At 48.2% G+C, this 72,089-nt stretch overlaps 2 pseudogenes; both read right to left on the minus strand.

Annotated features, from left to right (window-relative positions):
* Positions 1-9,052: 9,052 nt before the first annotated feature.
* On the minus strand, positions 9,053-31,501 carry LOC109759021 (UDP-glycosyltransferase 73C4-like; annotated as a pseudogene).
* Positions 31,502-59,897: 28,396 nt separating this feature from the next.
* Positions 59,898-72,089, minus strand: part of LOC109759022 (scopoletin glucosyltransferase-like) — a 25,430-nt pseudogene continuing 13,238 nt past the window's right edge.

Genomic DNA, 72,089 nt, shown 5'->3' on the forward strand with positions numbered 1-72,089 from the left:
TATGCATAATGCGGCACCGCATTGAATCTGGCAAATGCGGTTCGTCCGAGCAGTGCGTGATAGCCACTGCGGTACGGGACGATATCGAAGATTAGCTCCTCGCTTCGGAAGTTATCTGGAGATCCGAAGACCACTTCCAGTGTGATTGAGCCCGTGCAATGGGCCTCTACACCTGGGATGACACCTTTAAAGGTGGTTTTAGTGGGTTTGATCCTTGAGGGGTCTATACCCATTTTGCGCACTGTATCCTGATAAAGCAGGTTCAGGCAGCTGCTGCCGTCCATAAGGACTCGGGTGAGCTGAAATCCGTCAATGATGGGATCAAGGACCAATGCGGCAGAACTGCCATGACGGATACTAGTGGGGTGGTCCCTACGATCGAAAGTGATCAGACAAGAAGACCATGGGTTGAACTTTGGGGTGACTGGCTCCATCGCATAGACGTCCCTTAGTGCATGCTTCCGTTCCTTCTTGGGAATATGGGTTGCGTATATCATGTTCACCGTTTTCACTTGGGGAGGAAATTTCTTCTGCCCTCCTGTGTTCGGCGGCCGAGGCTCTTCCTCGTCGTCGCTATGCAGCCCCTTGTCCTTGTTCTCGACATTTAACTTGCCGGCCTGCTTGAACACCCAGCATTCTCTGTTGGTGTGATTGGCTGGCTTATCGGGGGTGCCGTGAATTTGACACGAGCGATCGAGTATGCGGTCCAAACTGGACGGGCCCGGAGTACTTCTTTTGAACGACTTTTTCCGCTGACCGGATTAGAGCCACTGAATCCGGCATTGACTGCCGTGTCTTCGGCGTTATCGCCGTTGTTGCGGCGCTTGTGTCTGTTACGACGTGGTCTGCCGTTAGTATCTTTGGCATCTGAAGTGCCAGGATTCCTTGATGTGTTGTTGCTGCAAGCCAGCCAGCTATCCTCGCCCACGCAAAAGCGGGTCATGAGTGTCGTGAGGGCTGCCATGGACTTCGGCTTATCTTGGCCGAGGTGTCGGGCGAGCCACTCGTCCCGGATGTTATGTTTAAATGCCGCTAAGGCCTCGGCATCTGGACAGTCGACAATTTGGTTTTTCTTAGTTAGGAACCTGGTCCAGAATTTCCTGGCCGATTCCCCTGGCTGCTGAGTTATATGGCTGAAGTCATTAGCATCCGGTGGTCGCACATAAGTGCCCTGGAAGTTGTCAAGGAATGCATCTTCCAAATCCTCCCAACTGCCAATGGAGTCTGCTGGCAAGCTATTTAGCCAATGCCGAGCTGGTCCTTTGAGTTTTAGTGGGAGGTGCTTGATGGCATGTAGATCATCGCCCCGAGCCATGTGGATGTGTAGGAGGAAATCCTCGATCCATACCGCGGGATCTGTTGTACCATCATATGATTCAATGTTTACGGGTTTAAAGCCCTCTAGGAATTCGTGATCCATTACTTCATCAGTGAAGCATAGGGGGTGTGCGGCGCCCCTGTGCGGGCTATATCACGACGCAGTTCATATGAGTCTTGTTTGCTGTATTCGGCCTGGCCGGATTTGCTTTTAGTATATCCGGCGTGACGGTCATCGTCCCACGTTGGGGCGCGCCCCCGTGATCCGTAGATCGATCTTGCATGTTTTGGTTTGCTTTCCAATACGTCTTGCAGGTCCCGCGTGTTGCCCCGGGCCTTGGTATTTTTGTTTGAATGGCGGCGGGGTGCGGGCTGGACTTCGGGCTGATATGCCTCTCTGTCTCGGCCACGAGGTGGCCGATCCGCCGCATCATACGCTGGTGATGTAGGTTTCAATGCTTCCTCCTCAAGTTGGGGTAGCAACCTGCGCTTTGGGTAACTCTTTGTTGGGCGCTCGAGTTCGTATTCCTCGGCCGCCAGGACTTCAGTCCATCTATCCGCTAGCAGATCTTGATCAGCTCGAAGTTGTTGTTGCTTTTTCTTCAGCTTGTTTGCTGTGGCTATAAGCCGGCGCTTGAAGCGCTCCTGCTCGATGGGATCCTCAGGCACGATAAATTCTTCGTCGCCGAGGCTCACCTCGTCTTCGGAGAGAGGCATGTAATTGTCATCCTCTGATTCTCCGTCTGCTGCCTGTTCCGGAGGGCTAGCTTCTTCATCCTCCCGCTCGAGGTCTGGCTGGAGGGGATTATCGTTGTCTTCGGCACTATCCGGAGCGTTATTGTCTCTTGTGCCGGTATCGCTGCTTTTGCTATGGCGAGACTTAGCGCGGCGCCGCTGACGTCGGTGCTTGGATTGCTTCTTGGAGGGATTATCCTCCGTTGTCTTATCGCCTTCCCCTTCTTTGGGGGTGTCCACCATGTATATGTCATACGATGAGGTGGCAGTCCAGCGCCCTGTGGGCGGTGGTTCTTGTTCGTCTCCTGCATCGTCGTCCATACCGTCGATGTCTTCGGAGCCGAAGTCGAGCATGTCGGTTAAATCGTCGACAGTGGCTACTAAGTGGGTGTTGGGTTGGGAGCGAATTTCTTCGTCCTCCGCATCCCATTCTAGCCGGACATAGTTCGGCCGAGGGTCTCCTGACAGGGAGAATGACCTTAACGAGTTTAGCACGTCGCTGAAGGGCGAGTGCTGAAAGATATCCGCGGAGGTAAACTCCATGATCGGTGCCCAATCGGATTCGATAGGCACGGGCGCAGGCGGCTCGGATCCTATGGCCGGGGACGAATCCAACGGTTCGGCAACACGGGTCTCGTGGGAGGTGAAGTCAGTATTCGGCTCTATCGCCGCTGAGTGTGCGGCCTCCGTGGCGGGGTCTATCCAACCGTCCTCAGATGGCGCAATTTGTTCCGGATTGAGGGCCGGAGTAGTCGCAGGTGTGATCTCCCGAACACTGTCCGACGACAGAGTTAAGTCATGCTCGTCGTGATTGTGCGGCGCACCTGACATGGGCTCAAATCCGTCGAAGATCAAGTCTCCGCGGATGTCGGCAGTATAGTTCAAGTTTTCAAACCTGACCTGATGGCCAGGGGCGTAGCTCTCGATCTGCTCCAGATGGCCAAGCGAGTTGGCCCGCAATACGAAGCCGCCGAATACGCAGATCTGTCCGGGGAGGAAAACCTCACCCTGGATCACAACGTTGTCGATGATCGACGGAGCCATCAAGCCCTACGGTGACGGCACAGTGAAACTCTCAATGAAAGCACCAATGTCGGTGTCAAAACCGGCGGATCTCGGGTAGGGGGTCCCGAACTGTGCGTCTAAGGCGGATGGTAACAGGAGGCGGGGGACACGATGTTTACCCAGGTTCGGGCCCTCTCGATGGAGGCAATACCCTACTTCCTGCTTGATTGATCTTGATGATATGAGTATTACAAGAGTTGATCTACCACGAGATCGTAGAGGCTAAACCCTAGAAGCTAGCCTATGGTATGATTGTTGTTGTCCTACGGACTAAGCCCTCCGATTTATATAGACACCAGAGGGGGCTAGGGTTACACAGAGTCGGTTACAAGGGATGAGATCTACATATCCGTATTGCCAAGCTTGCCTTCCACGCCAAGGAGAGTCCCATCCGAACACGGGGCGAAGTCTTCAATCTTGTATCTTCATAGTCCAACAGTCCAGCCAAAGTATATAGTCCGGCTGTCCGAGGACCCCCTAATCCAGGACTCCCTCAGTCACATTGAGGGCGTGTAGTTGCGGATGAATGCAACATTTGCAGTTGGATGTCTAGTGGTGCACATGCAACTGCTCACGCCCCGACAAAATGATACTTCTGCATCCCCCGCACACAAACAAACCCAGTGGCAGTCGCGTTGAATGTGTGTTGTTGCAGTCGAGGCCAACACTTGTTGTTGTGTGTCTACTGACAAAACAAGCAACGCCCCCTCACCCCCTCTCGTTCTCGGCATCGTTGCTTCCGCATCACCCACCCTCCACCACCTGCAACTTGTAGTCGACGGGCAACACTTGCAGTTGCATGTCGAAAGGGTCCAATTAGTTTTGTTGCTAAGATTTTAAACAACAGACTTCAAAATTATATGAAAAAATTGAAACATTTCTTCAATTTCTCAAAAAATCCAGTGATATTTGCAAACCTAGGACATCAACAAAAAAAATCCAGAAATAGAATGTTAAACATTGCCTCCAAGTACCATTTCCAAGTTGTTTATGTTGCCCTTCTGATCTATCGACCAACTGCGTCAGCCCTCCCCTGTAGAAACTGGTGATGCTGAGGTAAACCAACCTCCTGTGGCCCCCATTCCATCCCAAACAAGCATCATACGATTCTATTACCCACTCAATGAAACAATATGAGAGCTTGGTGTACAGGACGTCCAAGGTAAGAGGGCATATCTCGATGTGTGCATTGGATTATCCATCAGTCATCCTTAGTTCCTACTGCCTCCTATGCCCACACCTTAATGTTCAAACCCCTATTGTGCGGAAACCACTCAATAATAAACAACTACGAACACATGATTTCATTGCAGAGAAGCTATTCATCTTCGGCTCAGTGAATGCTTGCCCCTTACAAAAGACTTAGCCAAGTGGTAGATGTAGTGACATGAGGTCATTGCTTCTTTGCTAGGTCAATAGCTAAGAATTCCTTAGTTATGAGCTTGGTTCTCAAGTAGGTAAGACCTTTTAAGCAAACGATGAATGTGGTCCGCTTGTTTCCTCTCGGTAGGTCAGAGACAATGACATAACTTTTAAAAAGGATGATTTTATGACCTTGTTTGTCCTCGGCTAGGTGAGCCTATTAGGAGAAATAGCAATTAAAATGTGTGCATTCTCCTTTCCGATGCAATTTCTTCACCAAGTCATTGTTCAACTTGTTATTTCTCAGTTCAATGAGTTATAATCTGTGCTAGAGATCAAGCCTATATACATTTGTGCTAAATATCATGTTTGACAATAACTATCGAGAAATAGATCATCCCAACAACTATATCACATTTTGAAAGAAAAATCAGAAAACAACTCAGTTCAGATGGCTATGTAGAAGGTGCTCCTATTAGCAACTTTTTCTTTAACTCAGTTGTGAACACTTAAGAAATGGCGGCCACCATGAGCCAATGGTGAAGAGGTATACTTTTGAGTGTTATAATCTCAAACTTTATAACAACTGATTTTTGTCATTTGCCGGCACACGGAACTTTCATTACCCATTGATTAACATTGCCTATCCTGTTCTGAAGATGTTATGCAAACGCGGCGTGAATTACAAAATCACATGTTGCGGCAGCACCGCGACCATTCAGAGTTTCACGTGATTGGCACGATGGAAGAAATGCGGCGTGCAAATACTACATGTAGATCACACATGTTGTGCAGTTTGCTCGCGAGCGTCAGCGCATCCCTCGTGTGATTTTCATAGTTTGTGGCGTGGCGCCATTAGCAACAGCTCGAATTTTACACACAACGCATTTAAATGTGGGATGCTGGGATCTCCCAAACGACCGCGGACACCTCAACTTGATCAGTCAAGCTAGATCTCCCGTATATCCACCAGATCGTTGGTAAGCATGTTCATATCATTGTACGATGACCTTCTGCCACGGCGTGTGAGCCTTCACGGTGAGCTCCTGTGCTCAGCCTCTCGCTGCCTCCCTTACCCCATGGGGCTCTAGAAACCGTAATGGACTTGGCCATAGGAGGAAGTGGAGTATTTACAAAAAACTACCAACCCTCACGAAAAACTACCACTTTAGGAAACCTAGAAAAATACTACCACTTTACGACTAATTTTTGACAAAAAAATTAACAATTAGCTAATTCGGCTAGTTTAGTCCCGTTTATGACAAGGTTGGCCCACACGTCAGGTTAACCGTTAACTTTGATCATTATTATAAATGGGGCCCACACGTCAACCCTATTCTTCCTCCTCTCTCTCTTTTACATTTCAACAAGGACATTGTGTGCATCTAGGAATGGATACCTCGTGATGTTCTTGTCGGGTGCTGGGGCCTGTTGCCTGCTCGTGCAGGAGGCGCTGCTCATTGGCAGACGACACCAGGAAGCGGCAGCAGGGTACTCGGCTGACGCGGAGAGCCACCGGAAGATGCAACGCTAGTGGAAGCAGTGAGAGCAGGGCATGGCCCTGAGCTTCTCGTTGTCGCCACGCCCGAAGTCCTTGAGGCACATCGTGCATCCGTCCTCCCTAATATGGCCCACCGCCAGCACAGGCAGGGCAGCTATGGCCTCACTAGACGCTAGGTCGAAGTTGGAGAAGCGGCCGGTAGCCCTGATGGCATCTTCAGCATCGGCATTTCTGTTCCGGCCATGACTTGGAGAAGAGCTCGTCGGCGGGCGGCTGGAGAGGGCGCCAGGTGGCGGCTACCCCCCCCCCCCCCCCCCACGGCGGAGGATTCCTGTGTGCGTGCGTGCATTGATGATTAAGGGTGTGTCCTTTTTACTGCGAATGACATGTGGGTCCCACATGTCATAACGGTGCAGGTTGACTTTGTGCCACGTTGGCCCCGACGGGTGGGCCATATTGTCATAATCATCCTTAATTTGAGCTCATTCAGTTACTAAACAGACTTGGTAGTTTTTTGACAAAAAATTAGTACGTAAAGTGATATTTTTTTGCTAGGGTTCCTAAAGTGGTAATTTTTTGTCAGGGCAGGTTCAATTCTGGTAGGCTTTTGTTAAATACTTCAGGATGTGAGAAGTACGTACAGCCAGACCAGGCTAGAGCACGATGTCAGGCGTTGAAGGCTGATGTCTAAAAGTTCAATTTTGATGTTCGCTATGTGGAGGACATAGGCTAAGGAAGCACATGAGTATTTGGTGCCAGTTCTTTGGTGAAGCAATGGTTGTCTGTGATGATGTTTGGCTGGTTTATGAGATGGGCTTGAGCCATATTATTGTAGAGTGGTCCAACTGTAAAACCTGGCAAAGCATGAGGGTTCGAAAAAATCGCATATCCTTTATGAGATCAAGGAGCTAAGCGGGAATTTTGCCGACTTTTTCTATCGGTCATGTTGGGTGGGAAACTAATGAGGCGACACATCTATGTGTGAAGCAAGCTTGCAAGAGTAGGAGAAGATGTCTCTGACGTAGTTTCATTCATTGTTCCCGGCAGTGGCGAATCAATGGATTAAATGGAGGGTAGGCTCAACTCTAATTGTGCCATTGAGATGGGCTGGGAAGCAGCCGATTTGCTGCGTTAGGTCAGATCGTTAGTAGTAAAAGAGAAATTACCCCTGTTGGAGGGCAGGCTCAAGCCAGTTAAAGCATGTCTAGTAGGAATAGATTCATCCCTGGTTCTTGGTATACCGTGTACAAAAACGATTGCATTCCCGTTGTTTAAATCAATAAAGTTTGTGATTAAAAAATTAGTTATTTAAACAAAGCGAGAGGAATGCATAGTGGGAAGCTAATGGAGCAAGCATCAGTAGTTTCCAAAACAATGGTCCAGACGCCCAACGGCTTCTCATCAGTCGACGTATGTGTCACTTTTCTGCGGTTATGTGACACGGGCCTAGTTTCTTGCATAAACTCAAGCATGTGAAGCAGTAAAGGCGACATGCCGTGTACTCCTACTCCGTGTTCAGAAAAACCAAGTGCAATATTTTCATAGCAGGTTAATTGATGAAACTTTAAAACTTATAATAACTCTCGAGTGGTTGCACATGTATCAATGGCTCTGTTGATCCTTTATAAATACTTACCCTGGCCTTCTCCGTGTATACCAACATCCAGAAGTAAAACCAAAGCAAGCCGGTTGATAATGCCAAGAAGGGTAACAGTGACGAATAAAATGTGGCGCTGGAACGCCTAAGCGTGATCTCTTAGGAATAAGACACATCATGAATCAGAGTTCGAGTAGCAGGGATAACTGAGGTGCGGAATGAGCGTGGGTAATGTTTTGGTGTGCTGATAGTTGTCAGAATTCAAGGTGCCATCGAACAACTGTGCTTCCTTAGACAGAGCTATGGTCCAAATAGAAAATTTCCTTTCAAAATTGAGGACAAAACCTTGGATGCACCGGCAGAGCTTCAAAGAGCTTTACCAAGACCTCTTCAAGCCGTGCACTCTTCGGACTATGACCATAAAAACCACCGTGGAGAATGACAAATGGACGCGGAAATGCTTCAGGGCTTACTTGTCGAATCTATCGGCCAATTCATAGGTATGTCCAATCGGTGGAATTGTGACCCCAAGAGAAAAATGGCGCTAGACTGCCAATGGGAAGTTCACTGAGAGCATCTCCAACGGCCGCACAAAAAATTCGCGCCCAATAAAAGTTATAGCGCGTCACTTTAGCACTTTTAATGCGTCGGGAGCAACATCGCTATAGCAGACGCCCAAAAACACACGCCTGAAAAGCACACAGTGCAAACTGTGAAGCGCGCGCAATCTGGAGCCCAAAATATGTTGCACGCGATAGCGTTTTTCAGCGCGCGCCCAAAACTTTTTAGCGCTACAGCATCTGCTGGAGCTGTTCGGCGTCCAAAAAAATAAAATTTTAGTGCGCGGAGCTCTTTTTGGGCGCCTGTTGGAGATGCTCTGACAGCTCCACGCATTCGGTGCAATTCTTAGGTTGCATCACGCCTCCCCTCGTCAAAAAAGAAAAGAAAAACGTTCAGCTTGGTTGGTGATGCAAGGTTGTTGCCTCCCTTTCGTCCAAAAAGAAAAAAATCCGTTCCATTTTGTTCTGAATGCTGAAGGGGTCCATGATGAGCAAAGAGCACATTTCTGTCATTTGTTGGGTGTTAATCTCAAGCTTTTGAATACCTAATTTCTGTCATTTGCTACCACACAAAATGTTAGAGTTGTGTCGAATATAGTGTACAAGGTAGGTTACAGTTGGACTTGTAGTTGTATTGTGTTTAGATAGGATATGAAGTTGTGTCATAGTAGGACACTTGTATCCTAGGCCTTTCATATATAGCGGGGGTAGACACACGATGTAACCTATGCCAACATAATAGCACCGGAACGCAGGGGAGGCCGGCGGCATGTGCCGGTGTCCAGGGCGACCGGGTGCGGTATTGTAGCGGTGTCATGGGGAGGAGCGCCCATAGTCAGGCCCCGGGGATGTAGCCATATCGGTGAACCTCGTTAACAAATCTCGGTGTCGTGCCTCGTGTGATTGCTTGGTCCTTGCATGATCGACAGTATGCCTCGACTTATTCTAACACAAAAGTCCCTTTATCCATTGGTTAACATCTCTTGTCATAATCTGCAGATGTTGTGCAAATGTCGCCTAAATTACAAAACCAAACACCTTGTTGCACCACTGCAACACTTTCAGAGCTTTCAGGCAATCGGGATGACAGAATGAAACAAATTCAGGAGACGCCATGAACACACACCTCTCACGTTGGACACGAGCTCCCTGAGGAACCTGGCCGACTTGGTCACCTGCTTGATGGGTTCAGCTAGATCTTCCGTGTTTTCATCAGATCGCTGATAAGCCTGTGCAGATCATTATACGACGACCCGCCTTCCGCCACAGCGGCGTGAGCCTTCAGGGCGAGCTCCTGCGCCCGGCCCCTCGCCGCCTCCCCTGTTCCCCCGGGTTCCAAGAACCTCGCCACGGCCCGCGCCACTGCCGCGGCCGGCACCGTCTGCTGCTCCTCGTACCTTGTGCTCCGTGGCCCGTCCCACACCCTCTCGCCAATCTTGAGAACGTCCGTGACCAGCCTCTCCTCGATGAACTGGACGAACACCAGCGGCCACGTCAGCATCGGCCGGCCGCCGCCGCCTCCAGCAGCGAGCTCGACCCGCAGTGCGTCAGGAACTCCCCAACGGCTGGATGGGCCAGGATCGTGGTCTGTGGGGCCCACCCTCTGACGAGCATCCCCTCTTTCCGACACTCCTCCCACCCCGCCGGTGGCGCCCAGTCGTCGGCTCTCAAGCGAGCGGTTTGCCGGAGGCTTCTAATCTGAGACTTGAGAGCCAGCTCCTCGAGCTGATCATTCGAGATCGAAGTGTAGGTGCAGAAGTATACCTACCCCACCGGGCATCTCGGCATCGAGCCCAGCCAGATGCTCTACGCCTAAAAAAACTGATGCTCTACGCCTCGCCGCGGCCGCTTGCTCTGGCCGGTGGTAACGGCAGCGGCACTAGCCCGACGAAGTAGGCGCGCTTCACGAGGCCTTGCGGGTAAGACTCGCACTACCGGCGCTCGTGGCCACGTGGTCCAAGAACGCGTTGACGATGAGGCCGGTGTGGCCGTGTGGGGGCGATGTGGCTGCAGGTGGCGAAGAATGGGACGATCGGGATCCGCAACTTCTTGCCGTGCTCCGCCGAGGCCATTCCTTGCAATATTCAGTTGGTTGTTAGCCTTCTCTGGCTGTGGAGTGGGAGTGAAATAATGGAGTCAGCTCGGCAGCAGTGAACTGAAGCTCCTGGTGGTTGTCAAGTCGACGCCGGACAAGACACACACGCCCCCACTCCCAGCTAGAACACTGCTACTTGAACAAATAAAAGGAAGGCGACTTGTTTCTGTAGAGGAAATAGTCCACAGTCTCAGAAATCAAATGTACTGTATTGCAGTACATTCCTGAATAGTGAGAATCAACTGTCGGAAATACCACCGTAAAAAAAATGTCGGAAATACCTACTCTTCGCTCTTGCGCGTTAATTTGAAATTTGCTACGCCTGGTTTGAGCCAATTGCCGACAGATGCAATCTTTGATTAGCAATTTAGCATGCGTGACAAGAAGAAGTTCAGAACTGAACGAGGCTACGGTTTCCCCTTCCTTCCTGTCACATTGGACACGAGCTCACTGAGGAACCTGACGACTTGATCACCGGGGAGTTGGTAGCCATGAAGCTGTACACCATGTTCTCCACCTCGCGCATCGTCGGCCGTTGCTTTATCCAGGACACCGCTTCCAACTCCCGCGACAGAGCCTCCTCCTCCACCGTGAGCACCTAGCTCTCCCCGCTGATCCTCGCGGCCTCTACCATGAACAAGATTTTGTTACTCATTTCACAGAGGGTGGTGTACATGACGACTGAGGTTGGAGGGTACATATTGATGTGTGAACTGGATAGTGCATGTTACAGTTCTGGTTATCCATCAGTGATCCCTGGTTCCTAGTGCCTCCTATGCCTACACCTTCAATTCCAAATCCCTAGTGTGCAGATACCATAAAAATAATCGACAAACTAGGGGGCAAATAGCTCCCATGCGACATCTTTGAGTTGAATTGTCTCTCATGCGACGTCGTTGGTTGTAATGGCTCTCATGCGACGTCTCCCAGCGCAGAAATAGCTCAAGCAAGACAACCCGTTTACGCGGCTAGTTGGCTGTTAGTTAGGCTGAGGTTTGGTTAGGACACCGGGGGTTATGTGCTCTGACTGGTGGGGTCCACCTAGGGCCACGTAGTCAAGAGTCAACCGTCCACGACTCGACCGGTGACTGTGTGACCGTGCTCGACTCGCCCGTGCTGGACTGGGCGAGCGGCGCCGCCGTAAGCATCTTCTCCGGCAGTGGTTTCTTCTCCGCGGTGGTGGAGCGCATTTCTCGGTAGCGGCAGAGCTATTGCGAGTGAGCCCGAAACCCTAGTCCCACTTCCCAGAATTTTGGGGGATCTGTGGCCTCATGCCGCCCCTCTGTTTCTTGGCGATTTAGAATCTCGATTGGATCCGGGGGATGTTTCTTCTCCGCGGCCCGCCCGGTGGTGGAGCGCCTTTCTCGGCAGCGGCTATTGCGAGTGAGTATTTTCCAAACTCTAGTCCCATTCCCCAGAATTTTGGATAAATATGTGGCCTCATGCTGCCCCTATTTCTTGGCGTTTTAGTATCTCGATTGGATAGGAGCGCGGGGGCTGAATGAGATGGAGCGAGGAGACAGTGCTTCAAATCGGTAATGCCGCCCTCTTTTCTATTTTAGCTGTTATCGAACTCGATTTGGTAGTGACTGTCGCTTACACTGCTGTCGCTGCCTGCCATTGACAAAACAGGGGAGGTTCAGGTTCTGCCACCGCATTCGCAATTATAGTGGAATTTTTTCCCTGTAAAGCCAAGCTCAGTGATGGCAGTGTCCAAGACATTGATAGAGATACCACCGTGAGGTTGGATGTCGAATTTGCAAATGTTGATCCCCAGGAATTGGAGAGCATGAAGGAGAAGGCCGTGGGCAATTTGGTGGAGACAATTGGGGAGAGTATTGTTTGGGGTCCAGAACAAGAGGTATCTCTGCAACGTTTCGATAACTATAATGGTGAATATGTGAGAATTGAAGATGGAGAATCCATGGTTGCTGAAATTGATCAGCAAGAAGGGTGGGCAAGCAAACAAGTAACATTTTATGCTGAGCTAATTGATCTCATTCCAGAGTTGGTTATGTGCCATCAAAGATGGCTGCACAGGTGAAAGATAATGAGTGGGTTTCACAAAAGAAGATGTTGGCATTGTTGACTGAACCGACTGTAGTAGCTGAAGATACAGGGATTGATGCAGATGGAGAGGAGGGAACCCATGGTGCTAGGAAGATTGTTGTTGACTGGAATGTGGTAGAGTTGAATGAAAAAACAGATTTGGTCATTACACCAATATCTGACATTGATATGGCCGAAATGTTTGGCATTCAAGTTGATGACAAAGATAAGGAGAAGGATGACAGTTATTTGCCTGCTGATGGTAACACATGCCCTAGAAATGCAAATGAGGATGAAGAAGAGCTGATGAGAGAGGCTGCAGATGATGTGGATGATGCAGATGATAATGAGCTGGTTTGTTTGTATGCCAAAGAGAACCCAGTTATTGAGGTGGGAAAGTTGTGGCCAAGCATGAAGGAGTTTAGGATGTCTTTCAGGACCTATGCACTGAAAAAAGAATTTGATGCCAAGACTATGTGGACTGATCGAAAGAAATTTTATGCTCGGTGCAAAGGTTATGATGGTGTGGCAATCCTTGCAAATGGTACTTGTCTGCCAGACTACAACCTGATGGAAGTACAGTAAGGGTAAATCAAATACCACACCAGCATACATGTATGACCACTTCACAGAGAGTTTCAAAGATGACATCACAGCTTTGGGTTACAGAGAAGATTACTCCTATTTTAGCCAAGACTCCAAACACTACTGCAAAGAGGCTTAAAGTTGACTTGGAGAAGCTGTACCCCATCCAGCTGCAATATACCACAGTGTGGAAAGCAAAACAAAGGGCCATAAAATCATTGTATGGTGACTGGGCAAATACATTTAGGATGTTGTATAGTTTTAAAGAAGAGGTGGAGAAGAGGTCACCTGGAAGTGTGGTGGAGATAGATACAGAGGTAACAGAGGATGGCAAGGTTTTTTCAACAAGTTTTTTATGTGTTTGAAGCCTTGCATAGATGGATTCAAAGCAGGTTGTCGTCCATATTTGAGCATAGACTCATCTTTTTTGACTGGAAAGTGGAATGGTCAGTTGGCTACATGCAATGCTCTAGATGGACACAACTGGATGTTCCCAATTGCAATAGGAATGTTTCAATCAGAGACAGAGGCATCATGGATATGGTTCATGATGCAACTGAAAAGATGCATAGGGCCAGTTTCTCCTTTGGCCATCCACACAGATGCATGTAAAGGGTTGGAAAATGCAGTAAAAAATGTTTTCCCCCATGCTGAGCAGAGGGAGTGCTTTGGACATATGTGGATGAATCTGATAAAAAAATTCAGAGGAGATGGATTTGGGCGCATGTGGCCAGCAGCAAGATCCTACACCAGACAGACACATTTCTATCACCTTGGTAAGATATTGGCATCATGTAGTGATAATGAATTTGCTTCATGGTTGAACACACACCATTCTCTGTTGTGGTATAGATCAGGTTTTAATACTGCCATAAAATGTGATCATATCAATAACAACTTGGCAGAAAGTTTTAACAACAAAGTGAAGGATTTGAAAGACTTGCCTGTGCATGACATGGTGGACCAAATAAGGATCATGATCATGCGTTTGTGGGAGTTGAGAGGAAAAATTACTAATATTTTGGAAGGGGACAAGCTTCCAGCAGTGGTACAACAGGTGGTCAACAGGAGTAGAAATCTTTCACATCTATCTGTTGAGAAATCTTCCTTGTGGGGTGCTGAAGTTAGAGATACAAAGAGTGGCAAGAGGCATGTGGTAAATATTGAGTTGCATGAGTGCACTTGCCAAGAGTGGCAACACACTGGAAAACCATGTGAGCATTCCATACTTTTTTTGGCATCTAAACCCAGGTTAAATATGCACCCATATTTGCATGAGTATTATTCAGTACAAAAATTCAAAGCTGCATATGCAAGTCCAATTCCTGCACTGACTGACCAATCTCAGTGGCCTGAGGTGGAAATAGAATTTACCTTGTGTCCCCCTGTCACTAGAAGAAAGGCTGGGAGGCCAAAACAGAGCAGATTCAAAGCTTGGTTTGAGAAAGGTGGTTGTAGTAAGAAGGGGAAAAAGGAAAAGGAAAAGAATGATAAACCCAAAAGGGCTAAAAAAGGTAACAAAAATAGGTGCAAGTTGTGTGAGGTACTTGGGCACAGAGTTGGTTCATCCAAATGCATCTACACTCCTCAGAGGCCAAAGTATGTTTATGTTACTGTTTTTGCAAGTTTTTGATTTTGCTACTTGTTCTAGTATCTAACCAAGTGAAATGCTTTACTTTTTAGGAGGAAGCGTGCAGAAAAAGCCCCACATCTTGTTGTTGAACAGTGCTGGCCAGTGAAAAAAGCAAGACTCAACGGCTTTAGAAGGAAGAGCACTAAGCAGATAATGTTTGGTGACAAAGATATGGAGCAAACTGAAACTGTTACTGCTGAACATGAGCTAAGTGCTTCTGTTTTGGACGATGTGATGCATACTGAATCTGTTTTGCAGGCGCTAGGGCAATCTGAAATTGTTGCAGATGAAGCAACTGTTGTGCTGCCATGCGAATCTGCTTTGACAGCTGCGTTGCCATGTTTGGAGGTTGTGCTGCCAAGTGTTGAGTTGCAAACTGAAGTAGTTGAACAATGTGTGCCATCTACTCAAGCTGCAGAAGTGCAAACTGAAGAAGTGGGACATGGTGAGGGGCAAAAGTTGAGGGGGCCTAGTGGAGTTGGCAAGAAAACTAAGGGGCCAAAAAGCAAGAGCATCAGCGTCAACAAACTATGCGCCGTGGAACCAAACGTTGGAAAAAAGGAGAAGAAATCGAGTGGTACAAAGAAGCAAAAGAAATAGAGTCGAAATCATTCAAATTTGATGTGAAAACTTATGTTTGTTGTCATTTGATGTGAAAACTTATGTTCTTTCATGTGAAAACTTATGTGCTATGATGTTGATTTGACTTGAAATAAAATTCAAATTTGAACCGACATTCAAATTTGAACCTATCTCCAATATTTTTGGAGTTCATTTGTTTGTTCTGTGATGTTGCATTGTTTTATGTACTACTATGCACTTTAGTTCATAAATCCAACCCTTTTTGTGAAGTCCAACTCATAGTCACTGAAAATGTTGTCCAAACAGGCTCCAAAGTAAGGGTAAACGACCCCATTTCTAAGCAAGTTTTTTTCGACCTTCTCAAAATCACAAAAAAAGATTTTCTTAGCTTATATTATACCTATATAGGATCAATACGAAGTCTCACCTTTTTTTGAATAAGTATTCATATTATTAATTTATTTTTGAAAAAACACCCTTTAATACAAAGTCAGCAATAAAACAAGTTTAAAAATTTAAAATGCAAAAATAACTTCAGATCCTCCTTAGTCACTCCAAAATGAAGCTAAGGTGAGGTTTTTGATTTTTTGCATTTTCAAAACCTCAAACCCTCTTCCCACTCCTTTGAACTCTATGCAACCTCAGTCGAGATAGTCCAATTTGTGAAGGTTTTTTCATGCAAAGATCATTAGATCAAGTTTATCATTTTATATCATAACTATGTAACATAACAAGACTATATGCGCAGGTTTTTCATTTTTTAGATTTTTTTGAATTAGTTATACAAATTTGAATGTTCGGTCAAACCTTTCAAAACCCCGTTGACTGGCTCCAAAACCCATGTAACCCTAGCGCCAAACGTCCACCGTCGATCTAACCCTAACGCCAAACTGCGGCCGTCGGATAGGCCTTCTAGAAGGATTCCGCGGGGGCGATCCGTGGAGCCCTGATTCTCCAATCTGATTGGCCACCGTTTTTTCTCTCTGTTCGAACAGATAACGTTGAGCGGGGGAGCATCTCAGTGACCGTTGGGCCGAGCGGATCGGGCCCGGCAGAGCCTGGTGTGCGTGCGCACGGCCATCGAGAGGGGGGATGGGCTGCATGCGAGAGGGTCAATGACATGTGGGCCATCCCTGTCCCATGCATGCCACGCAACGTCGCAGCCTAGCTATTCTGTGCTCGTGAACGGTGCCCGTGAACGCTGTGACACAGCCTAGCCATTTGCATGCGGGCTTGCATGCACGCATCGACGCAGTAAAGCAGCGGCAGGGGCGCAGCGTATAGGTACGTCGCATCTAAGCTATTTTAACAAATGCATGTTTGAACCTGAGACACGGGACGGACGCGTCGGTGGTGCAGCTCCTTTTTTAGTGTCACGCGTGGATGAACGGGCCTGTTTCCCACACGCTGTCACTGCCGATGCAAGTGCACGAAACGATGCATCTCGCCTGTGCCGCCCGTGCCTCTTTGGATGCTCTGCCTGCCTTTTTGAATTAATGCCCGCAATTACTTATGCCAGTACGAACGGAGAAGAGAAAACGATCGAGAAGGCACCGTGTACACATTGACCACGGCTGCAACGCGGCTATAAAAGGGCACCATTTCCTCGTCCCTCTCACACTCATCTCTCAAGCCTCCTCCGCTTCTTCTTTTCGAGCCAAATCCACCACTCGAGCCACCATGCAGTTCAATGGCCCTACCTACCGTCGCCCTCGCACCGTGCCGGAGAGGGAGTACCCGGCCGGAGTCATCGTCGAGAATAGCCTGAGGGTGTGGGCCATCTCAAGGTGGAGGGGCCCTAGAGAGCTGGCTCGCTTCTTCCTCCAAGCCGGCTACCGCCACCTCCCTCCGGGCACTCCGCCCATGTTCCACCTCCATGAGCAGTACGATGGCAACGCCAACGGCTTCGTCATCGGCCTCTACGTCACCTTCACCAACCCCTACGACGCTCACCACCTCCTCGGCGAGGTGTTCTGGTGTGGATGCGAGTTTATCGCGTTCACGACCTACAACATCTTCACCAACTTCCACCACATCTTCCCTCACCCCAACGGCATGCACACCCTCCCCTACCAGATGCCGGAGAACGACGAGTGAGGGGCGCCGGCTAAGGAGGAGGGGCCAAGGAGTTGTTCGAGTGCGAGTCTTTCTATCTAACTAGCTTGTGTTTGTGTTGGTTCGGGCGTGTGTGCTCGTGTCTTCTATCTATCTAGTTTTAATTATTTTCCTTTCATGTTTTATGAACTATATGTTGTAAGGGGATGCCCCTCTATATGTTCTATCTATCTATGCTACTAGGGTACCCGATGCCCCTCTATCGTGCTATCTATTAATTTTTTTCGGGCCTAAAGTTTCTCCATTGCATTTTATTTATGCGGCCATGTGAACTAAAAAATGCACTAAAACATGATCCAATCATATAAGTTGTTGTTAGCACGTGTCTAGTTAATTATCTTCTTTTTATGTTTTATGCACTATATGCTGTAAGGGGATGCCCCTCTATGTTGTAAGGAGATGCTACTAGGGGCACACTAGATGTCTTCTTTTTTTGAGAGGGGCACAACCTTTTTCGGTTGAAACACACGAGTAAAAACTTTGAAAACACCATAGCACAAATCTAAAAAGTTTAAAAATGATGCTTGGTTGAAATAAACTAGAACCAAACAATTGCAACTTTTTTGGTTCACAAAGACTGCAAGTTAGACTGCTAACTAGAACCAACCTTTTGTTTTAGCCGAAACAACACGGGACCCTACCATCGGACACGATAGCTTATGCATAAAAATAGCTCAAATAATTATCAGATGAGTTATCTCAAAAAAGGTGACTGCAGGAAACTTAAAATTTGTGAAATAACCTAAAGCCGAAAAGATATATCGATGTCAATGACCGTGTGCACTTTTTTTTGCACTAGCTACACTTCTTTTATCAATGGGCCTGGATATGTTCTATTCGGCCTTGCCTAACTTCTATATGGGCCTGGCCTTTTCGGGCAACTGTGGACGAACCTTTTTTTTCTTTTCTCCCTCTACCACTGAAACTGAAACTGATGACGAACTGAAGAACTGAAAAAACGGGGCCGGGGCCAAAACAGAGTGGAGAAGACATGCCGAATTCGTACAGCGCAACACTTTTATTCAAATATCCATATCATTACGATTACAAATGATGCCCAATCTATTCACTTACGACTAATTATCATCACATAAACAAATGCGAGAGCAATTACACAAACATAAAAAAGTCCGGCCATCAGCCCCATCAAATTGCCCTGCTTCTGCAATTCGATGAGTTTCTTCATCTGCTTGTTCAGCTTCTTCAGCTCTGCCATCACTCCTGCATCCCCCACAGTAGCACCAATGGAATGGGCGCCCCCAATGGAATTGCCAGATCCAGGGGCCCCAGATCCAGACGCGCCCGATCCAAACTTGCCCAACTTCTCCGCCTCCAACGGTAAATCGAGCTCCCCTGATGCACCCTCTTGCTGAATCCGCTCTATGTACTCATCTAGCCACTCAAAATGGGTGCATTGCTTCAATTTCTGAAATCGGAAAGATGAACCCTAAATCCCAAATCCGATGAAAAATGGGCAAATATGAAATTGGGAGACAAAAACCAAAATTGGCATATTGAGAAGTAAAATCTCACCTTTCCCTGCTCTGGTTTGCTCTCGCATTTCACGAATTCCCGCCCAAGGTTGTCATTCTTGTCGGTCGTTGTGACTAGCCGCTTCAGGGGTGCGATACATGGGCATGCAGGGCACCTTGTCGTTGGCACTGCGCCATAGCGCGGCCATGAGCGGCGGGAGGCTGAAGCGGAGCTCGACATTGCTAGGTCGTGTCCCGGAACGGCGTTGCTGCGCGTCGTCGCCGGAGAAGAAGAACAACAACGGTCGGGGAGGGGGGGGAGGATGGGCTCGGGTGCTGCACGGCTCGGGGCACGGCTCGGTGCCCTCTTGTACCAATGCTGACCTGGATAAGTTAGTGGGTCCCATGCTGTGGGTCCCGCTCACCTGACCAATGCTGAGTTGGATAAGTTAGTGGGTCCCATGCTGTGGGTCCCGCTCACCTGATTCGAGTTTTAAACATGTGTCTTTGGATTAGGCAGCAGTGTCGCATGGGAGCTATTTTTTCCAACGCAGATGTGCATGAGAGCTATTACAACCAACGACGTCGCATGAGAGACAATTCACACCAACGACGTCGCATGGGAGCTATTCGCCCCAAACTAGGAATGCTAATTTCACTACAGGGAAGAGGGCTATTTATCTTCGGCTTAGTGAAGGCTCGCTACTTATAAATGATTTGGACACGTGGTGGATGTAGTGACAAGAAGTCAAATAGCTAAGGATTGCTTAATTATGAGCTTGGTTCTCACTTCTCAGGTAGGTAAGAGCCTATAAGATCTTTGATCAAACAATAAATTTGGTGTGCTTATTTTCCCTTGGGTAGGCCAGAGACAATGAGAACTTTTAAAACGAAGATTTTCCTGAGTTTGTTTGTCTTTGGCGAGGTGAGTCTATTAGGCTACGGGAGCTTTAACCACCGCCATCTAAACGTCGTTGTTCAACACATAGAAATCTAACATTGTAGAACTAAAACTATGATCTTGGCCAGAAAAAACACACACACGGACAGAACTCCCCCACCTCTTGGCGCCTAAGTGGATACTGAAGAAGACGAGCGAATCGAAGCTATAGCCAGGACTGAAAAAATAGTGGTGGTCGGTATCTTTTGTATACTTGGTACTCCCTCCGTCATAGCTAGGACTATAGCTGGCCGGGCCAATCAGGCCAGCCCGTGAGCACGCCAGCATGGCTTGCCATAGGCCAGGCACGGCACGTGGCACGCCTTGGGCCATGCCTGGGCTTGGAAGCTGGACAGGCGGGCCGACACGGCATGGACCGTTTATTTATTTTTATTTTTTTAGATTTTTTTTCATATATATTCGTAAAATACATCCTAATAGACCTAAAAATCAGCCCAACGGGCTGAAAATGTGCAACCCAACGTGCTAAACGGGCCAACGTGCCTGCCTGTTTACTAAATAGGTCGTGCCTGAGCCTAGAGGCGCAACACGTGGGCCGGCACGACACGTGACACGCCTTGGGCCATGCCTGGGCTTGGAGGCTGGACAGGCGGGCCGGCACAGCACGGACTGTTTATTTATTTTTATTTTTTAGATATTTTTCATATGCATACCAATGTTTTAAATAGCGGGCTATGAAAAATAGCGTCGGGCCTCCAAATCAGCTATAGCGGGCTATTTATGAAGGCGGCCATTTAGCGGCACCCTGCTGAAAAGGCTATAGCGGAGCTATAGCCGGCTATTTAAAACTATGATATATACGCGTAAAATACATCCTAATAGACCTAAAAATCAGCCCAACGGGCTGAAAATGTGCAACCCAACGTGCTAAACGGGCCAACATGCCGGCCCGTTTACTAAATAGGCCGTGCCTGAGCCTAGAGGCGCAGCACGTGGGCCGGCATGGCACGGCCCGCTTACTAAACGTGCTTCCGTGGGCCGTGCCGTGCCAGGCCCGATTAGGCCGGGCCGGGCCGTTTGGCCAGGTTTGGCTAGGACTTAACGCATGTAAACTTGCACTTGCTCATTAGGCCTTGTACAATGGGATGTGTTTAGAGAGATGCTTAGAAAAATAAACCGGATTTTTCTGAAGCACCGGTGCCTATTTCTACAAAAGAGACGCTTAGTTAAGCGTCTATCCTGTATAAATAAGCACCAGTGCTTAAAAAAAGCCTGGTTTATTTCTCTAAGCACCTCCCATTGTACAAGGCCTTAGGCATATTTTTAACAGAAAGCTATGCTTTATGTACTAATCACAGACTAATTGATAGGATTCGCATTACATACGCAACACGTGATACATTCTCTTTCTGATGCAGCTTCTTCAGCAAGTTGTTCTCGGTCCATCGAGTTTCAAATTATCAAGCATATTTGCCCAGAAGATCATATGCAGCTCTGTTAGATGGAAACTCAGGGTTCAAGATTGTTGACCAAGAACTATCGAGAAATAGAAATAGATGCTCCCAGAAACTACATCCTATATCCGTGGCTGACGAGGGCCTCAAGCGAAGCTGAAAATGGGCTGACATTTAAAAATAAATAAATTCACGCATCTCAAGATTGGCAAGCGCGTAAATAAAAGTCAGAACACAACTCAGTCTGGATGGCTATGTTGCATGTGCTCGTTCAAAAACGTTTTCTTCAAATCTAGGCCCGAATTTCGAAAAAGGCCACGATGAACAAATGGTGAAGTCTTCGACTATTCTGCTATTGTTAATGCGAGTCGTTCTCCACAGAGATCTCTGCGCGGAACCGTAATGGACTTTGCCATAGAAGGAAGTGGAGTATTTACGAAAAAAACTATCAACCCTGATGAGAAACTACCACTTTAGGAAACCTAGCAAAAAAACTACCACTTTATGACTAACTTTTGGCAAAAACGAACTACCAATTCTGGCAATTAGCCGATTCGGCCAATTTAAACCCGTTTATGACAGGGTTGGCCTATGCGTCAGGTTAACTGTTAACTTTGACCGTTATTTCAAATAGGGCCCACACGTCAACCCTACTCTTCCTCCTCCTCCTCCTCCCCCCCCCCCCTCTCTCTCTCTCTCTCTCTCTTGCATTTCAACAAGCGGCTTGTGTGCATCTAGGAATGGATACCTCGTGCTGTTCATCTAGGGCGTTGGGGACCGTCAAGAATCTCAGCCTCGGGGGTGCCACAACTCAAAGTTTACACCAAACATCATCATAATATCAACAAATAATCCTAACATAGCATGAACTTCATAGATATTTAGTGTTAGATACATAGTAAAATTCTAACATAGCATCAACCCCATGGCACCCCCACTAGGTCCACCCATGCGTCCAGGAGGCACCGCTCATCGGCGAACGACACCAGGAAGCGACATCAGGAGACCCAGCTGACGCGGAGCCACCAGAAGATGCAACACTTGTGGATGCAGTGAGAGCAGGGCATGGCTCTGAGCTTCTCGTTGTCGCCATGCTTGAAGTCCTCGAGGCACACTATGCAGCCATCCTCCCTTATCCTGCATGTCGCCAGCATGGGCAGGGCAGCTATGGCCTCAATAGACCTAGGTCGAAGTCGGAGAAGGAGCTGGTAGCCCTCACGGCATCTTCGGCATCGGCATTTCTGTTTCGGCAATGACCTGGAGAAGAGCTCGTCAGCGGGCAGCTGGAGGCAGCGCCCAGTGACGGGGTCCCGCGACGGTGGTTCCTGTGCGTGTGTGTTGATGCGTAAGGGTGTGTCTTTTCTACTAAGAATGGCATGTGGGTCCCACATGTCATAGCAGTGCAGGTTGACTTTGTGCCACGTCAGCCCCAACGGGTGGGCCATATATGTCATAATCATCATTAATTTGAGCTCATTCAGTTACTAAACAGACCTGGTAGTTTTTTTTGGCGAAAAATAGTCCTAAAGTGATATTTTTTTCCTAGGGTTCCTAAAGTGGTAGTTTTCGTCGGGGTAGGTCGAATTCTGGTAGGCTTTTGTTAAATACTTCAAGATGTGAGAAGTGCGTACACCCAGATCAGGCTATAGCACGATGTAAGGCGTTGAAGGCCGATGTCTAAAAGTTCAGTTTTGATGTGCGCTATGTGGAGGACATAGGCTAAGGAAGCACATGCGTATTTGGTGCCGGTTCTTTGGTGAAGCAATGGTTGTGTGTGATGGTGTTTGGCTGGTTTGTGAGATGGGCTTGAGCCATATTATTGGAGAGTGGTTCGACTATGAAACCTGGCAATGTATGAGGGTTTGAAAATTTCACATATCCTTTACGAGATCGAGGAGCTAAGCGGGAATTTTGCCAACTTTTTCTACCGGTCATGTTGGGAGGGAAGCTAATGAGGCGACACATCTATGTGCGAAGCAAGCTAGCAAGAGTAGGAGAAGATGTATCTGACTTTTTTTCCTTCATTGTTCATGGGATACTCTTTACAAAAACGATTGTATTCCCATTGTTTAGATCAATAAAGTTTGTGTTAAAAAAAATTAGTTGTTTAAACCAAAGCGAGAGGAATGCATGGTGGGAAGCTATTGGAGCAAGGAGCAGTAGTTTGCAAAACAATGGTCTAGACGCCCTACGGCTTCTCGTCAATCAACGTAGGTGGCACATTTTTCTGCGATTGTGTGACACGGGCCTAGTTTCTTGAATAAATTCAAGCATGTGAAGCAGTAATTTACTCTGTATTCAGAAAAACCAAGTGCAATATCTTACAGGATAATTGGTGAAGCTTTAAAGCCTATAATAACTCTCGAGTGGCTGGACATGTATCAATGGCTCGTCTAATCTTTTATAAATACTTACCCTGACCTTCTTCATGTATACCAACATCCAGTAGTCAAACCAAAGCATGCCATGCCGAGAAGTGATTGAGAAGGGTAACAATGATGATAAAATGTGTCGTTGGAACAACCTAAGCGTGATCTCTTGGGAATAAGAGGCATCATGAATTAGAGTTAGAGTAGCAGAAATTCCTGGTGTGTTGAATGAGCATCGGTAATGTTTTGGTGTGTCAATCGTTGTGAGAAGGCAAGGTGCCATCGAACAAGTATGCTCCCACCGACATTAGAGCCATGCTCCTAATGGAAATATTCCTTTCAAAATTGAGGACGGACGCCTGGATGCACCTGTAGAGCTCCAAAGAGCTTTACCTAGAACTCTTCAAGCAATGCACTCTTTGGACTGTAACCACAAAAATCGCTATGGAGAATGACAAATGAATGCGACACTTGAAGTTGAAGGCTGACCTTATTGTCGAATCCATCGCCCAACTCACTGATTTCTAATGTGACTCCAATTGGTGCGGTTGCGACCGCGAGAGAAGGATGCTCTGACCAGGCATTGAACTGCCAATGGGCACTTCACTGCTAGCTTGGCGTATTCGGTGCGATTCTCCGACTGCATCATGCCTCCCTTCGTCAAGCTGGTCTGGTCCTCTGATCGCAATGAAAGCAGCGGTGCCAGCCTTTCATAAAAAATCCCTTCAATTATGTTCTGAATGCTAAAAAGGGCCATGATGAACAAAGATATCTATTGTTCGGTGTTTTTTGTTTTGCAAAAAAACTTTCGATCTACTCATCATATGTCAAGGTAGTATAAAAAACACAAGAAATAAAAATACATCTAGGTCCATAGAATACCTAACGACGACCACAAGCACTGAAGCGAGCCAAAGGCGCGCCGCCGTCTACACCCCTTCCTCATTGGAGCCGGGCAAGATATCTATTGTTCGGTGTTAATCACAAACTTTTGAAGACATGATTTTTGTCACTTGCTAGCACACAAAGGCCGCGTTCGGTTACCCTCGGCTCCACACTACTAGGGAAATGCCTAGCAGCAGCGCGGGGACCCGCGCTATTGATAAGGCGCTACAGCTAACCCGTAGCAGCAGTGCTTGTTGGCCCGCGCTACTGCTATACAAGCGTAGCAGCAGCGAGCTATATAACAGCGCGCTACTGCTAATAGCTCTAGCGCGCTGTATTAGGCCGCGCTACTGCTAGTGGCACGCTGCTGCTAACTTTACTTCCCTCGCTACTGCTAATTTTATTAGTTTTTTTCCTGCATATTTGTTTTGTATTTGAACAAGCTTTATACAAGAATCTTTAGCACATACAAATCTCATCATCATACACATACAAATGGCTGTGAGACCACAAATGTAATCATAGCATATACATACAAATAGTCTCATCAAATCATGTCATCATCATAATCATCATCCAACACAAAGTGGTCTAGAGGCCCAACGGCTTCTCGTCAACCAACGCAGGTGGCACATTTTTCTACAATTGTGTGACACGGGCCTAGTTTCTTGAATTCAAGCATGTGAAGTAGTAATTTACTCTGTGTTCAGAAAAACCAAGTGCAATATCTTCAGTACAGGATAATTGGTGAAACTTTAAAACCTATAATAACTCTCGAGTGGTTGGACATGTATCAATGGCTCTGCCCATCTTTTATAAATACTTACCCTGACCTTCTTCATGTATACCAACATCCGGTAGTCAAACCAAAGCATGACGGTGGATGATGCCGAGAAGTGATTGAGAAGGGTAACAATGTTGATAAAATGTGTCGTTGGAACAACCTAAGCGTGATCTCTTGGGAATAAGAGGCATCATGAATTAGAGTTAGAGTAGCAGAAATTCCTGGTGTGTTGAATGAGCCTTGGTAATGTTTTGGTGTGTCGATTGTTGTGAGAAGGCAAGGTGCCATCGAACAAGTTTGCTCCCACCGTCTTTAGAACCATGCTCCTAATGGAAAATTTCCTTTCAAAATTCAGGACGGACCCCTGGCCGCACCTATAGAGCTCCAAAGAACCTTACGTAGATCTCTTCAAGTAGTGCACTCTCCGAACTGTAACCACAAAAACCGCTATGGAGAATGACAAATGGATGCGACACTTGAAGGCTGACCTTATTGTCGAATCCATCGCCCAATTCACTGATTTTTAGTGTGACTCCAATTGGTGTGGTTGTGACGGTGAGAGAAGGATGTTGTGACATGGCGTTGAACTGCCAATGGGCAGTTCACTGCCAGCTCGGCGTATTCGGTGCAATTCTCCTGCTGCATCATGCCTCCCTTCGTCAAGCTGGTCTGGTCCTCTGATCGCAATGAAAGCAGCGGTGTCAGCTTTTCATAAACAAAATCCCTTCAATTATGTTCTGAATGATGAAAAGGGCCATGATGAACAAAGATATCTATTGTTCGGTGTTTTTTTGCGAAAAAACTTTCGATCTACTCATCATCTGTCAAGGTAGTATAAAAAACACTAGAAAAAAAAACATCTAGGTCCATAGAACACCCAACGACGACTATAAGCACTGGAGTGAGCCAAATGTGCGCCGCCGTCTTCGCCCCTTCCTCATTGGAGCCGGGCAAGATATCTATTGTTCGGTGTTAATCTCAAACTTTTGAAGACATGATTTCTGTCACTTGCTAGCACACAGAATTTCCTTTATCCATTGGTTAACATCGCCTACCTAGAATCTGCACATGCTGTGCAAATACCGTCTGGATCACAAAATTAAACATGTTGCTGCACCACTACAACCAATAAGGGCAGGGCAGCTATGGCCTCAGTAGACCTGTGTCGAAGTCGGAGAAGGAGCTGGTAGCTCTCACGGCATCTTCGGCATCGGCATTTCCGTTTCGGCCATGACCTAGAGAAGAGTAATTTACTCTGTGTTTAGAAAAATCAAGTGCAATATCTTCAGTACAGGATAATTGGTGAAACTTTAAATCCTATAATAACTCTCGAGTGGTTGGACATGTATCAATGGCTCTACTAATGTTTTATAAATACTTACCCTGACCTTGTTCATGTATACCAACATCCAGTAGTCAAACCAAAGCATGCCGGTGGATGATGCCGAGAAGTGATTGAGAAGGGTAACAATGATGATAAAATGTGTCGTTGGAACAGCCTAAACGTGATCTGTTGGGAATAAGATGCATCATGAATTAGAGTTAGAGTAGCAGAAATTCCTGGCGTCCTAAATCAGCTGGGTAATCTTTTGGTGTGCGGATTGTTGTCAGAAGGCAAGGTACCATTGAACATGTTTGCTCCCATCGACATTGGAGCCATGCACCTGATAGCAAATTTCATTTCAAAATTCAGGACTGACCCTTAGATGCACCGGCAGAGCTTAAAGGAGCTTTACCCAGACCTCTTCAAACAGTGAACTCTCCGGACTGTGACCACGAGAGAAGGATGCGTGACCTGGCGCTAGACTGCCAATGGGTGCGTTTCTTTGGTTCGATCACGTCTCACGGTCGTTGCCTACCATCCGTTCCATTTTGTTCTGAATACTGAAGAGGGCCATGATGAGCAAAGAGCAGATTTCTGTCACATTGTTGGGTGTTAATCTCAAGCTTTTTAACACCTGATTTCTGTCATCTGCGACCACAAAAAACTCCCTTTATCCATAGGTTAACATCGCCTATCATAATCTGCAGATGTTGTGCAATTGTCGCCTCAATTACAAAATCAAACACGTTGTTGCACCGCTGCAATACTTTCAGAGCTTTCAGGCAATCGGAATGACAGAATGAAACAAATTCAGGAGACGCCATGAACACACAAGTCCAAGGAAACCAATCTCATTGCTTCCCCTTCCTTCCTACTTGGTCACTTGCTCGATGGGTTCACCTAGATCTTCCGTGTTTCCATCAGATTGGTGATAAGCCTGTGCAGATCATTGTACGACGACCCGCCTTCCGCCACAGCGGCGTGAGCCTTCACGGCGAGCTCCTGCGCCCGGCCCCTCGCCGCCTTCCCGGTTCCCCCGGGCTCCAAGAACCTCGCAATGGCCCGCGCCACCGCGGCCGCCGGCACCATCTGCTGCTCCTCGTACCTCATGCTCCGTGGCCCGTCCCACACCCTCTCGCCAATCTTGAGAACGTCCGTGACCAGCCTCTCCTCGATGAACTGGTCGAACACCAGCGGCCACGTCAGCATCGGCACGCCGGCCGCCGCAGCCTCCAGCAGAGAGCTCGACCCGCAGTGCGTCAGGAATGCCCCCACGGCTGGATGGGCCAGGATTTCTGTCAGGGACCTTCCCTAACTATACATGTACTTGGGCTGGCTCTTGGATATCACATGGGCTGGCCCTGGCCGGGCACCATCAAACTGCTAGGAGCTATAAATAGCTGGAGGGGAAGCAACGACAGAGCCATCCAGTGGATCACGACAACGGCGGCTCGGCTCTTTTCCCTTTCCTCCTCGCTACGAACCCTAGCCACCATTCTTGTAATTCCCCTGTAATCGACACCAAATCATGTACCTGAGAGCGTTGCTACTAGTAATCGAGTCCATTCCCTACTCATAGCCTAGCATCTGGTATCAGAGCCAGTCCACCACCTTCCCACCACCCAATTTTCCCCAATTTTCTTCCACACCGATTCATCCGTTCCACGGCGACGACGCCATGCCTGCTGACTTACCACCGGAGTGGGATGCCATGTCTGCCAATGAGCAGTTGTTGTGGTATCTCGAGAGATTATGCGCTAAGGCAGAGGAGATGAGCGCCGCGTTGGGTGTTGCACGGGTGAGTGACCCTCCCATGGGCACCTCGCTTGTCGATCCAGCAGCCTCAACCACGACGCATGCCTCGTCGGCGCCCGTCCACGAAGTCTCCTGCTCCATCACCAAGTCCCAGGAGATTCCCACGGTCGCCCATGATGGAGGCCCGGCGTGCATCGCGATGGTGCCCGTCACCTGTTCGATGGAGTGCTCGACCCAGGTTGACACCATCGACAGCATCGACGAGGTCCATGACGCCGCCACCACCGTCCACCTCGAGCCCACGGTCGACCCCATCTCGGTCCTAGAGGTCATCCACAAGGCGGCCCCTGACTGCATCATGGCGGCGCCTGTGACCTGTTCGACCGATTGCTTGAATCAAGTTGTCGCTCACGGCAGCATCAACAAGGTCCGAGATGTCGCCACCGTCATCTTCCCCATACCCGCAGTCGACCTCCAGCCCGCCCTCGTCACCACCGTTCATGTCGCCAATGGTTTAGGACCTGTCCCCGACAACGCCACTCTGGAGCTTGCTTCCCTCAAGGTGCGTGGCGCAGGTCACGAGGTTGTTGCCATCGATGTTAACGTGCCCACCGCGTTGGCATTCACCAGGTCGCCGGTGTGGCCCAGCTCCGACTTCGACACTTCCACCCTTGTGAAAAACAAGGTTTCAGCCATCAAACGAATGCAGCTGTCCATGGACCATGACCTGGACTTGCCACCCACAAGACACCAAGGACTACGGATACGTCCGATGCCGTGGCCATCACTTTGGAGAGATATTGCAGACGGCAGCGAGAGCAGTGTTGGTTCCTGTCCCAGTAAGCATGCCAAGCTTTTTTCTGACGATAAACAGTGGCCTTTGGAACTCGGCACATGCACCATTATTCTTGCTCTTGAAATGCATCATTCTGGTCTTGTTCCTCTGGTTGTACATCAGCTTTGGAGTGTGAAGAAACACAGTGCTGGGAACACGGTGAGCAGTTTTGGTTCTCAGTTAATACAATGTGAGCCAGTGCTTTGTTCTTCTCTAGCTAACATCACTGAACAAAGGCAGCTCACTTCCTTGGTTCCCACTGAGCTAAGCAATTGTTGTGAGGTTGGGTCGAAGAGAGTGAAAGTCAACCCTCTGTCTGTTTTCCCTAGTTGCTCTAAACATTCCCAATGGAAAGTTGCTCCCTGATAAATTATGTTCCAGTGTTAGCAATTTGTGTTGGCATGCAATTACATCTGCCCCGGATATGGGTTTAGTGGAATATTGGGAGGACCTATTTCTAGTTACCGATGAGCAGTCCAGGAAGTTGGGTACTACTAGAAACCATGTGTGCAAAACCCACGAGCATTGGAACTTGTCCGAGCATCACATACTGGAGCATGCTACTGTGTGTAGTATTTCAATGGGTGACAAATTGCAAAGGAAGATTCAGCTTATGAGCTTGTCAGTGCACCAAAAACATTTGAGTCAATGGAAATTTAAGTGGAGTGACCATACTGTCAGCGGAAGTCGACAGATAACGCAGGTCATGTGTTCCTATGAGTTTCAGAGCAACTCAGTGGTGTTTGCAACTGCTAGTTCAGCTACAAGATTGCCAATTCTCCAGATCGATACTTGGGCTGGCTACCTGCTGTCATCAGGTGTTGCTGATCCTATGTTTTGTGCAATCTTCCCTGGCCAGAAAATAGTGATGTTCTGTAGCTGGGTTGCGACCTTGGTGCAAGTGCAACAACACATCAGCAAGATTTTCCATGGCTTGCCTAGTTCCAGCAGCAGTTCGAAGTTGGGGTCTGACGTGAGCATCGACCAACTGGGCATGTCTTGGGATCCTGGAGAGCTTGCATTATTGCGGTTACTAGAATTCACTCGGCGAGCGGTTCCTCAAGGAGGGAGGGGCATCATCATTGTTGCTGCTGTCATCGCGCAAGGCTATGCCGACCAAGAGTACTACCTCGGTTTCGACCACGGCTGTACTGACAATGGCTACGCCCTCGACACCTTCGACTGGGTTTCATTCAGCCACAACAATTACTTCTCCCTCGTTGAAGTCTACCCCGACTCCGACCAAGGCCAGGAACATCGAGCGAAATGGGATCCGGGTGGTTCTTGGTGGCGTCGGCGGCTTGGGGTCAAGCCGCATTTCAAGGAGGGAGGGATGTCACGGACCTTCCCTAGCTATACATGTACTTGGGCTAGCTCTTGGATATCACATGGGCTGGGCCTGGCCGGGCACCATCAGACTGCTAGGAGCTACAAATAGCTGGAGGGGAAGCAACGACAGAGCCATCCAGTGGATCACGGCAACGGCGGCTCGGCTCTTTTCCCTTTCCTCCTCGCTATGAACCCTAGCCACCATTCTTGTAATTCCCCTGTAATCGACACCAAATCGTGTACCTGAGAGCGTTGCTACTAGTAATCGAGTCCATTCCCTACTCATAGCCTAGGAATTGCGGTCTGTGGGGCCAACCCCCTGACAAGCATGCCCTCTTCCCGACACGCTCCTCCCACCCCGCCGGCGGCGCCCACCCCTCGGCCCTCAGCGCCCACAAGAACGGCTTGCCGGAGGCTTCCAATCCGAGAGCCAGCTCCACGAGCTGATCATTCGAGATCGAAGCGTAGGTGCCGAAGCATACGTACACCACCGAGTATCTTGGCATCGAGCCCAGCCAACTGATGCACGACGCCTCGCCCCCGCCGCTGGCTCCGGCCGGTGGCAACGGCAGCGACACTGGCCCGACGAAGTAGGCGCGCTTCACGTGGCCTTGCGTGTAAGACTCGCAGTACTGAGAACGTGTTGACGGCGAGGCCGAAGCACCTGGCTTGCCCGGCCATGATCGGGCCTCCAAATCGGTCGTGTTTCGCTTGGCACCTCAAGAACTCCGGCAGTTCAGTCCTCGGGATCCGTATCTCCGGCCCTGGAAACCCAGGGACGATCACCTCCTGGCAGTCCGAGTCGCCCTCGACGGCGCCTCGGAGGTGGCGCATGGCAAGCCTTGAGAAGAGGCCAACGACACTGATGGTAATGCACGGCACGCCGACTTCATCGGCGATGGTGGCGTTCCAGAAGAAGGGGACAGCTCCCTGATGAGCGCCTCCTGCACGGGCCGCTGACCGGTCATGTCCGGGAACGGGTAGGTGGCTATCCTGACGGCGATACTCGCTGCGGACGGGTCGTGCCGCTCGAGCGCGGACCGAACGACGGACACGTTGGCTGGGGTGACCGCCACCGTAGGCTCGACGGTACCCGGCATGGCGCACGGCGAGGTCGGTGTGAGGGCCGATGTGGCTGGTTGCGAAGAAGGGCACGATGAGGACCCGCAGCTTCTTGCCGTGCTCTGCCGAGGCCATTTTTTGAAAAGGCCATTACTCGCAATATTTAGTTGGTTATGGAGTGGTAGTGAAATAATGGAGTCCGCTCCTCGTTCCCCTGCACATACCTAGGGCTTCCTCTCTCCTTGCATAAAATCAGACATGCTATGCTTCTGCCAGTTATACACAGGGTCGATAAGAGGCTGTCTGGATGGTTAGCTGCTCTTCTGTCTGCTGGAGGCCAGTTAACTTTGATAAACTCAGTCCTAGCTAGCATCCCTAGCTACTTTATGACTTGTTTTCTATGGCCGAAGGAGTCCATTGCTAAGCTCGAGAGTTTGTTACGGGCGTTTTTTTGGCAAGGCAAAGCTACTGTTAAGGGTGGACAATGCTTAGTTGCATCGGATTATGTCATTTTGCCAAAGGAGTCTGGGGGGCTCGGTGTGAGAGATCTCTCTGCTCATAACAGTGCCATGGTATGCAAGTTTGTGGCCAAGATCCTGCAACAATCTGATATCCCTTGCTTTCAATGGTTTGCAGTGCAATATTGCAAGCAACAACTGTTCTCTGGTGGCCATCATAGGGACACGCCGCTCTGGAAGAACTTTAAGCAGTTCATCCCTTTAGTAACTGCTGCCTCCCATTGCGCTTTGGGGGCTGGGCATCTCATCTCCTTCTGGAAGGACAAATGGCTGCCTGTGGGACGCCTATGCCACGAGTTCCCGGTTTTGTTTTCCTTTGCCAAGTATGCTTGGTGCAGTGTTGCTTCCCAGTTCTCAAACAACGGTTGGGATATCCAGTTACACCCCAATCTTTCCCAAACGGCTGCTCGGGAGTTAAATGATCTCCGAGGTATCTTGCTCAGTATCCAGCCCTCCCCCTCGGACCAGGATCAACGGGTCTCGTCTATTTATGCCAAGCAAATGTCTATTGCTTTCTTCTATCACCTGCTAACTTTCAGAGGTGTCACCAGCAGCTTTCAACAATGGGTCTGGGATCCAATTATCCCTTTGAAGCACAGAATTTTCCTATGGCTGGCCTACTGGGATCGTCTGAATACTCGGGACAATATGGCTAAAAAATAGTGGACTTCTATTGCCTCGCATGCTTCCTGCGACATCTGCCCAGCTATCGAGTCTTTTAGTCATATAGCTTTGAGATGTGCTTCTGCCTGTGCCTTGTGGGAGAGATTTGACCTTCTTGAAGTTGCTCTTAGTTCTGTGGATTTATTGGCTTTCTTACAGCATGCTCACTTGCGCTTGCCAACTTCACGTAAGCTTCATGTTCTGATTGCTGCTGCTCTGGTCACTCTTTGACATGCCAGAAATGACCGGATCTTCAATCATAAGCGCTGGTCTCTGCCCAACACCAGGATGTATGCAGCTGAGCTCTTATCTCTTTGGAGTCACCGTACACGAAACCCAGAAGACAAAAATGCTCTTGTATGCTGGTCACAGACACTGTTGGCATAGCTTAGCTTAGCTTAGCTTAGGTTTTGCTTCGTTATGCTTCTGCCTCTTCTTCCATATCTCCCGGCCTCTGACAGGGCTGCTCATGGCCTTGCACCACGGTGCATAATATGAGCATCTTGTATGTGATCTTTGACCAAGGCTTCTAGGCTTAGCCTTTTAGCCTTTTGGAATATATAAGGTAGAATATGATCTACCTTCCATTTCCAACAAAAAAAAAGCTCGGCAGCAGTGAGCATGAAGCTCCTGGTGGTTGTCAAGTCGACGCCGAACAAGACACACACGCCCCCACTCCCAGCTAGAACACTGCTACTTGAACACAGAAAAGGAACGCGACTTGTTTCTATAGAGGAAATAATAGTCCACGGTCTGAGAAATCAACTGTACTGTATTACAGTACATTCCTGATGTTGGCTTTTGATCGCTCCCAGGAGCTAATACACGTACAAGTGCAAAGCTAGCCAACCAGGACTTGATTGATTAGTGCAAAGCTAGCCAACCAGGACTTGATTGATTAGTGCAAAGCTAGCCAACCAGGACTTGATTGATTAGCACGAGCACCTTGCAGCGTCTAGCCGGATCCTCCTCTACGTACGTACGTGAGTAGCTATCGAGTCGATCGTATTCCGACGGAGCGCAGCAACTTTGTAACTCGGCGAGAAAACTGAACGATGTATCGCTGCAGGCACGTCTCGTGCCTGTTGATATTGCTTTGCTTTCGTTATTTTCTGGTTGTACATCGTGGGGTTACATGGTATATATAAAGGAACTAAACAGCCCAAGAGCTAACCTAGTCGGTTCCTACCTGGGAGTACTACTCCGATACATACACATATGCCTACTCGGACTAGTACGTCCGTGTTTAGCTCTAACATTCACCCCCCTAAACACGACGTCTTTGTTACGACCTGGATCCCAAACACGACTGCTGTTACTCATAGGCATTATCCTCGACATTGCTTTCGCCGTTCCTTGCAGCATTTTCGGGACCGACTTCACTGCCGTTAGCTCATCCATAGCTTGAGGGCAACATTCTTCTTTGGTCGCGTCTTCAATCTTCACCAGTTCGTCGGTGCTTGATAGACTGTCTTTCGGATCGTCGAGTGGTCTTTTGAACCCGAGTGAGACCAATCTTTGGTCTAACTTTGAGTTCCAAACTTTTGGCACTTACTTCAGCCCGTAAAGTGCCTTTTGAGCTTGTAAACTTTCCCTTCTTCGCCTTTCTTCTCGTAGCCGAGGGGTTGTTTCACGTACACTTCTTCTGTGAGATCGCCGTTGAGGAAAGCGGATTTCACATCCATATGATGAACCTTCCAATCCTCTTGTGCTGCCAAAACTAGGAGCACTCTCATAGTCTCGAGTTGAGCAACCGGTGCAAACACCTCCTCATAGTCATCTCTTTGACATTGTACGTAGCCCTTTGCAACGAGTCTTGCCTTTTGGTTCGGAGGCCGGGTTACCAAAGTCCACGTGCCATTGCTCTCGGTCGCCTTCATCTCCTCATCCATGGCATGCGTCCAACTTGAACTTTTGCTCGCCCTCTACGAAGTTCGCTGGCTCCTCAACTCCGAGTAAACACAAATCGGGATACTCGAGCGTAACTGGCTTTGCGTACTTGTAGCCTTTCTTGAGGGTCTTGTAGTGATGAGGCCCGGAAGAATCCGTTGTGGCTTGCGAAGGAGGCAACACAAATTGTGTCGGCGTCGATGCACTTGAGGAAGACGGTTGAGTCTCGGGCGTGGTAGATGCCGGGTCGTTGGCATCCACGTCGTTGGCGTAGTCGTCATGATCGTGACCATCATCTTAATTGTCATCATCACTATGCGCCTCGTTGTCGATGTCGTTGCCGAGATCTCTACCCGTGTCTTGCGCGTCGTTGTCGCTATCACCTTGCGACCCATGCGCGTCGTCGTCGGTGTTGGCACCATGTTGATCACTGCCATTGTGGTCACCTTGGTTGTGCGTCTTGCCAACCACCTGGACGTCTTCCCCTGCATCATCATCAGCTGGAAATTCAATTGTGAATATGTTACCATTTGGAGCATCGTCGGCTGCTGCGCTCCAATTCCACGCTTGGTTTTCTTCAAATACGACGTCGCGTGAAATCCGTCGACGCTTGGTTCGTGGATCGTAGAAGCGGTATGCCTTGGTGCCGGAACTCCTCTCGTATCCGATGAACACCATCTTGGTGCTGCGATCGGCAAGCTTTGAGAGATGCTGCTCCGCCGTCTTCACATGCGCCATACACCCGAACGTCCGTAGATGAGACACATTCGGCTTCCGTCCGTAAATTGCTTTATACGGAGTCTTGCCGATCACTGCCTTCGTTGGAGTCCGGTTGAGAAGATAGACCGCCGTCGAGACAACTTCTCCCCAAAAAGTCCCAGGCAAGTTCTTGCTCTTGAGTAAACTTCTCGCCATGTCAACGACGGTTCGATTGCGCCTTTCAACAACCCCGTTCTGCTGTGGCGTATAAGGTGCCGTGAGGAACCTCTTTATGCCAATCTTCTCACAGTAGTCGTTGAACTCGTTTGACATAAACTCTCCGCCGCGATCTGTCCGTAGAGCACGAACCTTCAGTTTGTGTTCCATCTCCGTTGTAGCCTTTAGCTTCTTGAACGCTTCAAATGCCTCATCTTTAGATCGTAGGAGAACGACCCACATATATCTCGAGTAGTCATCTACCACTAGGAAGAAATACTTCTTTCCTCCATGAGTTGCTGGGGTGATAGGGCCACATAGATCACCATGGAGCAGCTTGAGTGCATCACTTGTACGATAGGTAGACTGAGCAGGGAATGGCCCGCGGTGCTATTTTCCAACCAAGCACCCATCACATACTCGATCAACATGGTCGATAAACGGCATCCCAGATACCATCTCCATCTTCGACATCTTCTTCAAGGCGTAGAAGTTAACGTGTCCAAATCTAGCATGCCATAACCACGAATCATCATCACTCTTGGCGAGCCAACACTGCGGTTGAGATTGATCAAGGTTGAGGATATAGAGCCTGTTCCGTGTGCGATTAACACGGGCTAGCACGTTTCGAAGGTTGTCGAAGATCGTCATCACTCCGTTCTCAATATCCACCTTGCATCCATTCTCGTCAAGTTTCCCGACAGAGATGATGTTGTTGCGAAGCCGTGGGATGTAGTACACTCCGGTGAGTATGCGATGTTCTCCTGTGAGACCCTCGAAGAGGACAGAACCTTGCCCACAAAATCTCCACATTTGAACCATCACCGAACTTGACTGAGCCTTGAACATCATATTCTAGCTCGAGGAACTTCTCCTAGCACCCCGTCATGTGGTTACTGGCACCTGTGTCTAGATACCACGACACGTTCTGGCTCCCGGATAACTTTGGTGTTACCTTTTTCTCATGAAGTAGCACCTTCCGGTTTGGTTTCACAACCGCTGTTTGGACGAGATTACAAGCTTCGGCCATCAGAAGACCTGGACGTTCGTCTTCCTGCTTCGCCAAATTTGCCTTGATCTCCCGCTTGTTAGGCTCCATGAGATCACAAACTTCAGCCATCAGAAGACCCGGACGTTCGTCTTCCTGCTTCGCCAAATTTGCCTTGATCTCCCTCTTGTTAGGCTCCGGACAATCCTTCGCAAAGTGACCCATCTCGTTGCAGTTATAGCACTTGACTTCGGACATATCCATGTTCCGTGGCTTCCGCTCTTTAGATCGGTCCGCCTTATCACGACCTTGTGGCTTGCCTTTTCCTTTGCCTTCTTCGGTTTGTCCATCGCGCTTTGCGTTGCTTGAGCCTTCGCCAACGTTGCGCCTTCCTTTGCTACTTGGGGACTCCCAATCTGCGCGCGAGTACATGAGTTGGTTATTACCTCCTCCTTTGCCTTTCCGACAGCCATGAGCATTCTCTTCCCATGTCCGCAAGCGTCCGATCGCCTCCGTTATGGTCATGTCGTCGATGTCGTAAAGCTGCTCGAGCGTGCCGATAATGTACGTGAATTTATCAGTCGCCGAACTGAAAAACTTGTCCACAATCTCGGTCTCCTCGAGCTTTGCACCAAGCGCGCGGATCTCTCCCACCAAAGTAGTCAGACGCGGCATAGTCGTTCACCAATTCAGTTTCCTCCATCTACAACTTGTGAAATTGGCGCTTCAGCACTTGTGCCCGAGCCTTCGTGACGCGATCTTATCCAATCCTCATAGCTTTGAGTGCGTTCCACGCCTCTCTTGCTGTCTCGAACTCCGCCAATGTCATCAGCACGGAATCCGGCACAGACTGGGCTATTGCGGCCATGGCACCTTCGTCGCACTCCTCGTCGACGTCGTCGTCCGTGATGGCCTCCCACACTCGAAGGGTTCGGAGAATGATCTCCATCTTCACCGCCCACACGTCGTAGTTGGCGTCGGTGAGCATCGGGTACTGGATGGGAATGTTGCGATGCGTCATTACGTTGGCGCCGCCCGTTCCACCACCACTGGTTGCCGACTTGCCGCTCTTCTTCACCTTGTCGCCGTTCTTGTTCGCCTTGGAACCGCCGTTGCTGGACTTGACCGACTCTTTTTCGCTGTCCGTCATCGTAGATCGTCGAGGCTCTAGATACCAATTGTTGGCTTTTGATCGCTCCCAGGAGCTAATACACGTACAAGTGCAAAGCTAGCCAACCAGGACTTGATTGATTAGCACAAGCACCTTGCAGCGTCTAGCCGGATCCTCCTCTACGTACGTACGTGAGTAGCTATCGAGTCGATCGTATTCCGACGGAGCGCAGCGACTTTGTAACTCGGCGAGAAAACTGAACGATGTATCGCTGCAGGCACGTCTCGTGCCTGTTGATATTGCTTTGCTTTCGTTATTTTCTGGTTGTACATCATGGGGTTACAGGGTATATATAAAGGAACTAAACAGCCCAAGAGCTAACCTAGTCGGTTCCTACTGGGAGTACTACTCCGATACGTACACATATGCCTACTCGGACTAGTACGTCCGTGTTTAGCTCTAACACCTGAATAGTGAGAATCAACTCTCGGAAACACCTACTCTTTGCTCTTGCGTGTTAATTTGAAATTTGTTATGCCTGGTTTGAGCCAATGGCCGACAGATGCAACCTTTGATCGGGTTTTCACGGAATTGGCAATTTAGCATGCGTGACAAGAAGTTCAGAACTGAACCAGGCTACGGTTCCCCTTCCTTCCTGTCACATTGGACACGAGCTCACTGAGGAACCTGACGACTTGATCACCGGCGAGTTGGTAGCCATGAAGCTGTACACCATCTTCTCCACCACGCTCATCGTCGGCCGTTGCTTTATCCAGGACACCGCTTCCAACTCCGGCGACAGAACCTCCTCGTCCTCCACCGTGAGCACCTAGCTCTCCCCGCTGATCCTCGCGGCCTCTACCATGAACAAGATTTTGTTACTCATTCCATAGAGGGTGGTGTACATGACCACTGAGGTTGGCAGGCATATACTGATGTGTGAATTGGATAGTGCATGTCACAGTTCTAGTTATCTATCAGTGATCCTTGGTTCCTAGTGCCTCCTATGCCTACACCTTCAATTCCAAATCCCTAGTGTGCAGATACCATACAAATAATCGACACACTAGGAATGATAATTTCACTATAGGGAAGAGGGCTATTTATCTTCGGCTTAGTGAAGGCTCGCTCCTTATAAATGATTTGGACACATGGTGGATGTAGTGACAAGAAGTCAATAGCTAAGGATTGCTTAGTTATGAGCTTGGTCCTCACTTCTCGGATAGGTAAGAGCCTATAAGATCTTTAATCAAACAATAAATTTGGCGTGCTTATTTTCCCTTGGGTAGGTCAGAGACAATGAGAACTTTTAAAACGAAGACTTTCCTGAGCTTGTATGTCTTTGGCGAGGTGAGTCTATTAGGCTACGGGAGCTTTAACCAACCACACTACCACCACCTAAACGTCGCAGCCCAACACATCAAAATCTAACATTGTAGAACTAAAACTATGATCTTGGCAAAACAAGAAGGACAAAACTCCCCCCTCTTGGCGCGTAACCGATACTGAAGAAGACGAGAGAACCGAAGCTATAGCCATGACTAAAAAAATAACAGTGCTCGGTATCTTCTGTATACTTCTACTCCCTCCGTCGTACACTACTGGAATTCTAATGTACGCCGGGTGTCATGCTCTTCGCCGAGTGCTGAAACACGGACACTCGGCAAATAAAACAACACCGAGAGTCACTCTCAGCAAACCTAGCTTCACGGCAAACTGCCTTCTTTGTCTTCACTGCCACACGACAAAGAGGCACCGCACGGCAAACCCTGCAGACGCCGAGAGCTGCTCACGGCAAAGAGGAGCCACGTGGCATGCCCATCCGCAACAGACGGCTCCGTCAATTAGTGTGTACATTACCTAGAGCCGCCAAACGACACTCGGCAAAGTATATGCCACATCCTATTTTTTTGTGTGTGTTCTTTCTAACTGACATGTGGTCCCACTGGTCACATTTATCAGTAAAAGTTTCAAATAATTTGCTAAATATTTTTGAAAAAAATGACGATATCTTTGCCGAGAGCTGCTCTCGGCAATTCTCCTGACCAGTAGGGCAGCGTGGCCCACATGGCAGCTGACAGTTTACATATCTTTGCCGAGAGCTACTCTCGGCAATGCTCGCCTTCTTTTCCGAGAGTAGCTCTCGAAAAAGGTGTGGCACAACAGTAGTGTCTCCCAGACGACCAATTTTCCGAGAAGTGCTCTTGGTAGTATATCGTTTTCCGAGTGTTGCTCTCAGAAATCTTTTCCATCCATTCTGCTGTTAAGCTATTTCTTTTCTGATCCCTGCAGATGAAAATAACTACAGTGCAATTTGGAGTAGTCCACACATATATAGGCATAATTTGATCATATATAGGCATAATTTGATCTAGTCCACATATATATGCATAATTAGGGATAGTCCACATATTGTCACACACAAGTCGAATGTAGTATCCTAGTAGACGTCACACACAAGTCGCAAATTCATACATATTGTCACTACTTGCAAAAAACGTGCACGTCACAATAGAACTACACTTGTTCATATATAGATCATCTTGAGGAGGAGAGGCCATCGGGTTAACATTCCGAAGGAGGAGGAGGGGCATCACTTGCACTGCTTCGAGATTGCATAAGAACCTATAAGAGTAGAGTCACGTGAGGGTGGTTCGTCCCTATGTAATGAATCTTCTGCTCTAGTTTAGAGAATGTTATACCTGTAGTTGATTCTCAAGTAGCTTCAACCTATTGTTCATGTCTGCCCATTCCTTTTCTGTGGACTCCTGCTCATCCTTCCGCCTTTGCTCCTTTTCAATAGCCCACTGCTCCATTAAATCCTGTAACATGGCATTAGGCTCATATAGGTTGGAACGGTGCTATTTCGAGGCATGGACATAAATGAAAGGTTAGGATGCCAACCTTGAGACGCGCTATCTCACGTGATGCGGCGGTTGGGCGACTCTGTATGGATGGAGTTGAGCTGGTGCTCGACGCGCATATCTCGTGCAGCTTGCGATGCGAGGAGGTGGCGATCGCCCCGTTGCAAAGGAGGTGGCGACCATGGCCCTTCCCCTCGCCAGCAATGATGAGAAGCTCAGGATCAAGGGGCTTGGACGTAGGTTCGGTTTCCTGCCAGTGCACCTCCTGGAAGACCTCTTTGAAGGTCCCCCACTTCTCCTCCGCCGACTCGCTGCAGAACTCGGCGCCATCCTTCCCCTTGTGACCTTCTCTCCAGGCTTCCAGGATGTGGACCGGACGACCAACCTTCGCCTCTTGCAAAATTAACCATCAAGTTTAATGAACCAAGATGCACCGTGTGAAAAAGTTAACATCTTAATCCACATACCATGTGTTGCTTGAGAGCGGTTAGGTTCCGGCTCCCCTGGACATGAGTCGGGCCTGTCATTTTGGCTCGATCGTTTCCCTTCTCCACATGCTGCGCCTGCCATGCTGGGTCACACCACATGTCAACCAGGGTCTCCCAACAATCGTCCTTCATCCAGGGTTCCTTCACCTAGTCAGAAAAAATCGAATAATTGAGGAACAAGAGGGATGAATCAACGTACTAGCAACCAATGTAGTCACTTACCAGTGACAGGTATTCTTCTCGCGACAAGTTGGTCTGGCAAGCAGTTTTCCTTGTCATCTTCTCTCCCTTGTCATCGAGCGGCCGACACTGCATCACGGCTTTGTACCACAGTGTGTGCTTGGTGTCAGAGAGTATCTTTCAGGCAGATTTCAAGATGCCTTTGATTGGCTTCTGATGCTTGAGAGGGTTTATGATAACAGAGCCTTGCGAGTGGTCAAAGATTTCTGGGTAAGTCCTTTCAAACACCTAAATGTCAATACCAAAAGGTTTAAATTTTCCATAGCCATGATTTTACCCTTCTCACATGTATGCATGTTTGTAGGATTTCTATACATGCGTTGAGGGTCAGAAGGATCGTGCAAATGTGGTGGTTGAGAATATTGCCAAGAAACTAGCCCACGACATGCACTATGAGGAGCGCGTCCGGCTAGTGGTCAAGTATCACGCGGACTATCTCAACCAGAAGATTTCCAAACAGGAGGCTCGAGGGAAGCATCTTTCACGGGACAATTACTTCAAGGCAAGTGACGATGGATGCTTGCTATTCCCTACCTTACCGCAAAATTAGAATCCTTACTAAGATGTATTTGTTTAATTTACAGGTGATTCCTCAGTGGTGCGCTGACAAACGTCCGTGCTGGGAGAAGATCGTCGAACGGTGGACAGATCCAGGGTGGCAGGATGAACACAAAGCAATATCTGAACGGGGTAAGTTGATGGGTTGTCCAGGACACCGTCAAGGCAACCTCACCATCCCAGGTGTCGTCTCCAAACATGGAGGCAACCACATCCTTTTATTTTCATCATGTTCTCTTTCATTTGTGAGCATTCCCTTGATTGTTTGGATCGCTTTCTTTTGTAGAAAGAAGACACTGGCAAGGATATCACTTACTTCGAGGCATGGACCATCAAACGTACCAAAGACGACAAGGACAAGGACCCTCTCCACCCAGAGAGGGACTGGATCAGCTCTAAAGCCCGGTTAGATGGAGAGAACTACACCAAGAAATTAAAGGAGACGTACGGGCAAGAGGCTGATCCTCACGTGCTACCGGTTGACCCTCTTGTGGCCATTGCCGCGGCAGGCGGTAGACCGAATGGCCAGATGGCGGTTCACCTTGATTCTGTCATAACCTCCTCCCTTCCGAGAGTCAACACGCTCCGTGCTATGAGTACTGGCTCTACTCCTACCGTAGAGCGTCATGTACCACATTCAGTGAGCATTATTGAGGATATTCAGGTCGGTGCTTATTCATTGATCCTTCATGGTCCTGCATATTTGCATTTCAACATGAATGACATTTGCATTGCCATATTGTAGACTCGACTGATTGACACCGAGAAAGAACGAGATGAAAATCGGGCCAAGCTGAAGGCACAAGATGATCTAGTGAAGTCTTTACAACATATGGTGGCCAATCTTTATTCCATACAAGGCCAACCAGTGCCAAAGATGCCACCGACTCCAGAGTGGAACATTGTGAGTTTCGTTCAAACTATTTCTACCACCATTTTCGGCATTACCATATGCATTCATCTCACTATTGGGTCAATCCATCACAGCTCAACCCATCAGAAGGGTCGAACAATGTTCCGGTAGTTCCACCTCAAGTTGGTGGAGTTGGGGCAGCAAACGGAATGATGCCTTCTAATGTTGATGTTATCACTCCGAACTCCAAAATCGCGTGAACTTCATGTTATGTTCTGTTTGAAATTGTTCCTCGTATGTGCTTGAGAACTCTTGCATCCTGAGACTTGTAAACTTGTGGTAGTCGAGTGTCTTGACTACTATTTCACCTTTTATGCACTATTGCTTTTATGTGGAATGTTTTTTAGAATCATTGCTTTTTTTGTTCAATGATGCCTATATGTGACATGTTCTGCGTGTGATGAACTATATGCTGCTGTTGCATATGTTTCAATGCAGGAAAGAAAAAAAATATGAAAAAGGCTGCTGGGCACACCATTACCGAGGGTGCCTCTCGGTAAAGACTGTGAAACTGGACCAGCATGCACCCTTTATCGAGAGGAATCTCGGTAAAAGTGTGCCAACCAGTAGAACCTGGCACCTTTACTGAGAGGCCTCTCGGTAGAGGATACCGAGAGGCCTCTCGGTAAAGGTAAAAGGATTGCCGACGGTGGCCCTCGGCAAAGTACGGGCACGGCTTTCAGGACAAGTGACGTGGCCCTCCCCTATTGGCTCAGTTTGCCGAGAGGCACACTCGGCAGAGATGGAGTTTGCCGACGGTGGCTCTCGGAAAAGTTGACCCTCGGCCTGTTCTCGTGGTCCCACATGTCAGGAGATGACATGTGTCAGCCTCCTACTGGTTCTCTTCGCCGAGAGCCACTCTCGGCAAAGTTAGCCCTCGGTCTGTTCTTGTGGTCCCACATGTCAGGAGATGACACATGTCAGCCTCCTATTGGTTATCTTTGCCGAGAGTGGCTCTCGGCAAAGTTTGCCCTCGGCCTATTCTCGTGGTCCCACATGTCAGGAGATGACACATGTCAGCATCCTATTGGGTCTCTTTGCCGAGAGCACCTCTCGGCAAAGTTGGCCCTCGGCCTGTTCTCGTGGTCCCACATGTCAGCCTCCTACTGGTTCTCTTTGCCGAGAGTGGCTCTCGACAAAGTTGGCCCTCTCGTGGTCCCACATGTCAGGAGATGACACGTGTCAGCATCCTATTGGGTCTCTTTGTCGAGAGCACCTCTCGGCAAAGTTGGCCCTCGGCCTGTTCTCGTGGTCCCATATGTCAGGAGATGACATGTGTCAGCCTCCTACTGGGTCTCTTTGCCGAGAGCCCCTCTCGGCAAAGTTGGCCCTCGGCCTGTTCTCGTGGTCCCACATGTCAGGTGATGACACGTGCAAGCCTCCTACTGGCTCTCTTTGCCGAGAGACTCTCTCGGCAAAGTTTGCCAATGTGGCAACATCCGTCCTCGACTGTTATCCGTTAGCTGCTTTATTTTGCCGAGACATGCTATTTAGTTCTCGGCAAAGACTTTGCCGAGTGCCCGTGTTCTGGCTCTCGGCAAATTCCTGTTTGCCGGAGAGGTGTATGCCGGGTGGCTTTTGCTAAGGGGGACACTCGGCAAAGGCTTTGCCGGCGGTTTTCGGTCCTTTGCCGAGTGTCCGTGGCACCCGGCGTACATCAGAATTCCAGTAGTGGTAGCTGGGACTTAGCGCATGTAAACTTCCACTTGCTCATTAGGCATATTTTTAACAGAAAGCTATGCTTTATATATGTACTATGTATTAATCATAGACTAATTGATATGATTCATATATCATACGCGGCACATTCTCTTTCTGATGTAACTTCTTCACCAAGTTGTTCTCGTTCCAACGAGTTTCAAATTATCAAGCATATTTGCCCAAGAGATCATGTGCAACTATGTTAGATGGAAACTCAGCCTTAAATATTGTTGACCAAGAACTATAGAGAAATATAAACAGATGCTCCCAAAAACTACATCCTATATTCGCGGCTGACGGGGGCCTCGAGCATAAGCTGAAAACGGGCTGCCACAAAAAAAATATTCAGGCATGTCAAGATTAGCAAATGCGTAAAAACGTTAGAACACAAGTCATTCTGGATGGCTATGTAGCATGTGCTCATCATAGCAACATTTTGTTCAAATCCAGTTTTGGATTTTGAAAAAGGCTCACTCCTTATAAAAGACTTGACACTTGGTAGATGTAGTGAAATGAAGTCATTGATTCTCCGGTAGGTCAATAGCCAAGAATTCCTTAGCTATGAGCTTGGTCCTTACGCAGGTAAGAGCCTGTGAGATCTTCAATCAAATGAAGAATTTGGTGTGCTTCTTTCTCATCGGGTAGGTAAGAGATAATGTGAACTTTGGTAGGCTGATATGGTTGATGGGGACAGAGTGCTAGAGAGAGATGAATGCATAATCTTATGTGGTAGATGGGTGATATCTGGACGAAAGGAATGATCGGAAGCGTGTCAAGCAGGGTCGATTGATGCTGGAATCTGTGATGTGGACAATAGACACTGTAATGGACTTGGAATTGAGAAGTACGTACACCCAGGTCGGGCTAGAGCACGATGTAAGCTTTTGAAGGCCGACATCTAAAAGTTCAATTTTGATGAGCGCTATGTGGAGGGCATAGGCTAAGGAATCACATGAGTGGAAGTTCAAGACCATACGGGGAAACTAACTAGCACAGAGGCACTTTGCTACAAGTTTGGGACCAGTTCTTTGGTGATGGGAGCAATGGTTGGCAGAGGCGCTTTGCTACAAGTTTGGGGCTAGTTCTTGGGTGATGGAAGCAATGGTTGTGTGTGATGGTGTTCAGCTGCCTTGTGAGATGGGGTTAAGCCATATTATTGTAAAGATGGGCTGAAGTGGTCCCGCCATGGAACCTGGCAAAGTATGAGCATTCGAGAATTTCGGGTATCCTTTATGAGATCAAGGAGCTAAGTAGAAATTTTGCAGACTTTCTCTCTCGATCATGTTGGGCGGGAAGCTAATGAGGTGGCACATCTGTGTGGGAAACAAGCTAGCAAGAGTACGAGAAGATATCTATGGCTTAATTTCATTAAGTTGTTCCTACTAGCAAGCTATCTACAAAAATGATTGTATTCCCACTATTTAAATCAATAAAGTTTGTGATTAAAAAAGGAGTTTATTTAACTATTTTTACTACTTTACCAAAGAGAGAAAGAGTGCATGTGGGAAGCTAATGGAGCAATGAGCAGTAGTATGCAAAACGATGGTCTAGACGCCCAATGGCTTCTCATGAGTTGTGATGGGTCTAGTTTCCTGCAGAAACTCAAACATGTGAAGCAGTTAAGGCGACGTACCATGTACTATGTATTTAGAAAAACCAAGTGCAATATCTTCAGAAAACGTTTATTGGTGAAACACTAAAGCCTATAATAACTCTCGAGTGGTCGAACAGGAATATGTATCAATGGCTATGCTGATCTTGTTTATAAACACTTACCCTGGCCTTCTCCTAGTATTCCAACATCTGCTAAGTCAAACCAAAGCATGCCAGTTGATGATACCGAGGAGGGTACCAATGACGAATAAAATGTGGCGTTAGAGCGGCCTAGCATGATCTCTTGGGAATAAGACACATCAGGAATTAGAGTTGAAGTACCAGAGCTTCCCAATGTGCTATGATGCACAATGAGACTAGATAGTGTTTTGGTGTGCCAATCGTTGTCAGAAGGCAAAGGTGCTATCGGACAAGTTTGCCCTCTTTCACACAAGAGCAATGCTCCTAAAAGCGAATTTAGTTCCAAAATTCAGGACGGGGCCCTAGATGCACCAGCAGAGCTTTGAAGAGCTTTACCTAGGCCTCTTCAGGCAATTCACTCTCCGGACTGTGACCGTAAGAATTGCCATGGATAATTACAAATGGACGCGACACCGCAAGGCTAACCTCATTGTCGAATATATCGTCGAATTTGTTGGTATGATCTCCCATCGGTGCAGTTGTGTCCGCAAGAAGAGGATGCCATGACCTAGTGACCTAGCATTGGACTCCCAATGGGAAGTTCACTGCCAGCTCGACATATTCGGTGTGATTCTTCGGTTGCATCACGCCTCCCTTCTTCAGGCTGGCCACGTCCTCTGGTGTGCTTCCCAAGTGCAAGATGTTCGTTCGACCGGTGGTGCAATGTCGTTGCCTACCTTTCATCCAAAAACACATCTCTTCAATTTTGTTCCGAATGTTGAAAAGGGATGATGAACAAAGATGTCTATTGCTGGGTGTTAAGCTCAAGCTTTTAAACACCTGATTTTTACCATTTGCCGGCAGCCGAAACTTCCATGATCCACTGGTTAACATTGCCTATCATATTCTGAAGATGTTGTGCAAATGAAGCCTAGCCTGGATTTACAAAACCAAACATGTTGCTGCAGCCCCACAACCATTTCAGAGTTTCAGGCAATGGCACAACAGAACAAGGAAATTCAGAAGATGTCGTGAACGCACTAGTCCAAGAAGATCAATCTCACTCCTTCCCCTTCCTTCCCGTCACGTTGGACACGAGCTCCCTGAGGAACCTGGCAGACTTGGTGACCGGCGAGTTGGCGAGCATATGGTTTTATGCAGAATTCTGGAGAAGCCTGTATTTACAAGAAAGTGAGTGGGAGCTCTGTAGCATTTCTAATATTATATGTGGATGACATATTGTTGATTGGAAATAATACAGAATTTCTGGATAGCATAAAAGGATACTTGAATAAGAATTTTTTCAATGAAAGACCTCGGTGAAGCTGCTTATATATTGGGCATCAAGATCTATAGAGATAGATCAAGATGCTTAATTGGACTTTCACAAAGCACATACCTTGATAAAGTTTCGAAGAAGTTCAAAATGGATCAGTCAAAGAAAGGGTTCTTGCCTGTCTTACAAGGTGTGAAGTTGAGTCAGAATCAATGCCCGACCACTGCAGAAGATAGAGAGAAAATGAAAGTCATTCCCTATGCCTCAGCCATAGGTCCTATCATGTATGCCATGCTCTATACTAGACATGATGTGTGCCTTGCTATAAGTTTAGTAGGGAGGTACCAAAGTAATCCAAGTGTGGATCACTGGACATCGGTCAAGAACATCCTGAACTACCTGAAAAGGACTAAGGATATGTTTCTCGTTTATGGAGGTGACAAAGAGCTTGTCGTAAATGGTTACGTCGATGCAAGCTTTGACACTGATCCGGATGACTCTAAGTCACAAAACCGGATACGTATTTATATTCAATGGTGGAGATGTCAGTTGGTGTAGTTCCAAGCAGAGCGTCGTGGCAGGATCTACGTGTGAAGCGGAGTACATAGCTGCTTTGGAAGCAGCAAATGAAGGAGTCTGGATGAAGGAGCTCATATCCGATCTAGGTGTAATACCTAGTGCATCGGGTCCAATGAAAATCTTTTGTGACAATACCGGAGAAATTGCCTTAGCGAAGGAATCCAGATTTCTCAAGAGAACCAAACACATCAAGAGACACTTCAACTCCATCCGTGATCAAGTCAAGAGGGCTTCCTGATGACAGGGAGAACCCACCCTGTTTGATTCCAGGTCTGCCGATAATATGACCGCCTCTGGGTCTCCGGCGAGGAGCTCCGTAGTAGGAGAGGGTCTGGTGGGGTTCATACTCCCGTCTTCGGACAAGGTGGTCCGCTCTAGATCTAGGGCCAGGCAGGGATGATAGTTGATCCTTGAACGGAGTATGATAGTGGATCCGACGGGTTTCCTTCTTGCAGATGAGGAACAGCGTTCGAGGTCGTGAACCCTAATAAGATCAAGTCTCCTTGGATATCAGCGACATAGTTCAGACTTCCGAACCTGATCTGATGATCAGGGGCGTAGCTGTCAATCTCTTCAAGGTGACCAGTTTAATTGGCACGCAGAACGAATCTGCCAAACACAAAAAGTTGACCAGGGAGGAAAGTTTCCCTGGAAACACCATTGTTGTTGTGAAACGAGCCATCGAACCTTCTGTCGACGGCACGGTGGAACTCCCAATGAAAGCACCAATGTCGGTGTCAAAACCAGCCGATCTCGGATAGGGGGTCCCGAACTGTGCGTGTGACGATCGAAGGTAACAAGGGACAGGGGGACACAATGTTTACCCTGGTTCGGGCCCTCTTAATGGAGGTAAAACCCTACGTCCTTCTTGATTGTTTTTGATGAGTATAGGGGTTACAAGAGTTGATCTACCTCGAGATCGTAATGGCTAAACCCTAGATGTCTAGCATGTATGAATTCTGATAGCCTCTACGGACTAAATGAAGGAAATATGCCCTAGAGGCAATAATAAAGTTGTTATTTACATTTTCTTATATCATGATAAATGTTTATTATTCATGCTAGTATTGTATTAACCGGAAACTTGATACATGTGTGAATACATAGACAAAACAAAGTGTCCCTAGTATGCCTCTACTTGACTAGCTCGTTAATCAAAGATGGTTAAGTTTCCTGACCATAGACATGTGTTGTCATTTGATGAACGAGATCACATCATTAGGAGAATGATATGATGGACAAGACCCATCTGTTAGCTTAGCATAATGATCGTTAAGTTTTATTGCTATTGCTTTGTTCATGACTTATACATATTCCTCTGACTATGAGATTATGCAACTCCCGAATACTGGAGGAACACCTTGTGTGCTATCAAACGTCACAACATAACTGGGTGATTATAAAGATGCTCTACAGGTGTCTCCGAAGATGTTTGTTGGGTTGGCATAGATAAAGATTAGGATTTTTCACTTCGAGTATCGGAGAGGTATCTTTGGGCCCTCTCGGTAATGCACATCACTATAAGCCTTGCAAGCAATGTGACTAATGAGTTAGTTACGGGATGATGGATTACGGAACGAGTAAAGAGACTTGCCGGTAACGAGATTGAACTAGGTATGAGGATACCGAAGATCTAATCTCCGGCAAGTTGAAGGAAATATGCCCTAGAGGCAATCATAAAGTTATTATTTATTTCCTTATTTCATGATAAATATTTATTATTCATGCTAGAATTGTATTAACCAGAAACTTAGTAAATGTGTGAATACATAGACAAACAGAGTGTCACTAGTATGCCTCTACTTGACTAGCTCGTTGAATCAAAGATGGTTATGTTTCCTAACAATAGACATGAGTTATCATTTGATCAACGGGATCACATCATTAGAGAATGATGTGATTGACATGACCCATTCCGTTAGCTTAGCACTTGATCGTTTAGTATGTTGCCATTGCTTTCTTCATGACTTATACATGTTCCTATGACTATGAGATTAAGCAACTCCCGAATACCTGAGGAACACTTTGTGTGCTACCAAACGTCACAACGTTATGGGGTGATTATAAAGGTGCTCTATAGGTGTCTCCGATGGTACTTGTTGAGTTGGCATAGATCGAGATTAGGATTTATCACTCCGATTGTCGGAGAGGTATCTCTGGGCCCTCTCGGTAATGCACATCACTATAAGCCTTGCAAGCATTGTGACTAATGAGTTAGTTACGGGATGATGCATTACTGAACGAGTAAAGAGACTTGCCGGTAACGAGATTGAACTAGGTATTGAGATACCGACGATCGAATCTCGGGCAAGTAACATACCGATGACAAAGGGAACAACGTATGTTGTTATGCGGTTTGACCGATAAAGATCTTCGTAGAATATGTAGGAACCAATATGAGCATCCAGGTTCCGCTATTGGTTATTGACCGGAGACGTGTCTCGGTCATGTCTACATAGTTCTCAAGCCCGTAGGGTCCGCACGCTTAACGTTCGGTGACGATTTGTATTATGAGTTTATGTGTTTTGATTAACGTAGGTAGTTCGGATTCCCGGATGAGATGGGGGACATGATGAGGAGTCTCGAAATGGTCGAGACGTAAAGATCGATATATTGGACGACTATATTCGGACATCGGAAAGGTTCCGAGTGATTCGGGTATTTTTCGGAGTACCGGAGAGTTACGGGAATTCGTATTGGGACTTAATGGCCATACGGGAAAGGACAAAAAGGCCTCAAGGGTGGCCGTGCCCTTCCCCATGGACTGGTCCGAATTTTACTAGGGAAAGGGGGTGCCCCCTTCCTTCCTTCTCCTTCTCCCTTCCCCTTTTCCTATTCCATGTGGGAGGTGGAATCCTACTAGGACTAGGGAGTCCTAGTAGGACTCCACACTTTGGGCGCGCCCTATGAGGGCCAGCCTCCTCCTCCCTCCATCCTTTATATACGTGGCCAGGGGGCAGCCCGTAGACACACCAGTTGATCAGTTGATCTTTTAGCTGTGTGCAGTGCCCCCCTACACCATAATCCACCTCGGTCATATCATAGCGGTGTTTAGGAGAAGCTTTGCATCAGTAGCAACATCATCACCGTCATCACGCCATCGTGCTGATGGAACTCTCCTGCGAAGCTCTGCTGGATCGGAGTTCGTGGGACGTCATCGAGCTGAACATGTGCTGAACTCAGAGGTGCCGTGCGTTCGGTACTTGGATCGGTCGGATCGTGAAGACGTACGACTACATCAACTGTGTCGTCATAACGCTTCCGCTTTCGGTCTACGAGGGTACATGGACAATACTCTCCCCTCTCGTTGCTATGCATCACCTTGATCTTGCGTGTGCGTAGGATTTTTTTTTGAAATTACTATGTTCCCCAACAGTGGCATTCGAGCCAGGTTTATGCGTAGATGTTATATGCACGAGTAGAACACAAGTGACTTGTGGGAGATACAAGTCATACTGCTTACCAGCATGTCACACTTTGATTCGACGGTATTGTTGGATGAAGCGGCCCGGACCGACATTACGCGTACGCTTACGCGAGACTGGTTCTACCGACGTGCTTAGCACACAGGTGGCTGGCGGGTGTCAGTTTCTCCAACTTTAGTTGAATCGAGTGTGGCTATGCCCGGTCCTTGTGAAGGTTAAAACAGCACATAGTTGACGAAATATCGTTGTGGTTTTGATGCGTAGGTAAGAACGGTTCTTGCTCAGCCCGTAGCAGCCACGTAAAATTTGCAACAACAAAGTAGAGGACGTCTAACTTGTTTTTGCAGGGCATGCTGTGATGTGATATGGTCAAGACATGGTGCTAAATTTTATTGTATGAGATGATCATGTTTTGTAACGGAGTTATCGGCAACTGGCAGAAGCCATATGGTTGTCGCTTTATTGTATGAATGCAATCGCCATATAATTGCTTTAATTTATCACTAAGCGGTAGCGATAGTCGTAGAAGCAATAGTTGGCGAGACGACAACGATGCTACGATGGAGATCAAGGTGTCGCGCCGGTGACGATGGTGATCATGACGGTGCTTTGGAGATGGAGATCAAAGGCACAAGATGATGATGGCCATATCATATCACTTATATTGATTGCATGTGATGTTTATCTTTTATGCATCTTATCTTGCTTTGATTGACGGTAGCATTATAAGATGATCTCTCACTAAAATTTCAAGATAAAAGTGTTCTCCCTGAGTATGAACCGTTGCGAAAGTTCTTCATGCTGAGACACCACGTGATGATCGGGTGTGAAAAGCTCTACGTTCACATACAACGGGTGCAAGCCAGTTTTGCACATGCAGAATACTCGAGTTAAACTTGATGAGCTAGCATATGCAGATATGGCCTCGGAACACTGGAGACCGAAAGGTCGAGCGTGAATCATATAGAAGATATGCTCAACATAGTGATGTTCACCATTGAAAACTACTCCATCTCACGTGATGATCGGACATGGTTTAGTTGATATGGATCACGTGATCACTTAGATGATTAGAGGGATGTCTATCTAAGTGGGAGTTCTTAAGTAATATGATTAATTGAACTTTAATTTATCATGAACTTATTCCTGGTAGTATTAGCATATCTATGTTGTAGATTAATAGCTCGCGTTTAGCGCCCCTGTTTTATTTTTGATATGTTCCTAGAGAAAACTAAGTTGAAAAATGTTAGTAGCAATGACGCGGATTGGATCCGTGATCTGAGGATTATCCTCATTGCTGCACAGAAGAATTATGTCCTTGATGCACCGCTAGGTGACAGACCGATTGCAGGAGCAAATGCAGACGTTATGAACGTTTGGCAAGCTCGATATGATGACCACTTGATAGTTTAGTGCACCATGCTTTACGTCATAGAATCGGGGCTTCAAAGACGTTTTTGAAACGCCACGGAGCATATGAGATGTTCCAAGAGTTGAAATTAGTATTTCAGACTCATGCCCATGTCGAAAGGTATGAGACCTTTGACAAGTACTTTGCCTACAAGATGGAGGAGAATAGCTCAGCTAGTGAGCATGTGCTCAGAATGTCTGAGTACTACAATCACTTGAATCAAGTGGGAGTTAATCTTCCAGATAAGAGAGTGATTGACAGAGTTCTCTAGTCACTATCACCAAGTTACTAGAACTTCGTGATGAACTATAATATGCAAGGGATAAAGGAAACAATTCCCAAGCTCTTCGTGATGCTGAAATCGACGAAGGTAGAAATCAAGAAAAGCATCAAGTGTTGATGGTTGACAAGACCACTAGTTTCAAGAAAAGGGCAAAGGGAAGAAGGGGAACTTCAAAAAGAATGGCAAGCAAGTTGCTGCTCAAGTGAAAAAGTCCAAGTCTGGAACTAAGCCTGAGACTAAGTGCTTCTACTGCAAAGGGATTGGTCACTGGAAGTGGAACTACCCTAGATACTTGGCGGATAAGAAGGATGGAAAAGTGAACAAAGGTATATTTGATATACAGGTTATTTATGTGTACTTTACTAGTGTTTATAGCAACCCCTCGGCATTTGATACTGGTTCAGTTGCTAAGAGTAGTAACTCGAAACGGTAGTTCCAGAATGAACAGAAATTAGTTAAGGGTGAAGTGACGATGTGTGTTGGAAAGTAGTTCCAAGATTGATATGTTCATCATCACACATTCCCTATACTTTCGGGATTAGTGTTGAACCTAAATAAATGTTATTTGGTGTTTGCATTGAGCATAAATATGAATTGATCATGTTTATTGCAATACGGTTATTCATTTAAGTTAGAGAATAATTGTTGTTCTGTTTATATGAAAAAACCTTCTATGGTCATACACCCAATGAAAATGGTTTGTTGGATCTCGATCGTAGTGATACACATATTCATAAATATTGAAGCCAAAAGATGCAAAGTTAATAATGATAGTGCAACTTATTTGTGGCACTGCCGTTTAGGTCATATTGGTGTACAGCGCATGAAGAAACTCCATGCTGATGGGATTTTGGAATCACTTGATGCTTGCGAACCATGCCTTATGGGCAAGATGACTAAGACTCCGTTCTCCGGAACAATGGAGCGAGCAACTGACTTATTGGAAATAATACATACTGATGTATGCGATCCGATGAGTGTTGAGGCTCGTGGCAGGTATCGTTATTTTCTGACCTTCACAGATGATTTGAGCAGATATGGGTATATCTACTTGATGAAACATAAGTCTGAAACATTTGAAAAGTTCATATAATTTCAGAGTGAAGTGGAAAATCATCGTAACAAGAAATAAAGTTTCTACGATCTGATCGTGGAAGAGAATATTTGAGTTACGAGTTTGGTCTTCATTTGAAGCAATGCGGAATAGTTTCGCAACTCACGCCACCCGGAACACCACGGCGTAATGGTGTGTCGGAACGTTGTAATTGTACTTTACTATATATGGTGGGATCTATGATGTCTCTTACTAATTTACCGCTATCATTTTGGGTTATGCTTTAGAGACAGCTGTATTCACGTTAAATAGGGCACCATCTAAATCCATTGAGACGACGCCTTATGAACTGTGGTTTGGCAAGGAACCAAAGTTGTCGTTTCTTAAAGTTTGGGGTTGCGATGCTTATGTGAAAAAGCTTCTACCTGATAAGCTCGAAACCAAATCGGAGAAATGTGTCTTCATAGGATACCCAAAGGAGACTGTTGGGTACACCTCCTCTCACAGATTCGAAGGCAAGACATTCGTTGCTAAGAATGGATCCTTTCTAGAGAAGGAGTTTCTCTCGAAAGAAGTGAGTCGGAGGAAAGTAGAACTTGATGAGGTAACTGTACGTGCTCCCTTATTGGAAAGTAGTTCATCACAAAAATCTGTTCCTGTGACCTACACCAATTAGTGAGGAAGCTAATGATGATGATCATGTAACTTCAGATCAAGTTACTACTGAACCTCGTAGGTCTACCAGAGTAAGATCCGCACCAGAGTGGTACGGTAATCCTGTTCTAGAGGTCATGTTACTTGACCATGACAAACCTACGAATTATGAGGAAGCGATGATGAGCCCAGATTCCGCAAAATGGCTTGAGGCCATGAAATCTGAGATGGGATCTATGTATGAGAACAAAGTGTTGACTTTGGTTGACTTACCCGATGATCGGCAAGCCATTGAGAATAAATGGATCTTTAAGAAGAAGACTGACGCTGACGGTAATGTTACTGTCTACAAAGCTCGACTTGTTGCGAAAGGTTTTCGACAAGTTCAATGAGTTGACTGTGATGAGACCTTCTCACCCGTAGCGGTGCTTAAGTCTGTCCGAATTATGTTAGCAATTGCCGCATTTTATGATTATGAAATTTGGCAAATGGATGTAAAGACTGCATTCCTTAATGGATTTCTTAAAGAAGAGTTGTATATGATGCAACTAGAAGGTTTTGTCGATCCTAAAGGTGCTAACAAAATGTGCAAGCTCCAGCGGTCCATCTATGGACTGGTGCAAGCATCTCGGAGTTGGAATATACGCTTTGATGAGTTGATCAAAGCATATAGTTTTATACAGACTTCCGGTGAAGCCTGTATTTACAAGAAAGTGAGTGGGAGCACTACAGCATTTCTGAGAAATATATGTGAATGGCATATTGTTGATCGGAAATAATGTAGAATTTTCTGGAAAGCATAAAGGAGTTTTTGAAAGGAGTTTTTTAAAGAAAGACCTCACTGAAGCTGCTTACATATTGAGCATCAAGATCTATAGAGATAGATCAAGACGCTTGATAAGTTTTTTCAATGAGTACATACCTTGACAAGATTTTGAAGTAGTTCAAAATGGAACTGTCAAAGAAAGAGTTCTTGCCTGTGTTACAAGGTGTGAAATTGAGTAAGACTCAAAGTCCGACCACGGCAGAAGATAGAAAGAGAATGAAAGTCATTCCCTATGCCTCAGCCATAGGTTCTATAAAGTATGCCATGCTGTGTACCAGATCTATTGTATACCCTACACTGAGTTTGGCAAGGGAGAACAATAGTGATCTAGGAGTAGATCACTGAACAGCGGTCAAAATTATCCTTAGTGGAATAAGGATATGTTTCTCGATTATGGAGGTGACAAAAGGTTCGTCGTAAAGGGTTACGTCGACGCAAGTTTTGACACAGATCCAGATGACTCTAAGTCTCAATCTGGATACATATTGAAAGCGGGAGCAATTAGCTAAAGTAGCTCCGTGCAGAGCATTTTAGACTTAGAAATTTGCAAAATACATACGGATCTGAATTATGGCAGACCCGTTGACTAAACTTCTCTCACAATCAAAACATGATCACACCTTAGTACTCTTTGGGTGTTAATCACATGGCGATGTGAACTAAGATTACTGACTCTAGTAAACCCTTTGAGTGTTGGTCACATGACGATGTGAACTATGGGTGTTAATCACATGGTGATGTGAACTATTGGTGTTAAACCACATGGCGATGTGAACTAGATTATTGACTCTAGTGCAAGTGGGAGACTGAAGGAAATATGCCCTAGAGGCAATAATAAACTTATTATTTATTTCCTTATTTCATGATAAATGTTTATTATTCATGCTAGAATTGTATTAACCAGAAACTTAGTACATGTGTGAATACATAGACAAACAGAGTGTCACTAGTATGCCTCTACTTGACTAGCTCGTTGAATCAAAGATGGTTATGTTTCCTAACCATAGACATGAGTTGTCATTTGATCAACGGGATCATATCATTAGAGAATGATGTGATTGACTTGACCCATTCAGTTAGCTTAGCACTTGATCATTTAGTATGTTGCCATTGCTTTCTTCATGACTTATACATGTTCCTATGACTATGAGATTATGCAACTCCCGAATACATGAGGAACACTTTGTGTGCTACCAAACGTCACAACGTAACTGGGTGATTATAAAGGTGCTCTACATGTGTCTCCGATGGTACTTGTTGAGTTGGCATAGATCGAGATTAGGATTTGTCACTCCGATTGTCGAAGAGGTATCTCTGGGCCCTCTTAGTAATGCACATCACTATAAGCCTTGCAAACATTGTGACTAATTAGTTAGTTGCCGGATGATGCATTACGGAACGAGTAAAGGGACTTGCCGGTAACGAGATTGAACTAGGTATTGAGATACCAACGATCGAATCTCGGGCAAGTAACACACCGATGACAAAGGGAACAACGTATGTTGTTATGCGGTTTGACCGATAAAGATCTTCGTAGAATATGTAGGAACCAATATGAGCATCCAGGTTCCGCTATTGGTTATTGACCGGAGACGTGTCTCGGTCATGTCTACATAGTTCTCGAACCCGTAGGGTTCGCACGTTTAACATTCGGTGACGATTTGTATTATGAGTTTATGTGTTTTGATGCACCGAAGGTAGTTCGGAGTCCCGGATGAGATCGGGGACATGACGAGGAGTCTCGAAATGGTCGAGACGTAAAGATCGATATATTGGACGACTATATTCGGACATCGTAAAGGTTTCGAGTGATTCGGGTATTTTTTGGAGTACCGGAGAGTTACGGGAATTCGTATTGGGCCTTAATGGGCCATACGGGAAAGGAGAAAAAGGCCTCAAGGGTGGCCGCGCCCCTTCCCCATGGACTGGTCCGAATTGGACTAGGGAAAGGGGGCACCCCTTCCTTCCTTCTCCTTCTCCCTTCCCCTTTTCCTATTCCACGTGGGAGGTGGAATCCTACTAGGACTAGGGAGTCCTAGTAGGACTCCACACTTTGGGCGCGCCCTATGAGGGCCGGCCTCCTCCTCCTTCCATCATTTATATACGTGGCCAAGGGGCACCCCATAGACACACAAGTTGATCGGTTGATCTTTTAGCCGTGTGCGGTGCCCCCCTCCACCATAATCCACCTCGGTCATATCGTAGCGGTGCTTTGGCGAAGCCCTACATCAGCAGCAACATCATCACCGTTATCACGCGTCATGCTGACGGAACTCTCCCGCGAAGCTCTGCTGGATCGGAGTTCGTGGGATGTCATCGAGCTGAACGTGTGCTAAACTCGGAGGTGCCGTGCGTTCGGTACTTGGACCGGTCGGATCGTGAAGACGTACGACTACATCAACCGCATTGTCATAAGGCTTCCGCCTTCGGTCTACGAGGGTACGTGGACAATACTCTCCCCTCTCGTTGCTATGCATCACCATAATCTTGCGTGTGCGTAGGATTTTTTTTTTTTGAAATTACTACGTTCCCAACACAAGTAACATACCGATGACAAAGGGAATGACGTATGTTGTTATTGCGGTTTGACCGATAAAGTTCTTCGTAGAATATGTAGGAACTAATATGAGCATCTAGGTTCCGGTGTTGGTTATTGATCCGAGATGTGTCTCGGTCATGTCTACATAGTTCTCGAACCTGTAGGGTCCGCACGCTTAACGTTCGATGACGATTTGTATTATGAGTTATGTGTTTTGGTGACCGAGGATTGTTCGGAGTCCCGGATGAGATCACGGACATGACGAGGAGTCTCAAAATGGTCGACAGGTAAAGATTTATATATTGGACGAAGGTATTCGGACACCGGAATGGCTTCAGGACGTTTCGGATATTTATCTGAGAACCGAGGGTGTACCGGAACCCCCCGGAGAAGTAATGGGCCTTCATGGGCCATAGGGGAGAGGGGAGGCAGCCCACAAGGGGTGGCCACGCCCCCCTCCCATAGGGAGTCCGAATTGGACTAGGGGTGGGGGCGCACCCCCCTTTCCTTCTCCTCTTCCCTCTCCCTTCCTTCTTTCCCCTCCATGAGAAAGGAAAAAGGGGGGGGGGCGAATCCTACTAGGAGTGGAGTCCTAGTAGGATTCCCCCCTTGGCGCGCCCCTTGGTGGCCGGCCTCCTCCTCCCCTCCTTTATATACGGGGGCAGGGGGGCACCCCAAAGCACAACAGTTATTCTCTTAGCCGTGTGCGGTGTCCCCCTCCACAGTTTACTCCTCTGGTCATAGCGTCGTAGTGCTTAGGCGAAGCCCTGCGCGGATCACATCACCATCACCGTCACCATGCCTTCGTGCTGATGAAACTCTCCCTCGACCCTCTACTGGATCAACAGCTCGAGGGACGTCATCGAGCTGAACGTGTGCTGAACTCGGAGGTGCCGTACGTTCGGTACTAGATTGGTTGGACCACGAAGACGTTCGACTACATCAACAGCGTTATACTAACGCTTCCGCTTTCGGTCTACGAGGGTACGTGGACACACTCTCCCCCTCTCGTTGTTATGCATCTCCTAGATAGATCTTGCGTAATCATAGGAATTTTTTTGAAATTGCATGCTACGTTACCCAACACTAAACCCTCCGGTTTATATACACACCGGAGGGGCCTAGGGTTGTACAGAGTCGGTTCGCAGAGGAAGGAAATTACATATCCAGACATCAATCTTTCCATCCACGCATAGGAGAGTCCTACCCGGACACGGGGGAAGGTCTTCTGCCTTGTATCTTCACGGTCCATCAGTCCGGCCCATATCACATAGCCCGGACACCCGGGGACCCCCTAGTCCAGGACTCCCTCACCCCGCCAGTCCATGGCACGACGCGGCCTCCCGCGGCTGGGCGAGCTCAAGTCGGGCTGGATCCGCTCCAAATCCGACCACCGGGTGCACAAATCAGGTGGCCGTGGTTGGGCAGCTCGGGGCGTCGAGGGAACGGGGGCTGCAACAAGGGACGGGGCGAGCGCACGGCCGAGCTGTGGAACGGCGGCGACGGCGAGGGACGAGAGGTGCGGCTGGAGCGGGGGAGGGGGTAGAAAAAGGAAGGTTTGCGTCCCCGACGGGCTGTCCAGGGTAGGACATGGGCAGGCGCCACGCGCCATCCACTCATGTCCGTTCGGCCGCAAACTCGACCCAAACTTGGGCCGGGAATGGGTCGAAAGCGGACAGAAAACAGACGATGGTCCATTTGCGGCCGTGCGTTGAAGGCTCTGCTTTGTCCCTCTACCCCAAACGGACACGGGCGGATAGGATGGGGTCACGTTGGAGTTTGCCTTAGGGCTGGACTGCCAATGGGAAGTTAACTGCCAGATCAGCTTATTCGGTGCGATTCTTCGGTTGCATCACGCCTCCCTTCTGGTGTGCCTCCCAAGTTTGGGTCGTTGGGTTCAGCTAGATCTTCCGTGTTTCCGTCAGATTGCTGACAAGCCTGTCACCGGGCTCCAAGAACCTCGCAACAGCCCGCGCCACCGCCGCGGCCAGCACCGTCTGCTGCTCCTCGTACCTCGTGCTCCGTGGCCCATCCCACACCCTCTCGCCAATCTTGAGAACGGCTGTCACCAACCTCTCCTCGATAAACTGGTCGAACACAAGTGGCCACATCAGCATCGGCACGCCGGTCGCCGCCGCCTCCAGCAGCGAGCTCAACCCGCAGTGTGTCAGGAACGCCCCAACGGCTGGATGGGCCAGGATCGCGGTCTGTGGGGCCACCCTCTGACAAGTATGCCCCTCTTCCCGACACGCTCCTCCCACCCCGCCGGTGGGGCCCAGTCGTCAGCCCTCAAGCGCCCACAAGCTAAAACGGCTTGCCAGAGGCTTCCAATTTGAGACTTGAGAGCCAGCTCCCGGAGCTGATCATTCGAGATCGAAGCGTAGGTGCCGAAGTATACGTACACCACCGGGAATCTCGGCATCGAGCCCAGCCAACTGATGCACGACGCCTCGCCGCGGCAGCTTGCCCTGGCCGGTGGTAACGGAAGCCTAGCCTTCTCCCATATCCGAGGTGGGACTAAAGTTACTGCGTTGTCAAGGTCAGGTTTCGCATCTTCTTGTCGTGCTCCGCCGAGGCCATTCCTTGCAATATTTAGTTGGTTGTTAGCCTTCTCTGGCTGTGGAGTGGTAGTGAAATAATGGAGTCAGCTCGGCAGCAGTGAGCTGAAGCTCCTGGTGGTTGTCAAGTCGACGCCGAACAAGACACATAAGCCCTGCACTCCCATCTACTTCAACACAGAAAAGGAACGCCACTTGTTTCTGTAGAAGAAATAGTCCACGGTCTCAGAAATCAACTGTACTGTGTTACAGTACATTCCTGAATAGTGCGAGCCAACTGTCGGAAACACCTTCTCTTTGCTCTTGCGTGTTAATTTGAAATTTGTTAGAGCAACTTCAATGGGGCGAAATGGCCCCATTTCGCCCGCGGCCGTCCGTTTGGATCGGCGCGGACAGAAAAGGAGGCCCAACGCGCCGACCCAAACGGACGCGCGTCCGTTTTTCGTCCGCGGGCGACCCATTCCTGGCCCATTTTTTAACCTGATTTGCGTCAGTGCGGACACGCGACGAACGCGTGCGCGCTCGCCTCCCCTCCCCCCGGCCAACAAGCAACCCTCGCCCCCGCCTCCTCCGTCACCGACGCCGCTGCCCATTTTGCCGGCGACTCTCCCAGCTGCCGCCGCCTCCACATCCGCCCAGCAACGCTGCCCTTGCCCCCAGTCGCCCACCGCCACCGTTTTGCCGCCGGGGAGCAACTGGTTCCCGCCGCCGCTTCCCCCATCGCCCAGCCGCCCGCGACCAAGAAGACGCCTCGCCGCCCCCGCCACATACAACCGGCACGCTCATCGGACGCCGGTAGGGCAGCTAGCTGGTCTGTGGGCGCCGCGTCTCCCCTCGCCGGCCGTCTCCTTCTTCGACGCCCGCAAGTTGTTCGACAGTTCGCCAAGGTACGAAAATGGACTCCGCCGACAAGTTCTTTTTCCATAATTTCATTTGCGACTCCGACGATTCGTCGTCCGACGACGAGGAGGAGATATTGGCTGCCGTGTTGGTCCATCACCACCTCAACAACCAGCGGCCGTTGTTCCGTGGCTCCATTCCGGGCCACCTTCCGGCGTTGAATCGTAACCGAGAGAGCAGGCATTTCCTTCTCTGGAAGGACTACTTTGATACAACAAACCCGTTGTTCAAACATCACAAATTCCGCCGCCGGTTCCGTATGAGTAGGCATGTTTTCAACCGTATTAGAGAGGGAGTGGTCGGCTATGATGACTACTTCGAGTGCAAAGAGGATGTCGTCGGCAAGATTGGTTTCTCCTCTTATCAGAAATGCACTGCCGCCATCCGAATGCTTGCATACGGAGTGCCCGGTGATCTCATTGACGAGTACGTCCGTATGAGCGAGTCTACATGCCTAGAGTCCCTGTATAAGTTCTGCAAGGTTGTGATTGCTGTGTTTGACCCTGAGTACTTGAGAGAGCCGACAGCTGAAAATACAGCCCGTTTGTTGGCGATGAATGCTAGCAGGGGCTTTCCGGGGATGCTTGGCAGCATAGACTACATGCACTGCCCTTTTGCTTGGCAAGGGCAGTATAAGGGACATGTCAGGGCTTGCACTGTCATACTAGAGGCTGTGGCGTCTCAAGATCTCTGGATCTGGCACTCTTTCTTTGGCATGTCTGGATCACACAATGATATCAACGTGCTTCAGCGCTCGCCGGTGTTTGCTAGGCTTGCCGAAGGCAACAGCCCACCGGTGAACTTTACTGTCAACGGCCACAACTACGACAAAGGGTACTATTTGGGTGACGGTATCTATCCTCAGTGGACCACTATTGTAAAGACAATACCCAACCCTGTCGGAGAGAAAAGGAAAAGATTTGCCCAAGAGCAAGAGGGTGCTCGAAAGGATGTCGAGCGTGCCTTTGGTGTTTTGCAATCTCGATGGGGCATGGTTCGGTATCCTGCTAATACTTGGAGCACACAGAAACTATGGGAGGTGATGACTGCTTGTGTGATCATGCACAATATGATCGTAGAAGACGAGCGCCCGGAACGTCTGTACGATCAAGGCTTTCAGTTTCAGGGTGAGAATGTTGTGCCTGAGCATGGAGTAGCGGCAACATTTGAGCAGTTCACTCAGTTTCATGAAGACATGCGTGATTGGGAAACTCACGTGCAACTGTAAAATAATTTGGTTGAGCATATGTGGACTCATGTTGGCAACCAATAGATGTATCTTCTTTTATTCGTTTGCAGAACTATGTGAAACATTTTTATTTTTATTTGGCCTGTAAAACTATAGTATTTATTTGGGCGGCTAAACTATTTTGCTTGTTAAATTTTCATTTCACAATATGTTGAATGCAATGTAAAATTAGGCGGCCAGCCGGCCACGCCTGCACATATGGGTTGGCGCGTTGGGCGCGCTGCCGACCCATATGAAAAGCAGGGCGGACGCCGGACGGGCGGCCGACCCAAACGGGCAAAAAGCGGACGAAATCACCGTCCGTTTGGGTCGGCCCGTTGGAGCTGCTCTTACGCCTGGTTTGAGCCAATTGCCGACAGATGCAACCTTTGATCGGGATTTCACGGAATTAGCAATTTAGCATGCGTAACAAGTTCAGAACTGAACCAGGCTATGGTTTCCCCTTCCTTCCTGTCACATTGGACACGAGCTCACTGAGAAACCTGACGACTTGATCACCGACGAGTTGGTAGCCATGAAGTTGTACGCCATGTTCTCCACCTCGCACATTGTCGGCCGTTGCTTTATCCAGGACACCGCTTCCAACTCCGGCGACAGAACCTCCTCGTCCTCCACCGTGAGCACCTAGCTCTCCCCGCTGATCCTCGCGGCCTCTACCATGAACAAGATTTTGTTACTCATTCCATAGAGGGTGGTGTACACGATGACTAAGGTTGGAAGGCACATACTCATGTGTGAATTAGATAGTGCATGTTACAGTTCTAGTTATCCATCAGTGATCCCTGGTTCCTAGTGCCTCCTATGCCTACACCTTCAATTCCAAATCCCTAGTGTGCAAATACCATACAAATAATCGACAAACTAGGAATGCAAATTTCACCACAGGGAAGAGGGCTATTTATCTTTGGCTTAGTGAAGGCTCGCTCCTTATAAATGATTTGGACACATGGTGGATGTAGTGACGAGAAGTCAATTAGCTAAGGACATCATGGTTATTAAGAAAACCTGCTGCTGGCTATATACCAATGCCATGTCACTTGAAGCCTTTATAATAGATGAGTTGTAAACTAACTATTGGTATTTAATGCTTGCACGTGAAAGAAGGAAAGAAGACACAAGCTCATTGGTGGAAAGGAGAGGAGCTCAGGCTCACACCGCTGCATGTAGGTTTGATTTCTTGTTTCCTGCGCTCGAGCCGGCGACAGCTCAAGCGCTCGCTCCCTGCTTTTCCCTTCCTTCTTTCTCTTCGACTACCCATAATGGGAGTAAAATAGATAGTAACATTACACATATCTAGATAAGATAGATGATGTGGCAAGCAATAAATGAAGAAAGAAATGCATGTGGTAACATAGCTAGTTACTACTAGTATGAGTAACATCACACATATCAAGGCAAGATGAGTCTATAGCCTAATAAATGAAGTGTTGCATGTTACCACACATATGTTACTCCCCACTATAGAGGTAGTAACATAAAGTAGTAACATGGGCATGTTACTATCCATTGTGGCTAGTCTTCCAGCTATGATTTTGATGACATGGAACTGCTAATAGTCTGCTGACTATGTACTATTGTACCTGCAGCTAGGTTCTCACTTCTCATATAGTAGTTACGAGCTAGGTTCTCACTTCTCAGGTAGGTAAGAGCCTATGAGATCTTTAATCCAACAATAAATTTGGTGTGCTTATTTTCCCTTGGATAGGTCAGAGACAATGAGAACTTTTAAAACGAAGATTTTCCTGAGCTTGTTTGTCTGTGGCGAGGTGAGTCTGTTAGGCCACGGGAGCTTTAACCAACCATGCTACCACCATCCAAACATCGTCGTCCAACACATCAAAATCTAACATTGTAGAATTAGAACTATGATCTTGGCAAAAAGAAACACGGACATAACTCCCCCACCTCTTGGTGCCTAACCGGATACTGAAGAAGACGAGCGAACAAAAGCAATAACCAGGACTGAAATAACAATGGTGCTCGGTATCTTCTGTATACTTGGTACTCCCTCCGTCATAGCTAGGACTTGACGCATGTAAACTTGCACTTGCTCATTAGGCATATTGTTCACAGAAAGCTATGCTTTACTACCTCCGTCCGGCATTATTAGTCCCGTCGACCGAATCGGCAGGACCAAGGCAGAGCAAACAACGCATGCAAATTTCTTGATTTGCGTTGTTATTTACGGACGAGATTTGCCTGCTCCCCGCGCGTGTGCTCATCCGTGCTCCCGCGTACGTGGCTTGATTTGATTGAAACAAAATAAGACCCGGCCCCACCCCTTAAAATCAGGGGGTGATTAGATTAGAAAGGAAAAAGGAAAAAAAAACAACCATAGAATGAAGTAGGAGCACGGATGGGGGATGAGGAGGAAGCAGGCAAGCGGGATCCGTTATTTACTGCCGCATGCAGCTGCTGCCTTTTGTGTTGATGGCATGCATTGGCCCGCTTCTGCGTATGCTAGGGAAGGGGCACTAGTACCGGAACAGATGCTTGCATGCAGCCGGCCTCTCCTGCATGCAGCGGCTGGGAATTGATTTTCCTTAAACAAAACAACGACCGAGGGAAACGGCCTAATAAAACAGGACACGGCTGCGTTGCTAAAGGGCCCAATAAACCTGGACGAAGATAATATGTTCTCTGAGTACCAACATTAGTTCTCTGAGTACTAATCATAGACAATTGATAAGATTCGCACTGCCTACGCAACATGCGATACATTCTCTTTCTGATGCAGCTTCTTCACCAAGTTGTTCTCGGTCCAAAGAGTTTCAAATTATCAAGCATATGTGCCCAAAAGATCATCTGCAACTCTGTTAGATGGAAACTCAGGGTTAAAGATTGTTGACCAAGAACTATCGAGAAATATAAATAGATGCTCCCAGAAACTACATCCTATATCTGCGGCTGGCGAGGGCCTCGAGCGAAGCTGAAAATGAGCTGACATGCAAAAATAATTAAAATTCTAGCATCTCAAGACTAGCAAACGCATAAGAAAAAGTCTGAACACAACTCAGTCTGGATGGCTATGTAGCACGTGCTCGTTATAGCAAAGTTTTCTTGAGATCCAGTTCTAAATTTTGAAAAAGGCCATGATGAACAAATGGTGAAGTTTCCGACTATTCTACTATTGTTAATGCAAGCCGTTGACCACGGGGATCTCGGTGCGGAACCGTAATGGACTTGGCCATAGAAGGAAGTGGAGTATTTAAAAAAAACTACTAACCCTGACGAAAAACTACCACTTTAGGAAACCTAGCAAAAAACCTACCACTTTACTAATTTTTGGCAAAAATAACTACCAATCTGACAATTAGTTGATTCAGCCAATTTAAACACGTTTATGACATGGTTGGCCTATACATCAGGTTGACTGTTATTACAAATGGGGCCCACATGTCAACCCTACTCTCTCTCTCTCTCTCTTGCATTTTAACAAGCACCTTGTGTGCCTCTAGGAATGGATACCTCGTGTTGTTATAGGGCGCTGGGGCCGTCGCCTGCTCGTTCAGGCAGTGGTGTACCTAGAATCTTAGCCTCGAGGGTGCCACAACTCAAAGTTTACACTGAACATCATCATAATATCAACAAATAATCCTAAAATAGCACCAACTTCATAGATATTTAGTGTTACATACATAGTAAAATTTATTTTACAATTCTGGAGGGGGTGCCATGGCACCCACACTAGATCCCCCCTGCGCAGGAGGCGATGCTCATCGGCGAACGACACCAGGAAGCAGCAGCAGGAGACCCGGCTGACGCGGAGCCACCGGAAGATGCAACGCTAGTGGAAGCAGTGAGAGTAGGGCATGGCCGTAAGTTTGTGACATGCTCAAAGTCCTCGAGGCACACCGTGCAGTCGTCCTCCCTTATCTCGCCCGCCGCCAGCATGGGCAAGGAAACTATGGCCTCACTAGACCCTAGGTCGAAGTCGGAGAAGCAGCTGGTAGCCCTCACGGCATCTTCGACATTCCTGTTTCGGCCATGACCTGGAGAAGAGCTCGTCGGTGGGCGGCTGGAGTGGCGCTTGGTGCCGTCTGCCCGCGACGGTGGCGGATTCCTGTGTGCGTGCGTTGATGCGTAAGGGTGTGTCTTCTTTACTAAGAATGACATGTGGGTCCCACATGTCATAACGGTGCAAGTTGACTTTGTGCCATGTTGGCCCCGATGGGTGGGCCATATATGTCATAATCATCCTTAATTTGAAGTCATTTAGTTACTAAACAAACTTGGTAGTTTTTTTTGGCAAAAATTAGTCGTAAAGTGTTTTATTTTTATTTTTTTACAAGGGTTCCTAAAGTGGTGGTTTTTCGTCAGGGTAGGTCGAATTCTGGTAGGCTTTTGTTAAATACTTCAGGATGCGAGAAGTATGTACACCCAGACCAGGCTAGAGGACGATGTAAGTCGTTGAAGGCCGATGTCTAAAAGTTCAATTTTGATGTGCGTTATGTGGAGGACATAGGCTAAGGAAGCACATGCGTATTTGGTGCTAGTTCTTTGGTGAAGCAATGGTTGTGTGTGATGGTGTTTGGCTGGTTTGTGAGATGGGCTTGAGCCATATTATTGTAGAGTGATCCGACTATGAAACCTGGCAATGTATGAGGGTTTGAAAATTTCGCATATCCTTTACGAGATCAAGGAGCTAAGCGGGAATTTTTCCAACTTTTTCTACGGTCATGTTGGGTGGGAAGCTAATGAGGCGACACATCTTTGTGTGAAGCAAGCTAGCAAGAGTAGGAAAAGATGTCTTTGAGTTAGTTTCATTAACTGTTCCTGGCATACTGTCTACAAAAATGATTGTATTCCCATTGTTTAAATGAATAAAGTTTGTGATTGAAAAATTAGTTGTTTAAACCAAAGCGAGAGGAATGCACAGTGGGAAGCTAATGGAGCAAGGTGTGGTAGTCTGCATAACAACGGTCCAGACGCCCAACGGCTTCTCATCAATCCATGTATGTGCCACATTTTTCTGCGGTTGCGTGAGACGAGTCTAGTTTATTGTATAAACTCAACCATGTAAAGCAGTAAAGGCGACATATTCCGGTGCAAATATCTTCAGTGCAGGTTAATTGGTGGAACTTTATTTTATTTTATTTTTTGCGGGAGAATTGGTGAAACTTTAAAGCCTATAATGACTCTCGAGTGGTTGGACATGTATCAAAGGCTCTGCTAATCTTTTATAAATACTTACCCTGACCTTCTTCATGTATACCACATCCAGTAGTCAAACCGAAGCATTCCGGTGGATGATGCCGAGAAGTGATTGAGAGGAGTAACAATGACGAATAAAATGTGGCTTTAGAACGGGCTAGGCGTGATCTCTTGGGAATAAGATGCATCATGAATTAGAGTTAGAGTACCACAGATTCTTGACGTAGTAAATGAGCCTAGGTAATATTTTGGTGTGCTGCTCGTTGTCAGAAGGCAAGGTGCCATCGAACTGATAGCCTCTCTGAATCGGAGTAGGCTAGTAGATCGGTGGTCCTACCTTCACTTTGGGTCGATGAACCCGCCGAGGTGGCCATGGTGGATGGCGACAGTGGCGGTGATGGCTGTGTGTGTGTGTGTGTGTGTGTGAAGTGGTGGTGGCGGTGATGGAGCTTCCTGTCAGCCTAGTGCAACCCTAGATCGGATTGGGGTGTTGGTGGTGTTTTGGTGCACGGTCAACCTCGTGATGCGTGCCTCGGCACCCCACCTCTTTATATTGCGCTGGCGACAGGGGCCCACCAACCATGGTTTGGTTGGGCGCCCCCGATCAGGGCGCAATGCAAGGGCCCGTTCGACCCATTGGGCTCGAACGGGAGAGAGATCAACCTAACATTCTCCCTCTTGATCTCAACTTTCATTTTAACTTTATACTTTAATAGTTTCATCACAGATCAATACATAGAACATGTTTCATCATCATAGCTCAATTGCCGATAGAATCATACAGCTACAACATACCTCTCTCTTATGAAACAAATTATGTTCCTTTTGGGCCTCTCATGATCCAGGAATCATAGGCTTTCCCTTAAACCCATGTCGGCTAAGGGTTCCTTGAACACATTGGGTGGTAAGCCTTTCGTAAGCGGATCCGCAAACATATCCTTTGTCCTTATATGCTCGAGACTTATAGTGTGATTCTGGATTTTATCTTTCATAACATAATACCTTATCTTTATTGTTTTGGTGTGCCGATCGTTGTGAGAAGGCAAGGTGCCATCGAACAAGTTTGCTACCATCGACATTAGAGCCATGTTCCTAGTAGAAAATTTCCTTTCAAAATTCAGGACGGACCCTTAGAGCTTCAAAGAGCTTTACCAAGACCCTTTCAAGCAGTGCACTCTCCGGACTGTGACCGTAAAAATCACAATGAAGAATGACAAATGGATGCGAAAATGCTTCAGGGCTTAGTTCATCGTCGAATCTATCCGCCAATTCATAGATATTATCTCCAATCGGTGGACAAATTGATCTCAAGCTTTCGAACACCTGATTTCTGTCATTTTCTTCCACACAAAACTCCCTTTATCCATTGGTTAACATCGCCTATCATAATCTGCAGATGTTGGGCACATTAGTTTGTTGATCTTGTGGACCTAGCTAGCTCTAGCTACAGAGGACTAGGTAGCTGCAAACTTGTCCCCTTCCCCTCCCCCACCCGCGACGCGCTAGTGCACGCCGGGGGGGGGGGCACCCTAGCCGCCAGGCCCTCGGCCCCGCCTCCCTCTCCTCCTCCCCGCCGCCGCCGGTAGGCACTGCGGGGCAAAGCCTGGATGGCGCGGCGGTGGCGGGGCCCTTCCTCCGTCTCTGCCCGTGGAAGACCGGCGCGGGGTAGCGCCTCGGGTGGCGGCGCTGGGCGGCCGCAGGGCCCAGCGGCGCGGCGGCGGGAGCGTGATGCGGTGGCGCTTCCAGCTGGTGGCTGCGCGCCGGCGCTCTGCTTCCTGAGCGTGGCGTGGTGGCTGCGGAGCTCCTGACCCGGGAGGTGGCACGCGGTTGGCCTACCATCCGGATCCGGCCGGATCTGGAGGTGGGGGTCAGCCGGCGGCTCGGGTCTGGTAGTTTTGGTGGCGGTGTGCCCCCTGGATGCTGGCTCTTGGGGGGGCTGGTGTTGGGGGCGGCGCGGATGTCCTGGATGGATCGGCTGGTCCTCCAGGCGGCCTCGGGGATGAATCTGGTTGCTGGTGGTGGATGGCGTCCATCGGAGTGCAGGGTCCGTGAGCCGACCTGGTCCGCGTTGGTGTTCCCTCGCGTTAGCGCTCCTCTTCATGTTGCTTCATTGTGGCATCGATCCGAGTAGGCGCCCGTGTTGCTGCTATGTTGCAGGCAGATTGACGGTGCTGGCCATGGATGTGGTGGCGTGTGAGCTTGGACCGGGCCGGGACTTGCTCGGCAGTGGCTGTCGGCAGCTACTAGGCCGTGCTCCCCACAGTCGACGATGATTGTCGGGGGACACATGTGTGGATGCCCCCTACTTTGGGGCGCTCACCTAGGCCGAGTGGCTGATGTCGGGCTAGGAACAAAAGGAGACACCTCCCGTTCCTCCCACCGTGGCTGCGCATTGTGAGGTCGGCGGTTGGCGGTGACTCAGGACACGGATGCCGGGGTGGCGGCCCCGGATGGTGGGCTGCATGGTTGGCTCTCCGGCGGGCACTATGGCGGTGGTGCTGGCTCTCCTCTTGGTCGTGTGGGCGACGAGGGGTAGCGTCAGGTGGCTCGGGCTCGCACTCCTTCGCTGGGGCGACGCCCAGATCCAGATCTGGGTGTCTGGAATCGCTGTGGTTGCCCTGGGGGCCTCGTGTGGCACGGGTGAGTTGCCGAGCGAAAGCTCCGTGCTTTTGCGCCTACGGTGACGACGCTCGTGGGCGCCGCTTTCTTCTTGAAGACGTCGTTGTGGATCTTCTCTCCGTGCCAGGGTTCTGAGCGAAAGCTCAAGCCCACTTTGGACTCGGCAGCGGCGATGCTTCGTGCCATCTTCCCTCCTGTTCCTTTGGGCTCCAAGAATCTCGCCACGGCCCGCGCCACGGCCGCCGCCGGCACCGTATGCTGCTCCTCGTACCTCGTGCTTCGTGGCCCGTCCCACACCCTCTCGCCAATCTTCAGAACGTCCGTGACCAGCCTCTCCTCGATGAAATGGTCGAACACCAGCGGCCATGTCAACATCGGCACGCCGGCCGCCGCCGCCTCCAGCAGCGGCTCGACCCGCAGTGCATCAGGAATGCCCCCACGGCCGGATGAGCCAGGACTGTGGTCTGTGGGGCCCACCCTCTGACGAGCATCCCCTCTTCCCGGCACGCTCCTCCCACCCCGCCGGCGGCGCCCACCCCTCGGCCCTCAGCGCCCACAAGAACAGCTTGCCGGAGGCTTCCAATCCGAGAGCCAGCTCCCGGAGCTGATCTCCAGAGATGAAGGCGTAGGTGCCGAAGCATACATACACCACCGAGCGTTTGGCCATGAGCCCAGCCAACGGATGCACGGTGACTCACCAGCACTTGCTCCGGCCGGTGGCAACGGCAGTGACAGTGGCCCGACGAAGCTTCACGTAGCCGGGGCGCGCGTACAACTCACAGTACTGCTGTTGCATGTCCAAGAAGGTGTTGACGGCGAGGCCGAAGCACCTGGCTTGCCCCGCCAAGACCGGGCTGAATCGGGCGTGATTCTCATGGCATCTCAAGAACTCTGGCAGTTCCGTCCTTGGGATCCGCATCTCTGGGCCTGGAAACTCAGGGACGATCACCTCCTGTTCATCGGAGACGCCATCGACTGCGCCAGCGATATTGCGCATGGCGAGGGTTGAGAAAGGGGGCATGTCGTGGTTCTAAGTCTGACAGTAGAATGGGGGGTAGGGATGTAGAGGCAAGATCCTAGCTATGGAGAAGCTGTACGCACAAGTTTTATGAGTTCAGGCCCTTCTCGGAGGAAGTACCAACCCTACGTCTCGGAGCCCGGAGGCGGTCGACTGGATTATATGCGTGTTTGTTACACGGGGTGCGAACCCTTGTGCATGTGGAGGGGGTGGCTTATATAGAGTGCGCCAGGACCCCGGCCATCCCACGTTACAAGGGATTTAAGGTACATCAAGAGGGGGCCGTTACTAGTAACGTCCGTAATAAAGTGTTATAAATGGCTATTAAGTCTAGGAGTTAATGCTCGACCATTGCTGTGTACAGTGACTTTAGGTCTTCTGTCCGTCGAGTGTTTGTTGTTACGGCCGAGTGATCTTGATTCCTCCGAGTGGAAATGATTCTGGTCGAGTGGGTGATGGTACCCCTCGAATGCTTCTGGCTTTAGAGTGATGTCCTTGGGGAGGGTATTTAGGTCAGGCCTACGACCCTACCCTAGGTACATGTCCTCATCATTAGCCCTTGAATGGATCATGGTTTGAGTGGAGAAGGAGTTGA

This window comes from Aegilops tauschii, chromosome 1 (genome assembly GCF_002575655.3).
Source record: "Aegilops tauschii subsp. strangulata cultivar AL8/78 chromosome 1, Aet v6.0, whole genome shotgun sequence".
Taxonomy (NCBI): Eukaryota; Viridiplantae; Streptophyta; class Magnoliopsida; order Poales; family Poaceae; genus Aegilops; species Aegilops tauschii.